General features: G+C 45.8%; 1 protein-coding gene across 1 annotated transcript; it reads left to right on the plus strand.

The window, feature by feature from the left end:
- The first annotated feature begins 13,384 nt into the window (after positions 1–13,384).
- LOC142214599 (vomeronasal type-2 receptor 26-like) lies at positions 13,385–52,521 on the plus strand. Its single transcript, XM_075283669.1, has 3 exons — positions 13,385–13,444; positions 44,453–44,576; positions 51,614–52,521. The coding sequence occupies exons 1-3, from the start codon at positions 13,385–13,387 to the stop codon at positions 52,519–52,521; spliced, it is 1,092 nt and encodes a 363-aa protein (XP_075139770.1).
- The last annotated feature ends 15,989 nt before the right edge of the window (positions 52,522–68,510 follow it).

Here is a 68,510-nt window from a genome sequence, read left to right on the forward strand (position 1 = left end):
AATGGCTTCTTTCTCATCACTCTCCCATACAGCTTCTCCTTGTGCAAAGTATTGTTGACTGATGTACAGTGACACCAACTGCAGCAAGATGATGCTGCAGCTCTTTGGAGGTGGTCTGTGGATTGTCCTTGACTGTTCTCTCCATTCTTCTTCTCTGCCTTTCTGATATTTTTCTTGGCCTGCCACTTCTGGGCTTAACAAGAACTGTCCCTGTGCTCTTCCATTTCCTTACTATGTTCCTCACACTGGAAACTGACAGGTTAAATCTCTGAGACAACTTTTTTGTCTCCTTCCCCTGAACAACTATGTTGAACAATCTTTGTTTTCAGATCATTTGAGAGTTGTTTTGAGTAGCCCATGATGCCTCTCTTCAGAGGAGATTCAAATAGTAGAACAACTTGCAATTGACCACCTTAAATACCTTTTCTCATGATTGGATACACCTGGCTATGAAGTTCAAAGCTCAGTGAGGTTACAAAACCAATGTTGTGCTTCAGTAAGTCAGTAAAAAGTAGTTAGGAATATTCAAATCAATAAAATGATAAGGGTACCAAAATTTTTGCACCGGTCAACTTTTGTTTTAATGCATATTGCACATTTTCTGTTAGTACAATAAACCTCATTTAAATCCTGAAATATTACTGTGTCCATCAGTTATTAGATAGATCAGACTGAAATGGCTGCTGCAAACACCAAAATATTTAGAACTAAAAATGATTAAGATTAATAGGGGGCACAAACTTTTTCATAGGACTGTATAAGAAGTTCTTATACTTCTACCTTCTGCTCAATCCACTCCAGGCTTTGGTTCATGAAACCACAACAAAATCTGCAACAATAAAGCTGCATTTCTGCACCGTGAGGCCTCAGCCTTACTTGTGACGCCATAAGTGGACATGTCTAACCAAGAGGAAGATTAAGCAGCTCACATCTGTATAGTTCTGATATGATAATGGATTCCAATAAATCTGTCTCCTGTATGTGTGCTTATCAGATGGAACATTAGATTGTGACCTCAGCAGTGTCAGGGGTTAATGTGAGTGATGACAGTCTTTGTACAGGGCTGTGGAATATGTCTGTGGTATATTCTGTATAACACAAGGACGGCTGGGACTGGTTATTTCTTCTACAAGTCTCTATAGTAAGGACGGTTCAGAGCACAATCCTCGGAGAGCAGATCCAGAATGATGTGCGGTGAGAGCAGAGAATGTAACATCTATCCCATCATACTGTATAAAAGGAGGGGAGATGAGAGCAGTCACCATATAGCATGTCCTGATCCTGGGGGCCGTGCTGTCTGTGTCACTGCTGGGCTCACTGCTTACATCTATGATATATTACTGAGGACTGGATATACATCATCATCTTCATATTTGTACAAGGAGATGTCCAGTTTCCTTATTATATTCGTTCTTCCATGGATTCCTATAATACAGATAGTCTGTGATCTCAAAATTAGAGAAGTTTTTAATAATGTTAAGAAAAGTTACCAGGATGGAGATCTCATCATTGGTGGACTGCTGACACTAAGTCAATATACACAAGAGGGAGAGTCAGACGGAATTGGTGCTACAATAGTGTGTGCAGAGTAAGTCCTAGTATGTATGTATTGTCTATAAGAGAAGTGATGACAAGTTTCAGGTCTGCAGACATAGTGTCACCAGTCTATCTGTACAGTACAGGCTTCTATATATGTGTCCTGTATGTATTGTCTATAAGAGAAGTGGTGAGAATAGTGTCAGGTCTGCAGACATAGTGTCACCAGTCTTTATATATAAAGTAATTTTTTATATAATATTATCAGTAATACATGATGGGATTTATGAGGTCCCGGATTACCAACTACCTTTAAATTGATGAACAATCCATAAATCTAGGGGACTTCTTTCAGTTTCACCCAAAAATATTATTGCTTTAAGACTGGACGAACATCTGAAGATTTGCTTCTTCCAATGTTCAGGCAAAGTGATCCTGCAATTCGGTTCGTTACGAAATGTTCAGATATTGTTATACTATGGGGTCTCTTTATGACGCTTGTTGTGCCCAGGTCACCACTTAGACCCAATCACAGGTCTTACAGTTGATCCTGGACACGTGATGTCACCGCATAGTGCCAGAGGCAATAAGCCTCCTACACTTTTTTCACCTCATATTCTCAGGTCTAGACATGGATCACTTCTAATAACTATAATTGTGTAGGTAGTGCAGGTATCCTGGTGGTCTGCACCACCTCTGTTCTCCTTCTCCCTGTAGTCACAGACCACTAGGTTACCTTCACCAAACACTTAGTCCTCCAGACTCTGGACTGTTCCTGACCCCTGAGCCTGTGCTTAAAGCCTTGAACCTCTGCTTGACTATTCAGTATGTACACACTCTGCCAGCCCTGACCATGCATCTGCCCTCTGACCTTGCACCTTTATTATTTTACTAGATTTCAGGAAATGAGAGGATGATTCAGAGATTTATTCTTTTGATGTTAATTGGAGTGGAGAAGGAAATATTCCGCCATGATGAGGATGGAGGGTCTTGTCTGGTGTTTGTCTTTATTTCCTTCAAAATTGTAGGAGGTATAGCAACCACCATTGTTATAATTATCCCCGTATTCCCCTCTTCTTACGTGGGAGACAAGAAGGACTGGGGTATTCTTATAGTCTAAGTGCCAGAAGTCCATTTCCTTGCAATTACAGATGTTCTCATACTCAGATTGATTTGACTCATCCTCACCACATTTGTTCACTTATGGGACAATTTCCTGTTTTCTGCAGTTTTGAGGATGGTGACAGTAGTGGGAACTGATAGGCAGTGGATACAGTAAACGTCAGGAGCAGTGGCTCACAGATGATTGGTGGGACCAGGTGGTGTTTTGCTTCTGTGCCTTGTCCTTCTGTCAGGATCTTTCTGTAATACAGATGCTTCACAAGGTTTTACTGTAATAGAGTAAAGTTTAATTCCATTTACTTCCCTCACCTTGCAAAACAACATGGTGGGAGTAAGTCATCTAACACATGTTGTATGTCATATATTGACCAAAAGCACGTAAAGCACGTTCAGAATCGGCGCGTACAAAGCAGATCCCATTCATTTCAATGGGAGCCGGCATACGAGCGCTCCCCATTGAAATGAATGGGCTGTTTTTTTCCCTATTGGTTTCAATGTGATACGCGCGTATCACATTGAAACCAATAGGGAAAAAAGCAGCCCGAGGAGTCCTGACAGTGTCATACACTATGTATTATAGATATATAGTCCGAGGAGTCCTGACAGTGTCATACACTATGTATTATAGATATATAGTCCTAGGAGCCCTGACAGTGTCATACACTATGTATTATAGATATATAGTCCTAGGAGTCCTGACAGTGTCATACACTATGTATTATAGATATATAGTCCTAGGAGCCCTGACAGTGTCATACACTATGTATTATAGATATATAGTCCTAGGAGCCCTGACAGTGTTATACACTATGTATTATAGATATATAGTCCGAGGAGCCCTGACAGTGTCATACACTATGTATTATAGATATATAGTCCTAGGAGCCCTGACAGTGTCATACACTATGTATTATAGATATATAGTCCTAGGAGTCCTGACAGTGTCATACACTATGTATTATAGATATATAGTCCGAGGAGCCCTGACAGTGTCATACACTATGTATTATAGATATATATAGTCCTAGGAGCCCTGACAGTGTCATACACTAAAATCAAATAAAACAATTCTCTTGATTTTTCGCCGTCAAAGTGATTTAGATCTTCCCGTAGCTCTCTTCGACTTTTATGTCTAAGGACTTGATATAATAATATTATCTTTTGATTGATTTTTTTAGCTTAATTTTTCACATTTTTTGCTACATTTTTGGGTCTTTGAAACAATAGTTTAGAAATAGTTTCAGCTTACGATGATTGTCCAGAACTAGAGTTTCAAAGATTATTCGCTCATCTCTATCCAGAACCAATTATTATATATTTTATTAAATGTAGATTGTGATCACAATGTATATTGTTTATTTCCTTTCAGTATGTTTTTGTAAAATGGAGTGAAATCCACGCAAACAAGGGGAGAACATACAAACTTCTTGCAGCTGTTGTTCCTGGCGGGATTCAAACCCAGGACTCCAGTGCTGCAAGGCTGCAGTGCTAACCACTGAGCCACCATGTTGCCCTGAACCAATTAATATTTAAGCTGAGGGGCTTCTGTATAAGGCGGAGCTAATAAGAAATCGTCAGAACTCTCTCTCATCCTACTGAGTCCTTGTAGTGATATATGAAGTTTATGTCTCTTGTCTTTAACTCATCTGGATATATATTTTTCTATTTACAGTGAGAATCTTCAGAAAATTATACATTCTTTGATTTTTTTCTTTGCTCTGAACAATATTAACCAAAATCCTGACATTTTACCCAATATTACACTGGGATACCATGTTCAAGACTCATGTTTAGATGAACGAGTGGCGGTACACCGTGTATTACATCTTCTATCTGGCCCGGATAAGGTGATACCCAACTACTCCGGTAGGGGGCATGGCCAGCTGGTCGGTATCATTGGAGACCACCAATCATCTACCACTATTCCAGCAGCACAAATCCTTGGACTATATGGATATCCTCAGGTACTAAATACTCCGGCATTGTCTGATATGAATAATGGGAATATATTTTGGCTATATAATGTGTGAGGGTTGTCTCCATTGTGGACCTATGTGTATATTGTACATGTATTTTATTTTATTTTTTGGGGGAGGGGGTTTTCAGTCCAAAGATTTGTTTTGAGTCACATAGTTTTGTCAGAACCAAGATCTTAATAAGGATTAAAACATTAGGGTTCCTAGGACTCGAGCTATAAACATAGTGCACAACACTGTGAGTACTGATGAGCAAATACCGTTTGATCGAGTAGGTATTCGATCGAATATTACGGTATTTGAAATACTTGTACTCAATCGAATACCATGCGGTAAACACAGTAAAACTTTGATTCCCCTCCCACCTTCCCTGGCGCTTTTTTGCACCAATAACTGTGCAGGGGAGGTGGGACAGGAAGTAGGACAACGTAGGCATCTTTGACCATCGCATTCAAAGGGTTAAAACCTCCAGGAAGTGCAGCTCCGACCGGAAGTAAGTGGAACCGGGTGAAAGCCAACTGTAAGAGCTAACACCAGGGTCAGATGCCGCCCGCCCGCGGTGTTGTGTAGTGTTACTCTATTATTAGTAAGAGAGTTTTTTTTTTTTCTTTATAAAAAGATATTAAAAAAACCATTAAACACATGCAAAACTTCTAAAAAAAATAAATCTACCCAAAAATTTAAGTATTCGCAGTGTTCTATTACAAGCCAAAATAATAGATATTGGAGAAAGAAGAAAGAATATTGGCGGCGCTCACTGATCGAAAACAGGTCCTTTTATTGGAGAACAATAGGCATAATAGATATTACATTTTGTGTGAATACATGAGAGTCTTTGATGTAATTTTTATTGTCTCTTCTGTCTTGTACAGATCAGCTATGGAGCCACTGACCCCTCATTATCTGATAGACTCCTCTATCCACATGTTTTCCGGACAGTCCAAAGTAGCCACATCCAGAATATGGTGGTCACCGAACTGTTGGTGTATTTTGGCTGGACCTGGGTTGGGATTTTAGTATCAGATGATGATGCCGGAGAGAAAGAACTGCAGATACTGAGAAAGTACCTGAGAGAGCGCGGGATCTGTGTGGCCTACACCATAAAATATACCGAGGAGAATATCATCCTTGAAGAGAAAATTTTACACAAGTTGAACAATCCCCATGTCAGGGTCATAATGATATGCGGGACCATCACTCTTGTGGGAGTTTTATTCATTGGACATTATAGTTCTGTATTTATGACCAGAACTCTCCTCCTTCCACCATCCTGGGCATCCAGTTACATCATTTTTGAACACCAGCACAATGAATATAATGGAAGTCTAGCCATTGACCTTTCATCACAACATTTTCATGGAATGGAAGATTTTGTAAAAAATTACAGGAAACTGCCCAATATATTCAATATTGAGTATTTCTGGTCACTCATAGATTCAACAGCAGGAAAAATCAGTAAAGATTTCTATTTTTCTATAATAAATTTCACTGATGGAAAATGTTATTATTACAATTTTAATACTTATACCCCAAGTCTGAGATATCTCCTCACATCGGGCGTCTCTCCAAGACTGTACGAGGCTGTAGAAGTCCTGGCAAAAGCTCTCCATGAAATGTTCTTATATATAAAAAATAAACGTCAAGACAATCAAACAACTGGACTTATACAATGTATGCAAAAGTTACAGCGCCACCTACAGATGTTGAAGAATCCACTGGATCCAATGAAACCGTTCTATTACTTTAATGACCAGAGGGAAGCCGTACATCCATATAGGATTATACAATGGATATTTCTAGATAACGTTCCTTATGACATTGAAGTAGGAAATTTTACCCCATGGGCTGTCAGTGGTCAGAAGCTTCATGTAAATACCCCGTCTATAACATGGAGATACACACAGGAGGTAAGTAGTCTTCCATTATACATGCGATTATTTAAAGCTTAATCGGGTTGTGGGGGATAATTTGAAATCCGTAAACTTATCAAAACACCCCTCTACTTTCTAAAATATCAATCAAAAATGTATAGTTACAAGAGATGAGCAAGGAGTATTTGATCGAATACCTCCCTTTGCATAGTTATTGGTGTACACAGTCGAATACCATGCGGTACCCCTTCCCTCCTTACCTGGCGCTTTTTTTTACACCAAAAACTATGCAGGGGAGGTATTTGATCGAATATACTTGCTCATCTCTAATAGTTACCCATATCGTTTGACCGCCTGTTTCCTCATTTCCGGAAATAGTTTGACACTACTACTTCGCCCCTATCCACCCCATTATACTTACCCTCAATGCTTCTTCCTGAGAGATGGCTCCTCCTTTACGGATTATGTATGTGTGTCCTCTTCTCTGCTCTGTGCACTATTACTGGTAATCCACCTCTATTGTGCAGCTTTCACGCATTCACAATAGATGTGGCTCATCGCTGCAGAGAAAAGAACAGTGCTGTCTCCATAATCAGCAAAGAAGGAGGAGACATCTTGAAAGAAGGTAAGTATATAATAGGGTATGGGGTTAGGGGTTGGGCTGAATAGATAGTGAAGAGCAGGATAGCTAGAAAGACAGGGAGAGGATATATGGGAGGGAGGGAAAGAGAGAAAGGAGGGAGAGAGGAAGGAGAAGGAGTGAGGAAGAAGGGGGAGAGTAAGGTGAGAGGGATTAAGGTGGAGGTTACATAGCAGGAAGCTGAACCATTTAAAGGGATCGTATCAGTCAAATACAATTTTTTGTAGGTACCATGTCGGAATAGCCTTAAGAAAGCTATCCCCAATGGTGCAAGAGAACTCTCTACATCGTCAACTCCTCTTCTTCAGCAGCGTTATCTTCAGCCTCTTCTTCCGGACGTGGCTTGTAACGTCTAAGGCCTCAGGCCTTGGGCAGAGCAGACTGTGCATGCCCACAGGCCACGAAAAAATGGCCACTTACAAAACTGTGCAAGCGGCCATTTTCTTGTGGCCTGTGGGCATGCGCAGTCTCCAAAATACCCCTATCTTTGACCAGATAGTCATATCAGGCCAATCATTGACCACTTTAGCACCAAATTTGCAGCATTATACATCCCCGATCAGAACATTTCTATAGATGAGTCTCTGATCAGTTCAAATGGAGGCTGAAATTCTACCAATATCTTCCTAGCAAGAGGTTACCTTACGACATTAAAATGTTTAAACCTGAGATAGCTTAGGAGACACCACGACTTTAGGGTTTATGAAGGGACACCAGAATTGCCCCGAATCCTAGGAGTTAGAATAACACCGGTGACTGAACACTCGGTGATATGAATATATATATATATGAATATATACACTCACCGGCCATTTTATTAGGTACACCTGTCCAACTGCTCGTTAACACTTAATTTCTAATCAGCCAATCACATGGCGGCAACTCAGTGCATTTAGGCATGTAGACATGGTCAAGACAATCTCCTGCAGTTCAAACCGAGCATCAGTATGGGGAAGAAAGGTGATTTGAGTGCCTTTGAACGTGGCATGGTTGTTGGTGCCAGAAGGGCTGGTCTGAGTATTTCAGAAACTGCTGATCTACTGGGATTTTCACGCACAACCATCTCTAGGGTTTACAGAGAATGGTCCGAAAAAGAAAAAACATCCAGTGAGCGGCAGTTCTGTGGGCGGAAATGCGTTGTTGATGCCAGAGGTCAGAGGAGAATGGCCAGACTGGTTCGAGCTGATAGAAAGGCAACAGTGACTCAAATAGCCACCCGTTACAACCAAGGTAGCCAGAAGAGCATCTCTGAATGCACAGTACGTCGAACTTTGAGGCAGATGGGCTACAGCAGCAGAAGACCACACCAGGTGCCACTCCTTTCAGCTAAGAACAGGAAACTGAGGCTACAATTTGCACAAGCTCATCGAAATTGGACAATTGAAGATTGGAAAAATGTTGCCTGGTCTGATGAGTCTCGATTTCTGCTGCGACATTCGGATGGTAGGGTCAGAATTTGGCGTCAACAACATGAAAGCATGGATCCATCCTGCCTTGTATCGGTAACGGTTCAGGCTGGTGGTGGTGGTGTCATGGTGTGGGGAATATTTTCTTGGCACTCTTTGGGCCCCTTGGTACCAATTGAGCATCGTTGCAACGCCAAAGCCTACCTGAGTATTGTTGCTGACCATGTCCATCCCTTTATGACCACAATGTACCCAACATCTGATGGCTACTTTCAGCAGGATAATGCAATGCCATGTCATAAAGCTGGAATCATCTCAGACTGGTTTCTTGAACATGACAATGAGTTCACTGTACTCCAATGGCCTCCACAGTCACCAGATCTCAATCCAATAGAGGAGCATCTTTGGGATGTGGTGGAACGGGAGATTCGCATCATGGATGTGCAGCCGACAAATCTGCAGCAACTGTGTGATGCCATCATGTCAATATGGACCAAAATCTCTGAGGAATGCTTCCAGCACCTTGTTGAATCTATGCCACGAAGAATTGAGGCAGTTCTGAAGGCAAAAGGGGGTCCAACCCGTTACTAGCATGGTGTACCTAATAAAGTGGCCGGTGAGTGTATATACCGGTGAGGAAAACAAGTTCAGACTACGGCTCCAGGACCCACCTATCCGTATCACTCTGACTGGACAATCGATCCAACTGGATAACCTGTCAGCCAGACAACGACACACCGACGGCCACCAGCAAATGACACATATATGAATATGCATACACTTACCGTGACTCTAGTGAGGGTGATCAGGCCTCGGGTCGGTGAGACGTCGTCCAGCGTCCAGGGTCCGGCGCGGGTCGGTCGTCCACGGTGGTCCTATGGCCGTAGTCCCTGTTCGGGCGCCACTTGTTGAGGTAATGACCTCCGCCAGAATACGGGTCACTTCCAGTGGTCAGTCACCTGCTCCAAATCAATCATGCATGTGCGCGCTGACTAAGATAAAACCCGACACAGGAGTCAGTGTTAATCCCAGTCCATGCAACAAGGCGCTGTGCCTGCTCACACAGTACTGAGGTTTATTGAGAAAGTCACAAATCTTATACAGGAATGCAAGAAAGATAAGATAACGGCAGTCTGTAGGCATATATGTCTTGTATCCGAATACACTGGCGATCAGTCATTGGCTCTTAAGTTTCAACATCTCTTAGGTTTCGATTTCCAGAGAAATGATACTGTCTTTCTTGTAAACCACATGACGATCGTGTGCGTCAGCCTCTGGGTGCGGTACTGGATACAGGCACCATCTTAATGTATATAAGGTATAATAAGCTTGCATAGAGAAAAATATAATTTCTTAAGCAGTATAAAAGATATATGAAAAATAGGAATATATGGTTTACCTTCACAGGATTTGCTAAACCCACTGCTGGATCATAGTTATCACCTCTATTTGCCTCAGTGTCACTTTAGGTGCATCAGTTCCAGAAAAACTGCATCTTGTGGGACCATGCGCAAAAATCAGAGAGTCCTCCCTAAGACACAGATTGCACAGCACCTCAGAAGGCTTAAGATTTGGGCTGTTTGCAATGAGAATATGCTGGTAGTCAAGTATAAGAACTAGATGGATGTCCTTGTACTGACCACAATTTATGGCATCAGAAGCTCCCATATCCCTCTATGTGGTACCAGAACCCTAAATCCAGACTGAACCCTGGAATATAATAGACATATGGGAGGGAATGATTTATCTACCTAGTCCCAAAGTCATATAGTGCCATGAGAAAAATAAGACTGTGATACAACAAGCTGGCCATGCACACTTATGTGTTATCACAATGTGTAGGCAGTACAATAACACTCCTTCAATCTCAGGATCAAGTTATCGTGAACCTGATATTTGGGGTTCCAGAAGGGCTGCGCCTCCGTACTTCTGTAACTCATGGTGTTGGTATTGTACCAGAACAAAACTTTCCAAGTTTTAAAGATAGGGAAGGCCCAAAAAAGGTGCAACGTCTGCTCCAAAAGCGAGATAAGGAAAGACACCATTTATCAGTGTGACACCTGCCTTGAAAAATTGAGCCAGTGTCCAAAGGATTGCTTCAGATTTTACCATAGCTCCATGGACCATTAATTTTAGAATCTATTATCTCCTCCTTTATGTTGTTGTGTTCTCTGCATAGATTTACATTTACAATTTCTGAAAATAAATTAATGTAATACCTGTGGGGTCCAAATGACCACTATATCCCTTAATACATTCCTGAGGTGTCTAGTTTACAAGATGGGCTCACATTTTGAGGGTTGAAATGGTTTTGACACCTTGCAGACTCTGCATATGGGACATTGTGTCTGAAAAATATTACAACAAAATCTGCCCTCTAAAATGTGTTCTGTCCCTCTGGGCCCATACATCAGTGTACATCCACATGTGGGGCATTTCTGGAATCAGGAAAAACTTATGAACAAATTATAAGATGCATGAAAACTATTCCAGCAAAATCTGCCCTCCTAAAGCCAACTGGCGTCCTATCTGTTCCGATTGCTGCCACGTGCCTAGCTATCAGTTTATCAGCACAGATGGGGTATTGTCGTGTTCAGGAGAAATTGTTTAAGAAAGTGTTAGGTGAAACTTCTCCTTTAAACCCTTGTAAAGAATAAAATTTGGGGCTAAAATTATATTTTATAGTAGAAAAAGTCATTTTGCATTTTCACATCTCAAAGTGCTCGCTATACCCCTTGATACATTTCTAGTTTCCACTGTTCTGTTACCTCTGGGACTCTGCAAAGGCAACATGGTAACTGAAGCAGATTCCAGAAAAATCTGCCCACCAAAATCCCAATAGCGCTCCTTCTGTTCTTTACCCCACTGTGTGCCTATACTTCATTTTACATCATTATGTTTTATTCTCCGGAGAAATTTTTTAAAAGATTGTGGGATGCACTTTCAGAACTGGTCCCTTGAAAAATGGGTTTTATAAATGTTCTTAAAAATTTGGAAAGTTACTGTTTGACTTTTTAAGCCTTGTCTGGTTAGAACCAGAAAGGGAAATTACTTATTATAAACAAATTATAAAATATACTTATTATAAATATAAATTATAAAATATACTTATTATACTTCAGCTCCCAGATTGTAATAACTAGAGGCCCTGAGGAGGTCACAAAAAATACAAAAAAAACCTCTCAGCTTATGTTACCTCTTCTGGGCCTCCTGGTGGAGTCTGGCACTCTTTGTCGTCCTCCTTGTATCAGCTGATGCTCTTCTGTGTTATGTGTCCCAGGGTCACTACTGAGACCTGTAATTGGGTCTCAGTGGTGACCTGAACACACCAATCATCATGACATTGGTCACTCACGGGGAGGCTCAGAAGAGGTAATAGACAGTTTAATTAGGCTAACACAGAGACCAAACCTGCTGGCAGCACCACAGGCTGGAACAGAGACCACTGTTCCAAGCCCTGGTGTAGAGCTGACAAAGGTTCCATACCATGAGTCTGAAAAAAATGTTGGGAAGATGATGCATCTTTAATTAGTTAATACCTTTTGATTATGCGTCCATTCATAGGGGGTTAGGTGTTGTCCATCCAGTTACTTGTTTTGAGGTCAGGATGGTCTATTTCATATTAGTGGACACTACAACTTAGTCCACCCTCCTAAGTTATTGTATTACTTTTATCATACATGAACATTCTGTGTCACTCCAGTAAAGGTTCTTGTCTTCTCCCTCAGATCCCAGTATCCCGCTGCTCAGAGCCATGTTTACCTGGAAACAGGAAGAAGACAAGAGAAACAATTCACACCTGCTGCTATGACTGCGTGCCATGTTCAGAAGGCGAAATCTCCAATATAACCGGTATATGATAGTAGGAGTAGTAGTACTTACCAGTGGTGGTGATGATTGTTGTTTGTAATTAACCCCTTAACTACCTATGACGTACTCTTACCTCATGGGCGCTAGGTACTTCGCGCACCATGACGTAATAGTACGTCATGGAGCGCTCGCCCGCTCACTAGCTGAGCGGGTGGAATTGTAAGCAGGTGAGAGCTGTGTTAGGATTGTGCAGTAACTGCGGCCATGATATGGGTGTCGCTGCCTGTTCCTCTGCACAGTCCAGGGTTGCAAGGGTTAATCTGCCTTGCAACAGCCGGGTGTGGGCAACTGTTTGATCGAAATGTGTGTCGACCAATGAACGCTCGGATTGGGCAGCTGGGCTGTTTGCTGGTGACCGCCCCTTGCCTATATAAGGGGGCTGGTCTGGATGCCCGACGCTCTAAGATCAAATCTCATACCAAATCTGATAACCTGAATTGATGTGTGTGTGTGGTGCTTGGGTTCCAGCCTGTAAAATATTTAGTGGCCCTAGTTAGAAATATCCCCTTAGTCAGCAATGCCATTTATAGTTGGGCAGCATGCTGCCTGGTGTGTGTGAGTTGTCAGTCAGTATTCACACTGACCAGTTGTTAGGCTGTAGCTGCATTGGGGGTTGGCTGGCTGGAAGCACACAGGGTTTGTTGGTCTCTGGCTAGTCCAGGAGTTCTGGCTAGCCAGTTAGTTTATTTGTGCAGCTGCTCTGACTGCACAGGGCTCTGTAGACGGTAACAGAGCACACCTGGTCCTTTTATTTAGCTGGCAGTGACAGTAACTGTTAGACAGTGTACACACCAGGTTGTTTAGCAGTCAGTAGCCCAGTGGGCTCCGTGTTTTTTTTTTTTTTTTTAATAAACCCTGCTGACCATAACAAGCTGTTACCGACAGCTCTCACCCTTTTCCATAACCTCCGGTCGGTGTTTTTACTGATCAGAAGTTTTAACCCTTTGATTGCGATGGTCAAACATGACCACCGCAAACAAAGGATTTCGCGCTTTACCCCTCTCCCCCCCGGCACCCCCCACGGTGAGATCGGGGGGTGCCGGTATGTCTACTATGAAGCCTGGGGTCTAGCTAGTGACCCCAGACTGCCCTGAGCCCCACTTACCTGGTTGATCCTGCCAGGTCTTCTGGAAGTGAGTCTGTGCCGTCTGGACATCTCACTTCCTGTTATGCCCTGTGAGATATGTGCAGCCTGTGTCTCACAGAGCATAACACAGGATTAGTGGTGAAATCATCACTGATCCAAGTGTCCCATAGGGACACATGAAAAAGTAAAAAAAAAGTGGGGCCACACGGTGGCTCAGTGGTTAGCACTGCAGCCTTGCAACGCTGGAGTCCTGGTGTTCAAATCCCACCAAGGGCAGAAAACCATCTGCAAGGAGTTTGTATGTTCTCCCCGTGTTTGCATGGATTTCCGTCCCATATTCCAAAAAAAAAAAAAGACATACTGATAGGGAAAAAAATGTACATTATGAGCTCTATGTGGTGCTCACAATCTACATTTAAAAAAAAAAAAGTGGAAAAAAATAAAAAGTGTTTAAAAACAATTAATAAAGTTATAAAGCTCCAAAAATTCATTTTTATTCAATAGAAAATGAATTATATAAAAAAAAAAAATAAAAAATAATAAAAACAACACATATTTGGTATTGCCGCATCTGTAACAATCTGTACAATAAAACGGAACCAATATTTAATGTGCACGATGAATGATGGGAAAAAAAAAAACGGAAAAAAACTAGACCAGAAGTAGTGATTTTTCGCCATCTCGCCTTACAAAATATGCTATAAAAAGTGATCAAAAAGTCATACGTACACCACAACAGTACCAATAAAAAACATAAGTTGTCCCGCAAAAGATAAGCCCCCAACCAACACTGTCAACCGAAAAATAAAAATGTTACGTCTCTCAGAAAATGGTGATGCAAAAAACATTGATTTATGTCCCCAAATGTGTTTTTGTTCTGCAGAACTAGTAACACACAAAAAAATTATATAAATGAGGTATCGCCGTAACTGTACCGACCTGCAGAATAAAGGTCACATGTTACTTATACTGTACACTGCATGCCATAACCGTACCGACCCGCAGAATAAAGATCACGTTACTTATACTGTACACTGCACGCCGTAACCGTACCGACCCGCAGAATAAAGATCACGTTACTTATACTGTACACTGCACGCCGTAACCGTACCGACCCGCAGAATAAAGGTCACATGTTACTTATACTGTACACTGCACGCCGTAACCGTACCGACCCGCAGAATAAAGGTCACATGTTACTTATACTGTACACTGCACGCCGTAACCGTACCGACCCACAGAATAAAGGTCACATGTTACTTATACTGTACACTGCACGCCGTAACCGTACCGACCCACAGAATAAAGGTCACATGTTACTTATACTGTACACTGCACGCCGTAACCGTACCGACCCGCAGAATAAATGTCACATGTTACTTATACTGTACTCTGCATGCAGGGGTGAACCTGCCCCTTTCGCCGCCCGAGGCAAACTACAGAAAGCCCCCCCCCCCCCGCCGGGGAGGGGGCGGACCGGGGGCGTGGTGAAAATAAAGGGGGCGGGGCTTGGCACCGATCGCCGGCAGAGAGCAGGCCCGGAGACTGCCTGCTGTCTGCCTGAGCGTGAGGGGAGGCTGCCGGAGCAGCGCTGCTCCAGTGGCCTCCCCAAACCACCGCTCGGTGCTAAGCCAGTCCAGGACAGCTTGTCCTGGACTGGCTTAGGTTAGCAAAAATGCCGCCCTCCCTGAGGCACTGGCATAGCGCCGCCTGAAGCGCTCGCTTCAGGTCGCCTCATGGGAGGTGCGGCGCTGTCTGCATGCTGTAACCGTACCGGCCTGCAGAATAAGGTCACATGTTACTTATACTGTACACTGCATGGCGTAACCGTACCGGCCTGCAGAATAAGGTCACATGTTACTTATACTGTACACTGCATGGCGAAAAATTTAAAATGTAAAACACAATGCCAGAATTGATTTTTTTTTAATCCAGCAAAAAAGTGTTAATAAAATGTATTCAGTAAGTTGTACGCACTCAAAAATTGTGTCATTACAAAATACATCTCATCCCACAAACCACAAGTCCTTATATGGCCACGTCACCTGAAAAATAAAGAAAATATAACATCTAGTAATGCGAGGACAAAAACCCGAAAAAAGTCGCCAAATTATTAGAACTCAACTGGCTGCGGCAGGAAGGGAATATATAAGCTGTGTGAGCAAATATCAGGGGACACCCCAGATTTACAGCTTATGAGTGAAAAGACACCGGAAGTGACCCCAAAGTGACCCCCAGAGTGACTCCCCCAATCATAGGAGCTACTGGGACATGGTAGGGAATTTAGTGTTCCCAATGTCCTCCGCACCGCTTATATATTCCCTCTTCACCATCCGCTGTGCAGTCACGTCCGGGATATTAATACTCACTACACCCCCTGAGAAATTCTTTGAGGGGTGCAGTTTTCAAAATGGGGTCACTCCTTTGGGGAATCCACTTTTCTGGTACATTACAGACTCTACAAAGATGGCATGGCGTCCAGATACCAAACATCTGACACTGTACTCCTAAAGCCGCATAGCGCTCCTTTCCTTCTGCGCCAGAACTGCAGTTTATGCCACATGTATGACACTGGTGTACCCAGGATAATGTACATAATGTCATATGTGGGTATAAACTGATATTAGGGCACAGCTGTATACAGAAGGGAAGAAGGATTATTGGGTTTTTGGAGCACAGATTTAGATGGTTTGGTTTTTGGATGCCATGACCCTTTTGTAGAGATCTTAAAATTGCCCTTACAAAATGGAGTCACTTCTTGGGGAATTCTAGTTTACTGGCACCTCCAGGGCTCTGCAATAACATGTCTCCCAGAAAGTCCCTCTAAATCTGTACCCTAAAAGCTAAAAAGTGCAGTGCTCCTTCCTTTCAGAGCCCTGCTGTGTGCCCAAGCAGCAGTTTATACCCACATAAATAATTTTTGGCCCCTCGGGATGGCCCCTTAATAGTTTTAGGAGTGCAGGTCTCTGACAACACAAAGTGGGTGCAATGTATTGGGCACCGAAATGGCAGATTTCTTTAAAAATTTAAATTTTCAATTTTTGGGAAGAATTTTTAGTCTCATAATCATAATACCCCTTGATACATTCCTTGACAGGTGTAGTTTCTAAAATGGGGTCACCTTTGAGGGGTTTCCATTGTATTGATACTTTAGGGGCTCAGCAAATGCGACATGGCACCTGAAAACTATTCCAGCAACATCTGCGCTCCAAAATCCAAATAGTGCTCTTTCCATTCTGAGCCCCACCATGTTCCCATACAGCAGATTATGGCCACATATGGGGTATTGCCGTGTTCAGGAGAAATTGTGTAACAAACTGTGGGGGGATTTTAATTATTTAACGACTTGCAAAAATTTTAAATATGGCGCTAAATGGACGATTCATTCGGAAAAAAGTAATTTTTCATTATTACGTCCCAATGTTAATAAATCTGTGAAACAGCTGTGAGGTCAAAATGCTCACTCTACCCCTAGATAAATTCTAAGAGGGGTGTAGTTTCCAAAATGGGGTAACTTTTAGGGGGTTTCCACTGTGTTGGTACTCTAGGGCCTCTGCAAATGCAACATGGCACCTGAAAAATATTCCTGCAAAATCCACTCTCCAAAAGCTAAATGGCGCTCTTCCCATTCTGAGCCCCGCCATGTTTCCATATAGCAGATTATGACCACATATGGGGTATTTTCGTGTTCAGGAGAAATTGTTTAACAAACTGTGGGGGGCTTTTTCTCCTTTAACCCCTTGTGAAAATGAAAACTTTGGGGATAAAGTGACATTTTAGTCATTTTTCATTTACACATCCCAATGTTAGCAAAATCTGTGAAACTGCTGTTGGGTCAAAATACTCACTATTAGAGATGAGCGAACAGTGTTCTATCGAACACATGTTCGATCGGATATCAGGGTGTTCGCCATGTTCGAATCGAATCGAACACCACGTGGTAAAGTGCGCCAAAATTCGATTCCCCTCCCACCTTCCCTGGCGCCTTTTTTGCACCAATAACAGCGCAGGGGAGGTGGGACAGGAACTACGACACCGGGGGCATTGAAAAAAATTGGAAAAAGTCATTGGCTGCCGAAATCAGGTGACCTCCATTTTAGACGAATAGTGGATTTCAAATCCGGGTCATATGAGAATGTGAACTTTGTGACTATGAGACAGGGATAGCTGTACAGGCAGGGATAGCTAGGGATAACCTTTATTTAGGGGGGAATGTTATTAAAAATAACTTTTTGGGGCTCTATCGGGTGTGTAATTGTGATTTTTGTGAGATAAACTTTTTCCCATAGGGATGCATTGGCCAGCGCTGATTGGCCGAATTCCGTACTCTGGCCAATCAGTGCTGGCCAATGCATTCTATTAGCTTGATGAAGCAGAGTGTGCACAAGGGTTCAAGCGCACCCTCGGCTCTGATGTAGGAGAGCCGAGGGTGTCTAAGTCTAAGATCGCTCCACACCAGTCTCCATTCAGGTCCGACCTTAGACTCCGCCTCCTCCAGCAGAGCCAGCGCTGATTGGCCGAATTCCGTACTCTGGCCAATCAGCACTGGCTAATGCATTGTATTGGCGTGATGAAGCAGTGCTGAATGTGTGTGCTTAGCACACACATTCAGCTCTACTTCATCGGGCTAATAGAATGCATTGGCCAATCAGCGCTGGCCAATGCATTCTATTAGCGTGAACTGAGTTTGCACAGGGGTTCTAGTGCACCCTCGGCTCTGCTACATCAGATTGCTACATCTGATGTAGCAGTGCCGAGTGTGCATCAGATGTGTAGTTGAGCAAAACTGACTCAGCACTGCTAAGTCTGCATTCGCATAGGAATGCATTGACCAGCCTTCGGCCAATCAGCGCTGGCTCTGCCGGAGGAGGCGGAGTCTAAGGTCGGACCTGAATGGAGACTGGTGTGGAGCGATCTTAGACTCCGCCTCCTCCAGCAGAGCCAGCGCTGATTGGCCGAATTCTGTACTCTGGTCAATCAGCACTGGCTAATGCATTGTATTGGCGTGATGAAGCAGTGCTGAATGAGTGTGCTTAGCACACACATTCAGCTCTACTTCATCGGGCTAATAGAATGCATTGGCCAATCAGCGCTGGCCAATGCATTCTATTAGCGTGAACTGAGTTTGCACAGGGGTTCTAGTGCACCCTCGGCTCTGCTACATCAGATTGCTACATCTGATGTAGTAGTGCCGAGTGTGCATCAGATGTGTAGTTGAGCAAAACTGACTCAGCACTGCTAAGTCTGCATTCGCATAGGAATGCATTGGCCAGCCTTCGGCCAATCAGCGCTGGCTCTGCCGGAGGAGGCGGAGTCTAAGGTCGGACCTGAATGGAGACTGGTGTGGAGCTATCTTAGACTCCGCCTCCTCCAGCAGAGCCAGCGCTGATTGGTCGAGTTCCGTACTCTGGCCAATCAGCACTGGCCAATGCATTTCTATGGGGAAAAGTTAGCTTGCGAAAATCGCAAACTGACAGGGATTTCCATGAAATAAAGTGACTTTTATGCCCCCAGACATGCTTCCCCTGCTGTCCCAGTGTCATTCCAGGGTGTTGGTATCATTTCCTGGGGTGTCATAGTGGACTTGGTGACCCTCCAGACACGAATTTGGGTTTCCCCCTTAACGAGTTTATGTTCCCCATAGACTATAATGGGGTTCGAAACCCATTCGAACACTCGAACAGTGAGCGGCTGTTCGAATCGAATTTCGAACCTCGAACATTTTAGTGTTCGCTCATCTCTACTCACTATCCCCCTTGATGAATTCTGTCAGGGGTGTAGTTTCTAAAATGGGGTCACTTTTGGGGGGTTTCCATAGTTTTGGTTTTCTAAGAGCTCTGCAAATGTGACATGGTGCATTAAAACTATTCCAGTAAAATCTGCTGTTCAAACACCCAGTGTCGCTGGCGTCTGCCCAAAAATCAGAAAATAAACTGCCAGACGCATTTTCTCCTTTAACCCTTTTTGAATGTGTTAATTTTAGGTCTAAATGAATGTATTAGTGAAAAAAAAGTTAAGTCTAATTTTCACCTCCATATTATTTTTATTCTTATGAAATGCTTGAAGGGTTAACAAACATTCCAAATGCTGTTTTGCATTATTTGAGGGGTGCAGTTTTGATAATGGGGTGATTTATGGGGGTTTCTGTTATATATACATTTACAATTCCTTTCAGAACTGAAGTGGTCCCTAAAAATTAGTTTGGGGAATTTTCTTGGAAATCTGGAAAATCTGGAAAATCGCTGTTAGGATGCATTCACACTACGTATACGGCAGCTTATTCTGAACGTAAAACACATTCAGAATAAGCGGCGTATAAAGCAGTTCCATTCATTTCTATGGGAGCCGGCATATGAGCGCTCCCCATAGAAATGAATGGGCTGCTTTTTTCACTACGAGCAGTCCCATTGAAGTGAATGGGAAGTGCCCGCGTATATGGCTAGCTCTGCTCATGCCGAGCCGTACACGCGGGCACTTCCCATTCACTTCAATGGGACTGCTCGTAGTGAAAAAAGCAGCCCATTCATTTCTATGGGGAGCGCTCGTATGCCGGCTCCCATAGAAATGAATGGAACTGCTTTATATGCCGCTTATTCTGAATGTGTTTTACGTTCAGAATAAGCTGTCGTATACATAGTGTGAATGCACCCTTACACTTGTAAGCCTTGTAACATCCAAAATACATGAAAAGACAATCAAAAGATGATGCCGATATAAAGCAGAGATATGGGAGATAATATTTATTCATGTATTTGGGTGGTATAACTATCTTCCTGAAAAGCAGAGAATTTCACATTTTGAAAATTGCAATTTTTTCCAAATTTCCATCAAATTTCCTATTTTTTTATAAGTAAATACAAAAATACTGATTAGTGTTTACTACTAAGGGCTCGTTGACATCTGCGTTGTGAACTCCGTTATGCAGGTTTCCGTTTCCTGCCTAAAACAGAGGCAGGAGACGGAAACCTGCAGGAGTGGTTTCAGTGGACTCCCTGCTGCTACATTTCTACCATATTCCCAAAACTCATGAAAAAATGTGAAGATTAGATCTAACGAGTCTCCCGTGGAGTCCTCCGTGGTCCCCTGGGGTCCACCTGGACCACTTTTGGAATCACTGGTTGAGATCCAAGTCAAATACAACCCTGAGACAGTGGGCATACTGCATCGGTGATATAGGCCACAAACAGAAATGGCGATATCAGGGTTAGGCTGTTTAGAAGATGAAGTTAACGCAACTTGCAAAACCCATTATTCTATTAGTCATTCTATTTTGGAATTTCAATTGTCTTATGGGGCATGTAGACTCAGAATTTGCCTCACATTTCCTCCTCCAAACCAATTTCTAATATTTACGGAAAATTATCATGTATGTAGATGTAGAATGTTTGATCCTGATTTAACAATAGTTTAATAATCTCCCAAACACAAAAGGGTGTCCTCACTAAATTTAAAACATAACTTTTAATGGGTTATACTAAAATATCGATGTCAAACTTGAAACCTAAGTGCAGAGTGGTGATGTTAAGTGACTATTCCTTTAGCACTACCAGTCGTTCATCACAGCAACACAACAGCCGGTTAGGGGAAACCCTAACATTTGACCATAATGAATGACTAGTAGTGGGAAGGAAAAGTCAATATCGAATACATCATTTATAGAATCTAGAAACTCTATATATTCTCTATATATTCTCAAATGCAGCTAACCTGATCAAATATTTTTTTGTTTTTTTAGCATATCTGACAAAGGGGCCTCCAATTCCAAAAGGGTTATGGGGACACACGTGTATTATTAGACTAATTGGCTATAAGTGGTAGCTAAAAACCTTGGAAAATGTGCAAAACAAATTGTTCTATATTTGCTGTTCTATATTTGTAGCCATGTTTTTCTAATGTGACTATTACTGACCATGGCTCCACCTATTACATTCATCTAATAAAGACAATTGTATTACTCAGCTGAAATCCTTTTTGAAATGTTGATGTGATAGATATTGTGCATGTAACATGTGTTGTGTTGTAAACTATTCCTACAGATTCCGAGAACTGCATGAAATGCCAAAGTGTTGAATGGTCTAATGAGAAGAGAGACCGATGCCTTCCCAAAGTAATGGAATTCATCTCTTACCATAATGACACCATTGCTTCTGTATCTTCCTCTGTCTCGCTCTTCGGATGTCTTGTGACCGGCTCCATATTTAGAATATTTATTTCCTACCGGGACACTCCTATTGTTAGAGCTAATAACCGGAACCTGAGTTATCTCCTCCTGGTCTCCATCATCCTCAGCTTCCTCTCTGTCTTCTTGTTTCTTGGTCGTCCCAATGATGTCACTTGTAGATTATGTGAAACCAGTTTTGGAGTCTTCTTCTCAGTCACTGTCTCTTCACTTCTGGCCAAGACTGTTATGGTCTGTGTTGCTTTTAAATCCACCAAGCCTGGAACTCCCTGGAGACAATGGCTGAGTGTGAAGCTGCCCTATACCATAGTGTTGTTGTGTTCCTCCTTCCAGGTTGTCATCTGTGTTCTGTGGTTGTCTATTTCTCCCCCATTCCAGGACCTGGACACTCAGTCTTATCCTGAGAAGATCATCATTCAGTGTAATGAGGGCTCAGATCTCTGGTTCTACTCCATGTTGGGTTATATGGGGCTCCTGGCCGCTGTCAGCTTTCTTCTGGCTTTCATGGTGAGGACATTACCGGACAGTTTTAATGAGGCCAAGTACATCACCTTCAGCATGCTGCTGTTCTGTAGTGTCTGGATGGCCATGATCCCGGCTTATCTGAGCACCAGAGGGAAATACATGGTGGCCGTGGAGATATTTGCAGTAATGGCTTCCAGTGCTGGACTTTTGGCTTGTGTGTTTTTCCCAAAATGTTTTATTATTTTATTTAGACCTGAAATGAACAGAAAAACTGATCTGCTGGGGAGAAGAAAGGAATGGCTGTAAAATATTAACCCTTAATAATGATAGTTAACCCTAAATGTTACATATACAGAATCCATATTATACTCTTATCAAACTCCCCTTATATGTTAGCTCTTACTAAATAATAAAACCTAACTTGAAATGACTGATGTTATGGAGATGTCGCTTCATTACAAAAGTATTTTACGTTGGAGTTGTAGTTTGCTCTCCCTTATATTTGTGGTGATGATTTTGCGCCATTCATTTTCTCTTTATATATGTCCAATGTCAGCTTGGTAACATGTACAGATGTGATCATTTTTAGTTTTTAATTCCATCATCTCCAGTAATGAGAACATTTATTAGAATACAATTTTGTAGCAGTAACTGCGTGATAATGCTTCCCAGGTCAAAATCCGGAACAAAAAACTATGTGTGAACTTACCCAAAGAGCTTCTGGATCCTAGAATACCCAGATCAGCTCTGCAGTTGAAGTTATGAGGCCGCATTCGGGCTAAATGTATCAGCCTCAGTTATAGGGAAAATCAGCCCAAAACAAAACCTGTTAAGATGTCCCCCAAAGGCCTATTATAACTCTATGGGGGTGGGGGAAGAGGCACAATGTAAAATAAATAAATATAGAAAAATTTAATAAAAAAAATAAAATAAAATAATTAAAACAACACCCTATAATAGTGGGAGGAAATTTTTTTAAAAACGTCTATTAGTATTATTTTATGCTATAAAAAAAACAACTGAAAAACATATACATTCACCCTCCTCTTCTGTTTCCATTGTCCGATATATAAAATAAAGAATAAATATGCAAAATAAAAATAACAAAAGAATAAAACTATGTGTTACTCAAAAAACACAACAAATATTTGAATTACCTGACAGAAAAAATATAGCCCTCAAATCCACATGCACAAAAAACATGCAAAAATGTCCGGTCCTGAGACAGGGAAATTGGCTCAGTACTGATGTGGTTAAAGAGGGGAGGAGGAATCATTAGTAAAAATGCTAACAATAAGCATGCAGGTAGCAACAGCAATACTAATTCTTCCCATATCTGCAGGATTGTTATACTTCTACAGAATGAAGACAACGTTTTTGATTACATAGCTTGCTTCTCTCAGTCACAGGAGGATATTGCATCCAAGAGTGATGTTATCTTGAGTCGGGCTTCTGTGTGTTTCCCACTCTTCCTTTAATGCAGTAACACATGATTTAGAGAAGGGTCTTTGTGGATTGACAGAAACACCGCGTGGTAAACTGACTAAAAACTTGATTCCCCTCCCACCTTCCCTGGCGCTTTATTTGCACCAATAACAGCGCAGGGAAGGTGGGACAGGAACTATGGCAACAGGGACATTGAAAAAAATTAGGAAAAACCCATTGGCTGCTGAAAACATGTGACCTCTGATTCATAAGAACAGCGCTGCCCAGCTTCGCGTCATTCTGAGCTTTCACTTGGTCACAGACGGAGGTCTCCGTCAATTTAGCTAGGGATTAGATTCTGGTAGGCACTGATAGGATAGGAGAGGAGAAGAGAACCAACAACTCTTTTAAGAGTTACATTGAAGGGAGAATCAGAAAAAGATTGTCACAGTGTCTACCCACTAACGCTAATGTGGGATTCACAGGCTGCATCAGAGCTACCCAGCTCTCCGCGGTGGGGATAATACAAAGTGGGATACACTGAAATTGTATTAATCCACGTTCTAACAGTGTACCCCCCGGGAACTAACTGGCATACACTGAAATGCTCAGCCCATATACCCTCAATCTATGTTCTAACAGTGTCCCCCCCCCCCCAGCTAACTGGTATACACTGAAATGCCCAGCCTATATACCCTCAATCTACGTTCTAACAGTGTGCCCCCCCCAGAGCTAACTGGTATACACTGAAATGCTCAGCCCATAGAATGTGGATTAAGGGTATATAGGGTATGACAGTGTGCCCCCCCCCCCCGCACCTAACTTGGTATATTCGCCTGGGTTGTCAGTGTTAATTCCCCAAATAATTTGGGGATACATACACCCTACATCTCAGGCTCTTGCCATATTCACCTGGGATACATACATGTAAAATTTCTGGGTATTGGCATATTCACCTGGGTTGTCAGTGTTAAATCCCCAAATTATTTGGGGATATATACATGTAAAATTTCTGGGTATTGGCATATTCACCTGGGTTGTCAGTGTTAAATCCCCAAATTATTTGGGGATATATACATGTAAAATTTCTGGGTATTGGCATATTCACCTGGGTTGTCAGTGTTAATTTCCCAAATTATTTGGGGATATATACATGTAAAATTTCCCACGCCAGTGTTACAGCATTTGCCGCTAGTAGCTGGGGTGGAGGTTGCAGCGTAGTAGGCTTTCAGTTAACTCTTGCCATGAATTTTGGGCTGGGAGAGGAGATAGGCCACCCCAGTTTGCACCCCGCCCAGGCTCCACTACATTCACCCTGCCTGTCATTAAAGATAAGCAGCATCCCTGACCACAGGCGCTTGTCCATGTGTCGGTGGTCAAGTGGACCTTGCAGCAAAGCGCTGAGCTCTGGGCCCGACTGATGTTATGGGACACATGCAGGTGCAAGGCAGGGACAGCACACCAAGAGAAGTAGTAACGGCTAGGCCCAGCATAGGGAGGTGCCCCAGCTGTCATCTGGTGACGGAAGGCCTGGGTATCCAGAAGCCTATACGCCAACATCTCCAGGGCCAGCAGTTTTGAGATGAGGCCGTTAAAGGCTTGGGCATGTGGGTGGCTTGTGCTGTACTTTTGCCTGCAATGAAACGCCTGGGAAATGGGGAGTGGCTGGGAAGAGGTGCATGATGGTGCAGGCCATGCTGGATGCTATGGTAGCTGCCTAGAGTAGTTTGCTCCAGGGTTCTCTTACAGCAAATTGCCAAGGGAACTCAGATGAACAGCACTGAGGCCAACTCCTCTGAGATCCCAAGGGAACTTCACAGGACATGTGTATTGCAGAATAACTTGTGAGAAAATAAGTGTAGGGCACAGAGGGATTGGAGAGGACAGAGCTGGGGTCGGCCAGGTACTCCCACAACATGCGCCTATACTTGTCCCTCCTGGTGACACTAGGCCCCTGAGTGGCGGTAATTTGGCAAGGGGGGCCATTAACATGTCCCAGACCTAGGAATAAGTCTTGCAACAGGGTAAAGTTTTGCATGCCTTTGCCTCTACTCACTGTTTTTCCTGCTTAGCTTCCCTCCACATCTACACTGCTTTCACCCCTGGACATCACCCCAGTTTGTGCCTCTGCTTCTACCCACCTTTTTTGTTGATTTAGCTTCCCTCCACATCTACACTGCTTTCGCCCCTGCCCCCTAGACATCACCCCTGTCCATGTGGGGTCGGTGGCCTCGTCGTCCACCAACTCCTCTTCCAATTGCGCACTGTCCCCTTACTGCAAAGCGCACACAACCACAGCTTGCCCTGATGAAAACTGTGTCATCATCCCCACTGAGGTCCAGAAACATCAGTGGTGGGTCCACAACCACAAAATTGGAAGGAAATGGTGGATGCTGCAGTATTTCTAACACCTGTTCCTGGTGCTCGGGCCTGGTCTGTGTTGTACCCTGCACCCTGCTTAATGCAGCTGCCATATCCGGAGTTGTGATGAGTGCATGCTAATGTTTTGTGTCCACTGCAATGGATGGGATAGGATTTCACATAAGTCTGCCACCCATGGGCACTCATGGTTGAGCAACTGAGGGAACTGACTTTGATGAACCCTAGGGTTTTGGAGTTGGAACTCCATCAAAGGTCTGTGCTGCTCACACACTCTGCTCAACAGATGATATGTTTAGTTCCAACAGTGTGGAGACGTCGCACAACAGCCGTTGTTCGGGCAGATACAGGTGTTGTAGGAGTGCATAGAGGCTAGCAGCGGCTACTATAGACTTTCAAAACTATCCGCACACTGAGTTAAAAACGTGGCCCAGGCATGGAACATGTTGCAGGCTGCCAAGCTACAGAGCCGATCCCAGGTTACGGCCATTATCACACATGACAACATGCCTGAGCCCAGGTGCAGTGGCAAAAACTACATTGCCGATTCATCGAGGATGGCATGACTCACTTTGTAGGCAGTGTGCTGTCTGGCCCCAAAGCTGATGAGCTTCTGCAGGGCCTGCTGACGTATCCCCACGCCAGTGTTGCAGCGTTTCCAGCTTATAGCTGGGGTCCACTTAAAGGCGGAGGAGGAGGGTGGTGTTTCAGCCCTCCTCCCAGGAATGTTGTGTGGGGAGACAAGTCAGTCCACCACATTTTGCAAGCCGGTCCCCTCCTCAAGTACATTCAACCACTGTGCCAAGATTGAAAGGTAGAGTCCCTGTCTGCATGCACTTGTCCATGCGTAGGTTGTCACGTGGAACTTTGTGCAAAGCACTGAACTTAGGGACCGCCTCATGTTTGGGGAAAAGTGCTGGTGTGGACGGCACAGTGAGGTGGTGCAGAAGCCAGCAGGCCCAAAAAGGGCCGAGTGTCCACAAGCCGGAACGCCAACATCTCCTGGGCCAGAAGTTTTAAGATGAGGCAGTTGAAGCCTTGGGCATGTGGGTGGGTTGCGCTGTACTTTAGCCTAGAATGAAAGGCCTGGGAGATGGGGAGTTGCTGGGAAGTGGCGCATGATGGCGCAGGCAAAAGGAGAAGTGGCAGGAAAAAGGGAGAATGAGGGTGGACTCCTCAAAGTGTCAGAGTTAGATTTGGAGGTGACCTGGATGGTGGTCTGGACTGCAGCGCCAGAACTGTCAACAGTGGGAGAGGCAGTGGCCGCAACGCCAGACGACAATTATCCTGCGCTTGCTGTCACCCACTGAGCCCAGGGCTTTCCTTCCAAATGATAGCGCACGCAAGAGTTGGTGAGGTTGCTCTCTTCAGATATCCTACTCATGTTAGAATTGCAAAGTGAGCAAACTGAACTAAATTGTAAAATGTAACTGACATGTATATGATGGGTCTATCCATTGGCTGTTCATTTTGGTGAAAGTCAGCCTGTCAGCTGACAGACAGCTGTACTTATCGGTGATGATGCCACCGGCTGCGCTGAAGATCCTTTCAGATAGCACGCTGGCAGCAGGGAAGGACCTCCAAAGCGAACAGCGCAAGTTCCAGCCACAAATCAAACTTGGAGACACAATGAGTGTAGGGCGCAGGGGGATGGAAGAGGACAGAGCTGGGGTCGGCCAGGTACTCCCGCAACATGTGCCTATACTTGTCCCTCCTGGTGACACTAGGCCCCTCAGTAGCAGTAGTTTGCCCAGGGGGTGTCATTAACGTGTCCCATACCTAGGAAAAATTCTTGAAACAGGGTAGAGTTTTGCATCTTTGCCCTTGCTGCCTCTGGACATCCCTTTGCCTGTAGCCACCGTATTTGCTGCTTAGCTTGCCTCCACATCTACACTGCTTTTGCCCCTAGACATCACCCCTATCCATGCCTCTGCCTCTAGCCATAACTCTGCCACCCATGGAAACTCATGGTGCAGAAACTGAGGGAGCTGACTTTGAGGAACCCTTGGGTTTTGTAGATGGAACTCCATCAAAGGTCTGTGCAGCTCACACACCCTGGTCAAGATATGGTATGTAGGGATTCAGCGTGTGTGGACGACAGACAACAGCCGGTTTTCGGGCAGATGTAGGCCTTGCTGGAGTGTTTTGAGGCTAGCAGCGGCTAGTGTAGACTTGGGAAAGTGGGTGGCCAAGCGTCGCACTTTCACCCTTAGCTCCGCTAATTTGGGGTATGATTTTAAAAATCGTTGCACCACTACATTGAACACGTGGGCCAGGCATGGAACGTGTTGGAGGCTGTCAAGCTCCAGAGCCCTCCAACAAGACAAAAAATCCTGGCCCCAGGGGCAGCGGGGAAAAACAAATTGCCATCTCATCCAGGATGGCATCCCTGACCTCAGAGGCAGTGTGCTGTCTGTCCCCCAAGCTGATGAGCTTCAGCACGGCCTGCTGACGTCTCCTCATGCCAGTGTTGCAGCGTTTCCAGCTCGTACCTGGGGTCCACTTAACGGCGGAGGAGGAGGGTGGTGTTTCAGCACTCCTGCCAGGAATATTGGGCGGGGAGACAAGGCAGCCCGCCATAGTTTGCGACTCGGTCCCAGCCTCAACTACATTCAGCCAGTGTGCCGTGATTGAGATGTAGCGTCCCTGGTCGCATGCACTTGTCCACGTGTCAATGGTCAAGTGGAACTTTTGTGCAAAGCGCAGAACTTAGGGCCCGCCTGATGTTACGGGACACACGCTGGTGCAAGGCTCAACTCACCCTAAGGGCCAAAAACACTGCTGGTGAACTTTGTTCAGTTCAAAAGGACTCTGTGTTTACATTTGGCTCAGTCGCAGTTCCAGAACATGCCTTTGAAGGCAAGGTTTCCTTTAGTGGCTCCATCTCAGCAGGATAATGATGGTGAAGCTTTGTTAAATCTGGTGTCGGAAGGGAAAGTGGTTTCTGATCTACATCTAAAGTACTGGAGCATGTTGTTTGGACTATTAACACCTGATCAGAACCCTGTATAGTTAATGTAGAGTCCCATATTAGAGGACCATTACCGGTAGAAGTGGTTGCAGCCAATTCTCCCCCTTTGCGGTCCTCTAAATCAAAGTTACCCCCAGGACTTGATGCCAAAATGTTATCAATTCGACAGTCAAAATGAAGGTCAATGTCTGGGTCCTCAGTCCAATCCACTGCATCAATCCAACACAATGAGAGTGATGGTTCTGGAACCACTGTTTTAGGGGCAAAGAGTTTTAAAGGGGCTAACACTCTGCTGGTGCAAGGCTTTACTCACTCCAAGGGCCAAAAACACTGCTGGTGCAAGGCTCTACTCACTCCAAGGACCAAAAGCACTGTATTTTGAAGGCTCTACTCACTCCAAGGGCCAAAAACACTGCTGGTGCAAGGCTCTACTCATGCCAAAACCCTCAATCTCTGCTAGTAGCTCAGATTAAGGTCCTGTAACTTTGTTTTGAAGGGCTCACATTAAGGGCCATAAATGGGAATTTTGGAAGGTTTTGCCACATCACACACACACACACACACACACACACACACACACACACATCGACAGTTGAGGGTGAGGACTGAAGGATTTCCCATTGCCTATTCCATCTGTGGTTGTCATGGGGAATGTGGTTTAAAGGGGTGGTTGTTAATGTTTGTTGAGCTTAAATTGGGGTTTGTGTCCATTGTGACAGGACCAGGGGCAAAGTGTTAGAAGGAATATACATTTCTCCCAGGTTCCTGTCATACACAATCTAGGTGCAGCTGAGCAAAGCAGTGCTCCTGGCTGGCTCCTGGATCTTACCAAAACCCTGGTAAAGGTCTGGCTGCTGGTCAGCCACTCCAGGTTTTGGGATATGTGGGGTTAAATCCTTGCTATCCAAAAGTGTGTGTATAAAAGGGCAGTCAACCCACAGATATAGGGCTCTCTCTACTTCTGGAAAACCTCTTGTGTGAGTAATACTGCTGTATTCTGTGTTCAGGGAGCTGTGCAGAAGGCCCAGCTCTCATAGTTAGGTAACCTGTGTTGTAGGTAGAAGCCGTACGGCTGGGATTTATTTTGTATTGCATTGCATTTTGTTCCTGCACAACTTTAAATAAAACTGGTTGCGGCCAGTGTCACCATACTTGGCTGGATTGGACTTTAATTTTGTGCCAAAAAAAGTGCTAAAGACAGCGATCCCTGAGCTAATTCCATGACACCATCCATTTGGGGAGTAAAGAAGGTTTCCAGGTATTTTCCCACTTTGATAGAGGTTTTTTTGAATGTGTAAAGTGTGTAGTTGTTAGGCTGTGATGTTGGGGTAATAGAGGGTCTTTGGTGTGTTAGATGCCCCCAGACATGCTTCCCCTGCTGTCCCAGTTGCATTCCAGAGGAGTTGGCATCATTTCCCGTGGTGTCATAGTGGACTTGGTGACCCTCCAGAGACGGATTTGGGTTTTCCCCTTAACGAGTATATGTTCCCCATAGGCTTTAATGGGGTTCGAAACCCGTTCGAACAGTGAGCGGATTTCGAACCTCGAACATTTTAGTGTTCACTTATCTCTAGTCCTGACTCGACTGACTTGTTTTAGTAGTGGTTGCGCTGAACTGCACAGGCCTCCTCTGTGTGTTACAGAGCACACCCGGCTGGTGTAGTGGGTTTGCAGTGATGCAAATTTCCAGACTTTGTTCACACCAGGGTGTTCCTGCAGATCAGAGCCCATTAGAGCTCTGCAGGGTTTTTGTTTTTTATTATTTTTTAGTAACCCTTCTGACCATAACACTCCTGTCTTTATAATTCACATAAAATGGATAGCTTAATGACCTCACACTTGTGTAAAATTCATTATAACAAACATAGGATTTTTGGATGTTGGGACTGCACATTGACTGGATCATTACTATCACCGCTGTCACATCCCTTTTCATCTGCTGTCACCTTGACACGGTTGCCAGGTTCTATTTGCCAGAGAATCATCATTGGCAATGTTATTCTTTTCTCCAAAATTTCTGACTCATTATGGCCATGGAATTCCTGCACGCCCTCATAAGTTTACAACTCCCGATTTACCCCTGGTTCCTCTTTTATAAGAACTACCAGTACTATTGCCTCTGCTAATATCATCCTCATCACCAATCCTCTTTCACCTCTGCCTCCTCTAATTGTAAATAATGCTGCTTGTTCTCATCCAACTCATCAAGAAGAGGAGGAAGACTACTCTAACTAGGAGAAATAGCTTTATCAGCAGGTGCTACATCACTACCACGATCTGTATCAGTGAAGAAGATGAAGGAGACATGGTTGATGGTCCATCTGATTGTTAAAAAAGGCTTTGTGGTAGATTACACATTGCAGCATTAGAGGACTGTTATGATAGTATCTCTGGAGAAAATATCAGAAATTACAGGAACCGGCTGACAGACAGTAGTACAATAGGATGTTTAAATATCACAGAGCACTGGGAGATAGATCTGTGGGCACCCAATTTTAAAAAATAAAATGATCCACAAACTGAAATCAAACCAGTGAACATGACACACTCACAAGGCATATCCAAATCAGAGGAATTAATCAGAAGGATGAACATGTCAAAGCCAAAAGTCAGTTTGAGTAGTATCCTTAGAGCCAAAAATCAGAAGACAAAAAAAAAAAACTGTTATGAAACAGAGATGTTATAGATTAGTGCAGGCTGCAGGACTGTTTTTTGGGTAAAAAAAAAAAAAAAAACAAGAAAAAGATTGTTGTTCAGATTAGCATGTTGTGTCACACTGTTTATAGGGTGAAAAAACAAACAAACAGTATTGCTGTAGGAGTCTGGTCACACAGCACAGATATTCTTCCTCTCTACTATTATGATTTCGAGCACTATCTGATTAAACCTTGCTTTACTTCTCCTACTCCTATGATTCTCTGCTTGTATGACAAGTTTTCTTGCAGTCAGTGCTGTGTATTGTCAAAGAAAAAGGAGTAATTGCTTTGGATTATACAGTGATGAATAACACGTCCATCCCTTACTTCCACAATCACTGAAATGCACAGTAAGTTGTCTACCGTTATGTTCCGCAGGCTAACGTAAAAGAATACTAACTAGAGATGAGCGAACACTAAAATGTTCGAGGTTCGAAATTCGATTCGAACAGCCGCTCAATGTTCGTGTGTTCGAACGGGTTTCGAACCCCATTATAGTCTATGGGGAACAGATACTCGTTAAGGGGGAAACCCAAATCCGTGTCTGGAGGGTCACCAAGTCCACTATGACACCCCAGGAAATGATGCCAACACCTCTGGAATGACACTGGGACAGCAGGGGAAGCATGTCTGGGGGCATCTAACACACCAAAGACCCTCTATTACCCCAACATCACAGCCTAACAACTACACACTTTACACACTCAATACCACCTCTCTGACAGTAGGAAAACACCTTGAAACATGTGTATTTGGCACTTGCAGTGAGGAGAGCTTGTCACCAGCAGTGAATTTGGCCCTTGTAGTAAGTTGAGGTTGGCACCAACATTTGTTTTGAAAATCAGGGTGGATTGAGCCTCTAACCAGCAGAGTTTGGGCAAATTCATGGTGGAGGGAGCCTCTAAAAACCCCAGTTTGGACCAATTCATGGTGGAGGGAGCCTCTAACCAGCCCAGTTTGGGCAAATTCATGGTGGAGGGAGCCTCTAAAAAACCCAGTTTGGACCAATTCATGGTGGAGGGAGCCTCTAACCAGCCCAGTTTGGGCAAATTCATGGTGGAGGGAGCCTCTAACCAGCCCAGTTTGGACCAATTAATGGTGGAGGGAGCCTCTAACCAGCCCAGTTTGGACCAATTAATGGTGGAGGGAGCCTCTAACCACCCCAGTTTGGACCAATTCATGGTGGAGGGAGCCTCTAAACAGCCCAGTTTGGGCAAATTCATGGTGGAGGGAGCCTCTAAAAAACCCAGTTTGGACCAATTCATGGTGGAGGGAGCCTCTAACCAGCCCAGTTTGGACCAATTAATGGTGGAGGGAGCCTCTAAACAGCCAAGTTTGGACCAATTCATGGTGGAGGGAGCCTCTAAAAACCCCAGTTTGGACCAATTCATGGTGGAGGGAGCCTCTAACCAGCCCAGTTTGGGCAAATTCATGGTGGAGGGAGCCTCTAAACAGCCCAGTTTGGGCAAATTCATGGTGGAGGGAGCCTCTAAACAGCCCAGTTTGGACCAATTAATGGTGGAGGGAGCCTCTAACCAGCCCAGTTTGGACCAATTAATGGTGGAGGGAGCCTCTAACCACCCCAGTTTGGACCAATTCATGGTGGAGGGAGCCTCTAACCAGCCCAGTTTGGACCAATTCATGGTGGAGGGAGCCTCTAAAAAACCCAGTTTGGACTAATTCATGGTGGAGGGAGCCTCTAAACAGCCCAGTTTGGGCAAATTCATGGTGGAGGGAGCCTCTAAAAACCCCAGTTTGGACCAATTCATGGTGGAGGGAGCCTCTAACCAGCCCAGTTTGGGCAAATTCATGGTGGAGGGAGCCTCTAAAAAACCCAGTTTGGACCAATTCATGGTGGAGGGAGCCTCTAACCAGCCCAGTTTGGGCAAATTCATGGTGGAGGGAGCCTCTAACCAGCCCAGTTTGGACCAATTAATGGTGGAGGGAGCCTCTAACCAGCCCAGTTTGGACCAATTAATGGTGGAGGGAGCCTCTAACCACCCCAGTTTGGACCAATTCATGGTGGAGGGAGCCTCTAAACAGCCCAGTTTGGGCAAATTCATGGTGGAGGGAGCCTCTAAAAACCCAGTTTGGACCAATTCATGGTGGAGGGAGCCTCTAACCAGCCCAGTTTGGACCAATTAATGGTGGAGGGAGCCTCTAAACAGCCAAGTTTGGACCAATTCATGGTGGAGGGAGCCTCTAAAAACCCCAGTTTGGACCAATTCATGGTGGAGGGAGCCTCTAACCAGCCCAGTTTGGGCAAATTCATGGTGGAGGGAGCCTCTAAACAGCCCAGTTTGGGCAAATTCATGGTGGAGGGAGCCTCTAACCAGCCCAGTTTGGACCAATTAATGGTGGAGGGAGCCTCTAACCAGCCCAGTTTGGACCAATTAATGGTGGAGGGAGCCTCTAACCAGCCCAGTTTGGACCAATTAATGGTGGAGGGAGCCTCTAACCACCCCAGTTTGGACCAATTCATGGTGGAGGGAGCCTCTAACCAGCCCAGTTTGGACCAATTCATGGTGGAGGGAGCCTCTAAAAAACCCAGTTTGGACCAATTCATGGTGGAGGGAGCCTCTAAACAGCCCAGTTTGGGCAAATTCATGGTGGAGGGAGCCTCTAAAAAACCCAGTTTGGACCAATTCATGGTGGAGGGAGCCTCTAACCAGCCCAGTTTGGACCAATTAATGGTGGAGGGAGCCTCTAAACAGCCAAGTTTGGACCAATTCATGGTGGAGGGAGCCTCTAAAAACCCCAGTTTGGACCAATTCATGGTGGAGGGAGCCTCTAACCAGCCCAGTTTGGACCAATTAATGGTGGAGGGAGCCTCTAACCAGCCCAGTTTGGACCAATTAATGGTGGAGGGAGCCTCTAACCACCCCAGTTTGGACCAATTCATGGTGGAGGGAGCCTCTAAACAGCCCAGTTTGGGCAAATTCATGGTGGAGGGAGCCTCTAAAAAACCCAGTTTGGACCAATTCATGGTGGAGGGAGCCTCTAACCAGCCCAGTTTGGACCAATTAATGGTGGAGGGAGCCTCTAAACAGCCAAGTTTGGACCAATTCATGGTGGAGGGAGCCTCTAAAAACCCCAGTTTGGACCAATTCATGGTGGAGGGAGCCTCTAACCAGCCCAGTTTGGACCAATTAATGGTGGAGGGAGCCTCTAACCAGCCCAGTTTGGACCAATTAATGGTGGAGGGAGCCTCTAACCACCCCAGTTTGGACCAATTCATGGTGGAGGGAGCCTCTAAACAGCCCAGTTTGGGCAAATTCATGGTGGATGGAGCCTCTAAAAAACCCAGTTTGGACCAATTCATGGTGGAGGGAGCCTCTAACCAGCCCAGTTTGGACCAATTAATGGTGGAGGGAGCCTCTAAACAGCCAAGTTTGGACCAATTCATGGTGGAGGGAGCCTCTAAAAACCCCAGTTTGGACCAATTCATGGTGGAGGGAGCCTCTAACCAGCCCAGTTTGGGCAAATTCATGGTGGAGGGAGCCTCTAAACAGCCCAGTTTGGGCAAATTCATGGTGGAGGGAGCCTCTAACCAGCCCAGTTTGGACCAATTAATGGTGGAGGGAGCCTCTAACCAGCCCAGTTTGGACCAATTCATGGTGGAGGGAGCCTCTAAAAAACCCAGTTTGGACCAATTCATGGTGGAGGGAGCCTCTAAACAGCCCAGTTTGGGCAAATTCATGGTGGAGGGAGCCTCTAAAAAACCCAGTTTGGACCAATTCATGGTGGAGGGAGCCTCTAACCAGCCCAGTTTGGACCAATTAATGGTGGAGGGAGCCTCTAACCAGCCCAGTTTGGACCAATTAATGGTGGAGGGAGCCTCTAACCACCCCAGTTTGGACCAATTCATGGTGGAGGGAGCCTCTAAACAGCCCAGTTTGGGCAAATTCATGGTGGAGGGAGCCTCTAAAAAACCCAGTTTGGACCAATTCATGGTGGAGGGAGCCTCTAACCAGCCCAGTTTGGACCAATTAATGGTGGAGGGAGCCTCTAAACAGCCAAGTTTGGACCAATTCATGGTGGAGGGAGCCTCTAAAAACCCCAGTTTGGACCAATTCATGGTGGAGGGAGCCTCTAACCAGCCCAGTTTGGACCAATTAATGGTGGAGGGAGCCTCTAACCAGCCCAGTTTGGACCAATTAATGGTGGAGGGAGCCTCTAACCACCCCAGTTTGGACCAATTCATGGTGGAGGGAGCCTCTAAACAGCCCAGTTTGGGCAAATTCATGGTGGATGGAGCCTCTAAAAAACCCAGTTTGGACCAATTCATGGTGGAGGGAGCCTCTAACCAGCCCAGTTTGGACCAATTAATGGTGGAGGGAGCCTCTAAACAGCCAAGTTTGGACCAATTCATGGTGGAGGGAGCCTCTAAAAACCCCAGTTTGGACCAATTCATGGTGGAGGGAGCCTCTAACCAGCCCAGTTTGGGCAAATTCATGGTGGAGGGAGCCTCTAAACAGCCCAGTTTGGGCAAATTCATGGTGGAGGGAGCCTCTAACCAGCCCAGTTTGGACCAATTAATGGTGGAGGGAGCCTCTAACCAGCCCAGTTTGGACCAATTCATGGTGGAGGGAGCCTCTAACCAGCCCAGTTTGGACCAATTAATGGTGGAGGGAGCCTCTAACCACCCCAGTTTGGACCAATTCATGGTGGAGGGAGCCTCTAACCAGCCCAGTTTGGACCAATTCATGGTGGAGGGAGCCTCTAAAAAACCCAGTTTGGACCAATTCATGGTGGAGGGAGCCTCTAAACAGCCCAGTTTGGGCAAATTCATGGTGGAGGGAGCTTCTAAAAAACCCAGTTTGGACCAATTCATGGTGGAGGGAGCCTCTAACCAGCCCAGTTTGGACCAATTAATGGTGGAGGGAGCCTCTAAACAGCCAAGTTTGGACCAATTCATGGTGGAGGGAGCCTCTAAAAACCCCAGTTTGGACCAATTCATGGTGGAGGGAGCCTCTAACCAGCCCAGTTTGGACCAATTAATGGTGGAGGGAGCCTCTAACCAGCCCAGTTTGGACCAATTAATGGTGGAGGGAGCCTCTAACCACCCCAGTTTGGACCAATTCATGGTGGAGGGAGCCTCTAAACAGCCAAGTTTGGACCAATTCATGGTGGAGGGAGCCTCTAACCAGCCCAGTTTGGACCAATTCATGGTGGAGGGAGCCTCTAAACAGCCCAGTTTGGGCAAATTCATGGTGGAGGGAGCCTCTAAAAAACCCAGTTTGGACCAATTCATGGTGGAGGGAGCCTCTAACCAGCCCAGTTTGGACCAATTAATGGTGGAGGGAGCCTCTAACCAGCCCAGTTTGGACCAATTAATGGTGGAGGGAGCCTCTAACCACCCCAGTTTGGACCAATTCATGGTGGAGGGAGCCTCTAAACAGCCAAGTTTGGACCAATTCATGGTGGAGGGAGCCTCTAAAAACCCCAGTTTGGACCAATTCATGGTGGAGGGAGCCTCTAACCAGCCCAGTTTGGGCAAATTCATGGTGGAGGGAGCCTCTAAACAGCCCAGTTTGGGCAAATTCATGGTGGAGGGAGCCTCTAAAAAACCCAGTTTGGACCAATTCATGGTGGAGGGAGCCTCTAAACAGCCAAGTTTGGACCAATTCATGGTGAAGGGAGCCTCTAAAAACCCGTTTGGACCAATTCATGGTGGAGGGAGCCTCTAACCAGCCCAGTTTGGGCAAATTCATGGTGGAGGGAGCCTCTAAACAGCCCAGTTTGGGCAAATTCATGGTGGAGGGAGCCTCTAACCAGCCCAGTTTGGACCAATTAATGGTGGAGGGAGCCTCTAACCAGCCCAGTTTGGACCAATTAATGGTGGAGGGAGCCTCTAACCACCCCAGTTTGGACCAATTCATGGTGGAGGGAGCCTCTAAACAGCCAAGTTTGGACCAATTCATGGTGGAGGGAGCCTCTAAAAACCCCAGTTTGGACCAATTCATGGTGGAGGGAGCCTCTAACCAGCCCAGTTTGGACCAATTAATGGTGGAGGGAGCCTCTAAACAGCCAAGTTTTGGGAAATTCATGGTGGAGGGAGCCTCTAACCAGCCCAGTTTGGACCAATTAATGGTGGAGGGAGCCTCTAAACAGCCAAGTTTGGACCAATTCATGGTGGAGGGAGCCTCTAAAAACCCCAGTTTGGACCAATTCATGGTGGAGGGAGCCTCTAACCAGCCCAGTTTGGGCAAATTCATGGTGGAGGGAGCCTCTAAACAGCCCAGTTTGGGCAAATTCATGGTGGAGGGAGCCTCTAACCAGCCCAGTTTGGACCAATTAATGGTGGAGGGAGCCTCTAACCAGCCCAGTTTGGACCAATTAATGGTGGAGGGAGCCTCTAACCAGCCCAGTTTGGACCAATTAATGGTGGAGGGAGCCTCTAACCACCCCAGTTTGGATCAATTCATGGTGGAGGGAGCCTCTAACCAGCCCAGTTTGGACCAATTCATGGTGGAGGGAGCCTCTAAAAAACACAGTTTGGACCAATTCATGGTGGAGGGAGCCTCTAAACAGCCCAGTTTGGGCAAATTCATGGTGGAGGGAGCCTCTAAACAGCCCAGTTTGGGCAAATTCATGGTGGAGGGAGCCTCTAACCAGCCCAGTTTGGACCAATTAATGGTGGAGGGAGCCTCTAACCAGCCCAGTTTGGACCAATTCATGGTGGAGGGAGCCTCTAAACAGCCCAGTTTTGGCAAATTCATGGTGGAAGGAGCCTCTAACCAGCAGAGTTGTGGGAAAGCAGGGTGGAGGGAGCCTCTAACCAGCAGAGTTGGTGGAAATCAGGGTGGAGGGAGCCTCTAACCAGCAGAGTTGGGGGAAATCATGTTGGAGGGAGCCTAGTATTAGCAGAATTGTGCAACGCTTATGGTGGATGAGTATGAGGATGCGGAGGAATTGGAGAGGTTGAGTACAGACATGGAGTTTCATGTTGGGGTGCTTTACACAGGTGGGCACAAAAATGAAGGCTCTATCCAGTGGTGGTTCATTTTTATCAAAGTGAGCCGGTCGGCACTCTCAGCTGACAGACGGGTGCGCTTGTCAGTGATGATGCCACCGGCTGCACTGAACACCCTCTCAGATAGGACGCTGGCGGCAGGACAGGACAGCACCTCCAAGGCATATAGGGCAAGTTCAAGCCACAGGTCCAACTTCGACACCCAATACGTGTAGGGCGCAGAGGGGTCGGAGAGGACAGGGCTGTGGTCGGAAAGGTATTCCCGCAACATGCGCCTATACTTCTCACGCCTGGTGACACTAGGACCCTCCGTGGCGGCACTTTGGCGAGGGGGTGCCATCAAGGTGTCCCAGACCTTAGACAGTGTGCCCCTCGTTTGTGTGGACCGGTGAGAACTTGGTTGCCTACTGGAGGAACTGCCCTCCCTGCCGCCAACGTCACATGCTGGAAACATCTCCATCATATTCTGCACCAATTGCCTGTGGCAAGCATTGATGCGATTGGCCCTCCCCTCTACCGGAATAAAAGACGAGATGTTGTTTTTATACCGGGGGTCAAGGATAGCAAAGATCCAGTACTGGTTGTCCTCCATGATTTTGACAATACGCTTGTCGGTTGTAAAGCACCCCAACATGAACTCAGCCATGTCTGCCACAGTGTTAGTTGGCATGACTCCTCTGGCCCCACCGGAAAGTTCAATCTCCATTTCCTCCTCATCCTCCATGTCTACCCATCCGCGCTGCAACAATGGGACGATTCGAAGTTGCCCGGAAGCCTCCTGTATCACCATCACATCATCGGACAACTCTTCTTCCTCCTCCTCCTCCTCCTCCTCCTCCATTAAACGCAGTGAAGCGGACAGATGTGTGGACCTACTCTCCAGCTGTGACGGATCGGATGCTATCCCTAACTCCTCTGTGTGATCTGAGTTATCCCTGATGTCAATCAGGGATTCTCTCAGAACACACAAGAGCGGGATTGTAAGGCTCACCATCGCATCCTCAGAGCTCACCCTCCTTGTGGACTCCTCAAAGACCCGTAGGATGTCACAAAGGTCTCTCATCCATGGCCACTCATGGATGTGAAACTGAGGCAGCTGACTTTGTGGCACCCTAGGGTTTTGTAGCTGGTATTCCATCAAAGGTCTCTGCTGCTCAACCACTCTATTCAACATCTGAAACGTTGAGTTCCAGCGTGTGGGGACGTCGCACAAAAGCCGGTGTTGTGGCACATGCAGGCGTTGCTGGAGAGATTTTAAGCTAGCAGCGGCTACTGTCGACTTGCGAAAGTGGGCGCACATGCGCCGCACTTTCACCAGTAGCTCTGGAACATTGGGGTAGCTCTTTAGGAAACGTTGCACCACTAGGTTGAAGACGTGGGCCAGGCATGGAACATGTTGGAGTCCGGCAAGCTCCAGAGCTGCTACCAGGTTCCGGCCGTTATCACAAACGACCATGCCTGGGCCCAGGTGCAGCGGCTCAAACCATATTGCCGTCTCATCGAGGAGGGCATCCCTCACCTCGGAGGCAGTGTGCTGTCTGTCCCCCAAGCTGATCAGCTTCAGCACAGCCTGCTGACGTCTACCAACGCCAGTGCTGCAACGTTTCCAACTCGTAGCTGGGGTCAATCTAACAGCGGAGGAGGAGGCGGTGGCGGAGGAGGAGGCGGTGGCGGAGGAGGAGGCGGTAGAGGAGGAGGAGGAGGGGGGTGTTCTTCTCGTGTCCCTGCCAGGAATGTTAGGCGGGGAGACGAGGTACACCGGGCCAGTTTGGGAAGCAGTCCCAGCCTCAACTACATTCACCCAGTGTGCCGTCAGTGAAATGTAGCGTCCCTGTCCGCATGCACTTGTCCACGCGTCGGTGGTCAAGTGGACCTTTGTGCAAAGCGCGGAACTAAGGGCCCGCCTGATGTTGAGTGACACGTGCTGGTGCAAGGCGGGGACGGCACACCGGGAGAAGTAGTGATGGCTAGGGACGGCATAGCGAGGTGCCGCAGTTGCCATCAGGTCCAGGAAGGCGGGAGTTTCAACAAGCCGGAACGCCAACATCTCCTGGGCCAGCAGTTTAGCGATGTTGGCGTTCAAGGCTTGCGCGTGTGGGTGGTTAGCAGTGTATTTCTGCCGCCGCTTCAATGTCTGAGAGATGGTGGGTTGTTGTAAAGAAACGCCTGATGGTGCCTTTGATGGTGCAGGAGAAGGAGATAAGACAGGACCAGGGGAGGATGAGGTAGAAGTCAACAAAGTGGCGGAGGCAGATGAAGTGGTGTCCTGGCTCGTCCTCTGGAGTGCATCGCCAGCACAGTCAGCAGTGGCAGTGGCAGAGGCAGAGGCAGTGGCAGAGGCAGTGGCAGTGGCGTGAACGGCAGGCGGCCTTTGTCCTGCCGTTGCTGCCTGCCACTGATTCCAGTGCTTGGATTCCAAATGACGGCGCATTGAAGTGGTGGACAGGTTGCTCTTCTCAGAGCCCCTAATCAATTTCGAGAGGCAAATTGTGCAGACAACACTATATCTGTCCTCGGCGCATTCCTTGAAAAAACTCCACACCTTCGAGAAACGTGCCCTCGAGGTGGGAGTTTTTCGGGGCTGGGTACGAACTGGAACATCTTGGGAGATTCCGGGTGTGGCCTGGCTTCGCCTAAGCTGCTGACCTCTGCCTCTGCCTCTAGCTACCCTTTTTGGTGCTGCACCTGCCTCAACATCCACACTACTTTCCCCGCTTGACATCCCCCCTGTCCAGGTCGGGTCAGTGTCCTCATCATCCACCACTTCCTCTTCCAACTCCTGTCTCATCTCCTCCTCCCGCACAATGCGCCGGTCAACTGGATGCCCTGACGGCAACTGCGTCACATCATCGTCGATGAGGGTGGGTTGCTGGTCATCCACCACCAAATCGAACGGAGATGGAGGAGACTCTAGTGTTTGAGCATCTGGACACAGATGCTCCTCTGTTAGGTTCGTGGAATCGTGACGTGGAGAGGCAGGTTGAGGGACAATGAAAGGAGCGGAGAACAGCTCTGGGGAGCAGGGACAGTTTGGGTTATTGTTCTGTAAAGCTTCGGAATTTTGGGAGGAAGGAGGACAAGACTGTTGGGTAATAGGAGGAGAGGAGGCAGAGTCTGACTGGCTGCTGGACAATGTGCTGTAAGCGTTCTCTGACAGCCATTGCAAGACCTGTTCCTGGTTCTCGGGCCTACTAAGGTTTGTACCCTGCAGTTTAGTTAATGTGGCAAGCAACCCTGGCACTGTGGAGTGGCGCAATGCTTGCTGCCCCACAGGAGTAGGCACGGGACGCCCTGTGGCTTCACTGCTACCTTGCTCCCCAGAACCATTCCCCCGACCTCGCCCACGGCCTCGTCCACGTCCCTTTCCGGGAGCCTTGCGCATTTTGAATTCCTAGTTAGAAATTGGCACTGTATACCAGTAGTAAAAATTGTGGGTGCACGTAACCCCAATATATTCTTTGAATTCCCAGTCAGACACTGGCACTATATGGCAGTAGCAAGAAATGAGGGTATTTGTATTCCCAATATACTCTTTAAATTCCCAGTCAGACAATGGCACTGTATACCAGTAGTAAAAATTGTGGGTGCACGTAACCCCAATATATTCTTTGAATTACCAGTCAGAAACTGGCACTATATGGCAGTAGCAAGAAATGAGGGTATTTATAACCCCAATATATTCTTTGAATTCCCAGTCAGACAATGGCACTGTATACCAGTAGTAAAAATTGTGGGTGCACGTAACCCCAATATATTCTTTGAATTCCCAGTCAGAAACTGGCACTATATGGCAGTAGCAAGAAATGAGGGTATTTGTATTCCCAATATACTCTTTGAATTCCCAGTCAGACAATGGCACTGTATACCAGTAGTAAAAATTGTGGGTGCACGTAACCCCAATATATTCTTTGAATTACCAGTCAGAAACTGGCACTATATGGCAGTAGCAAGAAATGAGGGTATTTATAACCCCAATATATTCTTTGAATTCCCAGTCAGACAATGGCACTGTATACCAGTAGTAAAAATTGTGGGTGCACGTAACCCCAATATATTCTTTGAATTACCAGTCAGAAACTGGCACTATATGGCAGTAGCAAGAAATGAGGGTATTTGTATTCCCAATATACTCTTTGAATTCCCAGTCAGACAATGGCACTGTATACCAGTAGTAAAAATTGTGGGTGCACGTAACCCCAATATATTCTTTGAATTACCAGTCAGAAACTGGCACTATATGGCAGTAGCAAGAAATGAGGGTATTTGTATTCCCAATATACTCTTTGAATTCCCAGTCAGACAATGGCACTGTATACCAGTAGTAAAAATTGTGGGTGCACGTAACCCCAATATATTCTTTGAATTACCAGTCAGAAACTGGCACTATATGGCAGTAGCAAGAAATGAGGGTATTTGTATTCCCAATATACTCTTTGAATTCCCAGTCAGACAATGGCACTGTATACCAGTAGTAAAAATTGTGGGTGCACGTAACCCCAATATATTCTTTGAATTCCCAGTCAGACACTGGCACTATATGGCAGTAGCAAGAAATGAGGGTATTTGTATTCCCAATATATTCTTTGAATTCCCAGTCAGACAATGGCACTGTATACCAGTAGTAAAAATAGTGGGTGTATATAGCCCCAATTCTATTGCTAGGGGACTTGCAGGGTATTTCTGGGGTGAAGGTGGGGGGGCACACCGTTGGAACGGGTATCGGGGTATATATCGGGTATACGGGAATACACTGACAGTGTATTCCATTCAGGATCCTGGGAAAGCTGGGTTGCGGCGATTGAGCCCGTCAGTGCCACGTTACACTGACAAGCTTCTCCCTGGAATTTAGCTCTTACAAGAGCTGTTGTGGTTGTCTTCTCCTTCCTATCCTAGCCTGTCCCTGCCTACCCAGAATCTAAGCCCTAGCTAGCTGGACGGAAACCTCCGTCCTCGGTGAATTGCAAGCTCAGAATGACGCGAACCTGGGCGGCGCTGTTCTTTTAAATTAGAGGTCACATGTATTCGGCAGCCAATGGGTTTTGCCTACTTTTTTCAACGTCACCGGTGTCGTAGTTCCTGTCCCACCTACCCTGCGCTGTTATTGGAGCAAAAAAGGCGCCAGGGAAGGTGGGAGGGGAATCGAGTAATGGCGCACTTTACCACGCGGTGTTCGATTCGATTCGAACATGCCGAACAGCCTAATATCCGATCGAACATGAGTTCGATAGAACACTGTTCGCTCATCTCTAATAATAGTACATGCAGGGGACACAATGGGACATCATACCGTGTGAAGTAGCCACTATGGGGGATAATACTGTGTGCAGGGGCCACTATGGGACATAATAGTGTGTGTAGGGGCCACTATGGGACATAATACTGTGTGCAGGGGCCACTATGGGGGATAATACTGTGTGCAGGGGCCACTATAGGGGATAATACTGTGTGTAGGGGCCACTATGGGGGATAATACTGTGTGCAGGGACCACTATGGGGGATAATACTGTGTGTAGGGGCCACTATGGGGGATAATACTGTGTGCAGGGGCCACTATGGGACATAATACTGTGTGCAGGGGCCACTATGGGGCATAATACTGTGTGCAGGGGCCACTATGGGACATAATACTGTGTGCAGGGGCCACTATGGGGCATAATACTGTGTGCAGGGGCCACTATGGGGGATAATACTGTGTGCAGGGGCCACTATGGGGGATAATAATGCTTGCAGGAATGTGGGGGGGGGGGGCGGAGCTCAGTCGTGGGGGAGAAAGGCCCATGTCAAATGTTTGCAATTCCTGGTTATGCCACTGCTCTAAGATTTTATGATTTTCATGATTTGTTTCTTTTATAGAAGCCGCGGTCTCGCTGTAATGATCGATGTTCTCCAGGATACAGAAAGGCTCCTAATGGAGGATATCACGTCTGCTGCTATGACTGTGTCCCGTGTTCTGAGGATGAAATGTCCAATACCACAGGTAAGAATACATTCTACTATACATACATCACCATGTACACATGAATAGAGTAGTTTTTTTGGTGCCATTTTAATTTTGTAATATTTTGTGTATATATTTTCTTGCAGAAGAATTTTTGAAAATTCCCATAATCAGGGTATCCCGAGTTTTTTTTTTTTTTTTTTTAACTACTTACTCCAAAAATACTTAAAAAATCTAATACTATACTATACTTTTCTATAGACAGTAAAGTCATAGCTAGCTCAGTGGCATAACTTGAAGCTCCAGGACAGGGTCAGACTGGGATGTCTAGGTCCCACCAGTGGAATTGTTTCTAGGGGCCCACCGCCAGGACCCTGCAGATCAGCGGTACTGAGACACGACGGCTAAAGGTAATAACATGTCAGGAGCCATGCTGCTCACACACTATACCATATGCACTACCTAAACCTACTGCTACTCCTTGTATGGCAAGTGAGCAGCATGGCTCCTAGAAATGTTATCATTACCTGTAGCTGCTCTGTCCTGCTGATCTGCAAAGGTACTGTCTGTTGTATCATCACAGATGTAATATTGATGGCCTATCCTAAGGACAGACCGTCAATATTAGAAACATGGATAAATCCTTTAAAGTGGTTGTCCAGGAATTGGAGCAACTCATGTGCAGAGCGGGAGGTGTAAAATAAAAAACAAATAAAAAAGTGCCTTCACCTGTCTCCATTGTCTGCCGGCAGTGTCCGTTCCTTGCTGGCAGTCCTGCACCTCATGTGATCGCTGAGACCAATTATGTACAGGATTTCCAAAAATGAGGTCATGAGACTGAACAGATACAGGCGGGGGACAATGGGGTGCTGGGGACAGGTCAATATACTTTTTTTTTTTACACCTCTCTGGTGGCCGCTACAGTGATAACTCCTGTTTATAGACAATCTCTTTTAAGGGGTTTTCTGAGCCAAATCTTGTATGGCCACTTCACTGCTCCCCATCATACAGTGGCCTCTTCACTGGTCCCCATCATACTGTGGCTTCTTCACTGGTCCCCATCGTAAAGTGGTCTCTTCACTGGTCGCCATCAAACAGTGGATTCTTCACTGGTCCCCATCATACAGTGTCCTCTTCACTGCTCCCCATCATACAGTGGCCTCTTCACTGGTCCCCATCATACAGTGGCCTCTTCACTGCTCCCCATCATACAGTGGCCTCTTCACTGGTCTCCATTATACGGTGGCCTCTTCACTGCTCCCCATCGTACAATGGCCTCTTCACTGGTCCACATCATACAGTGGCCTCTTCACTGCTTCCCATCATACAGTGGCCTCTTCACTGCTCCCCATCATACAGTGGCCTCTTCACTGCTCCCCATCATACAGTGGCTTCTTCACTGGTCCCCATCATATAGTGGCCTCTTCACTGGTCCCCATCATACAGTGGCCTCTTCACTGGTCCCCATCATACAGTGGCCTCTTCACTGGTCCCCATCATACAGTGGCCTCTTCACTGGTCCCCATCATACAGTGGCCTCTTCACTGGTCTTCATCATACAGTGGCCTCTTCACTGGTCTCCATCATACAGTGGCCTCTTCACTGGTCTTCATCATACAGTGGCCTCTTCACTGGTCTTCATCATACAGTGGCCTCTTCACTGCTCCCCACCATACAGTGGCCTCTTCACTGCTTCCCATCGTACAGTGGCCTCTTCACTGCTCCCCATCATACAGTGGCCTCTTCACTAGTCCCCATCATACAGTGGCCTCTTCACTGGTCCCCATCATACAGTGGCCTCTTCACTGGTCCCCATCATACAGTGGCCTCTTCACTGGTCCCCATCATACAGTGGCCTCTTCACTGGTCGCCATCAGTGGTCTCTTCACTGGTCCCCATCATACAGTGGCCTCTTCACTGGTCGCCATCAAACAGTGGTCTCTTCACTGGTCCCCATCATACAGTGGACTCTTCACTGGTCCCCTATAATGTATGGGATACAGTGATGGGGTCATTATATTGTGTGGGAGCAGTGATGGGGTAACATCCTGTGCAGAAGGGGGATGTTACACTGTGTGGGGCATATTAAAGGGGGTTGTGCAGGGTTAATCTTTTTTATGGCCTATTCTCAGGATAGGCCATAAATACCTCAAACCTCACATTGCAGAAACACAACGACTTTGGCTACTACAGAAAAAAAAATGTGTTTTACAGAATCAACAAAGTGAATGAAATTTACCTCATCCACACGTTGCAGGAAAAAATAAGATGCGGAACAGCTGCAAACTCTAAAATGCGTGCGCTTCAAAAACCATGTCCGGTTACTTTCAGCTGCACAATCGGGAGAAAGTGCGGGGAAAATGCATCAAAAGCGCAATGAAAAACACTTTGGAAAAAATACTATGAGATTTTTAGCTGAGTCTCGCTGTTGGGACTCATCCTCATCATCTCAATATACTGTGTACTAAACTGACATGGAGGAAAATGGCGCTGATTTTGTTGTGGAATTTCAGCGTTGAAAAAAAAGCCTCTTATTGATTTCAATGGGTTCCTTTTTCTGCTAGCAGTGGAAGGAGTTAATGGATCCGTGTGCTTTCCGTGTGGTGTCTGCAGAGAACATGCGGACAGAAAAGTGCTTCAAGATCTACTTTCCTGTCCGCGTGATTAGTGTGGACGTCACACAGACCCCATTATATTCTATGGGCTATCACTGCACTGTAATCCGTTCATGTGTATACAAACACACAGTACTCACACAGTATATAAGACACACACTTTAACCACTTCAGTACCGGGCCAATTTGTGCTCCAGGACCAGACACATTTTAGGTTTATTTTGTATGTGCGGTTTTGAGGGCTGTAACATTTTTCTCGTATGTCTCAGTCAACTAATTTTTGCGTCTTTTTTTCGGGGACACATAGGCCTTCATTTTTATGTTATTTTTATTTTCTAATGTGTTTTAATTTTTTTTATATCCCGGAAAATATAAACAAAATAGGACGGAAATTGTGTCTGGTTTTCAATGTATTATTATTTTTTTTATTTAATAACTCAAAGTGTCACTGAAAAACTTTATAATGTAGTTTTTCCTCTCCGTTACGGTAATTTTTATTTTGTATGGTGCCTTCGGGGGTGGGGCTATAACCTTTAATAACGGCGTTTTATTAACGTATTATTTATTTATTTATTTTTTATTATTATTTTATTTACATTTTTTTAAAACTTTTTTATTATATTTTTTTTTATATTTTTGATTGTGTCCCCATAAGGTGATAAGAGACCTTTGGGGACATCTGATCACTTATTTTTTTGTACTTGAGGCTGATTTCTTCTATAACTGGGGCTGCTACATTTAACCTCAGATACAGGAGGAATCCAGACTCCTGCACACTGTATATACAGCTTACTGAGCTGATCTGGGGTCCTGTAGGACCCAGCAGCTCTTGCATGACGCTGCTCCCGGCCGGATCACGTGTCCGCCAGGTCAGAGGGCAGCTGATTTATGGCAGGGTCCATAGCCGTGTATACAGCGTTCATTGAGCGCTGTATACACAGTGATCGAGAAGGCAGGGGAGGTAATAAATCTGCCCTGTCTTCTCTCTGGGAGCTCCGGCTGAAGTTACAGCCGACTCCTAGTGAAAGCAGCTACATGATCTCCGTGCAGCTGCTGTGTTCTGATGGACGTACAGGTACGTCCTGGCAGAACAAGGCAACCACTTCCCGGACGTATATAGTCTATGGGCGGTCCGAAAGTGGTTAAACAAATGTACACACATATATACATATTAAACATACATATTTTACCACAAGAATATACTCACTGTCTCTGTCTTCTCCACACGCTCCGATATGAGAGATGAGGCAATAGTTTATGAGGGGGAGGGGAGAAGTTCAGGCAGCACGGACAGGGAAGAAAGCAGCGATTGCTACAACAGATAAGTGAGAGGATTACAAGTGGCCATTAGCTAATGCTGAAGCTTTACCTGGTGTCTATATATATATATATATATATATATATATATATATATATATATATATATATAGTGAGGGCACCATGTACAGCTTCTGCATCAGCTAATGGGGGCACCAAGTGTTGAGGCAAATGCATTGCTCAGGATTCTGTTCAGGTCCCTGAACAATGCATCTGCAGCAGCTAAATGAGGAATTAACAGTCGGGGTCGGGGCCCACCGGGGGACCCTGCTCCACGACCACAATGCAAAATCTTTTAGGGTCCTTGTGGTAGTGGTATATTTTTTGTGGTAGATGGAACTTTGGGGCCCCCTCATGTATAGGGCCCGGTAGTGACTGCTACTGTTGCACCCCTGATATCAACGTCCCTGATCTAACTGCAGGTTTTTTGTGTGAATCAGCCTAAAACGGTTCTTATTATTTTATTTAGCTCTTAAGCTGGGTTCACACTAGCGTCGGTGTCCGACAGCTAGTGTCCGATGCTAATTAGAGATAATCGAGTAGTGTTCGATTGAGTAGGTGTTCGATCAAATACTACGGTATTCGAAATACTCGTACTCGATCGAACACTACTAGCTGTTTGAAGTTTAAGGTTCGATGCAGAACCAGTGTTGATTGGCAGAATTCTATACATGCTATACATTCTGCCAATCAACGCTGGTTCTTCTCTTACCTTTAGAACTCTTCTCCGTGCAGCGTCCCCCAGCTGGAATTCACTCTGCCTAGGCATCCGGCCTAGGCAGAGCCGACTGCGCATGCGCAGGCATGCTCTCGCATGCGCAGTCGGCTCTGCTGAAGCGTCGGGCTGGGCAGAGCCGACTGCGCATGTCCGCGCATGACCGCGCATGCACAGTCGGCTCTGCCTAGGTCCCGATGCCTAGGCAGAATGAATTCCAGCCGGAAGATGCTGCGGGGGTGCTGCGCCGGGAGAAGACTTCAAGGAGAATCCAGCCCGACCGTCACTTGTGGACTTGGTAAGTATAATTTTTTCGAATGTTGCGTACCCCTGAAACGAACATTTCCCCCATAGACTATAATGGGGTTTGAAATCCGTGCGAACAGTCGAACAGTGTGCGTCTGTTCGAATCGGATTTCAAACCTCGGACATTTTAGTGTTTGCTCATCTCTAATGCTAATGTCCGCGGAAGATTTTAACATTGGACACTAGCTGTGTCCGTTTGCAATTTGCATGATTTTAAATGGGACATCATGTAGTGTCCTTTAGTGTCCGTTTACAAAGAGGACAGCTAAATTGTACATGTAGGATCATCACGCTGCTGCTACCTGCATACTCTGCCACTGAGTCACTGTATGGCCTCCTATGTCTGCTTCTACCTCCACATTATATCACCTTGCCACACTGTGGCCTCCTTATGCTGCTGCTATGCCGCTCTTCTTATATAAACATTTACTAGAACAGATTCTTTAGACATCTATGTGGAATTAGCAGATGGAGATTTAAAAGGAGAGCAATATTTCAAGGTATAATATGATCTTGAACCTTTGTACGGTTGTTTAGACCTTGCACTAACATTGACGTGTAAGACTCATTTCACACTTGAGTTATTTGGTCAGTTTTCTTCCCATAACTGGCCAAGTAAATAAAATGTGCAGTAACTCTAAGAGTGAATCCTGCCATGTGCGTGGCATACTGACAAATTATTGTTTCACCACCACAGCAGACTCCCCGTGTTACTGCAAGGCCCAGTGTTCTACATCACTATATATACAATACTATATACACCACTATACATACAATACTATATACACCACTATATATATGATACTATATACACCACTATATATCATGGCATTGTTGATGGCCAAACTGCTCTTGGACGGTTGGGAGAAGTTGATCTTAGAGGACATTCTGGTACCATTCTTTATTCATGGCTGTGTTTTTAGGCAAGACTGTGAGAGAGCCGATTCCCTTGGCTGAGAAGCAACCCCACACATGAATGGTTTCAGGATGCTTTACAGTTGGCATGAGACAAGACTGGTGGTAGCGCTCACCTCCTCTTCTCCGAATAAGCTGTTTTCCAGATGTCGCAAACAATCGATAAGGGGATTCATCAGAGAAAATGACTTTACCCCAGTCCTCAGCAGTCCACTCCCTGTACCTTTTGCAGAATATCAGTCTGTCCCTGATGTTTTTTCTGGAGAGAAGTGACTTCTTTGCTGCCCTCCTTGAGACCAGGCCTTGCTCCAAGAGTCTCCGCCTCACAGTGCGTGCAGATGCACTCACACCTGCCTGCTGTCATTCCTGAGCAAGCTCTGCACTGCTGGTAGCCCGATCCTGCAGCTGAAACACTTTTAAGAGACGGTCCTGGTGCTTGCTGGTCTTTCTTGGGCGCCCTGGAGCCTTTTTGCCAACAATGGAACCTCTCTCCTTGAAGTTCTTGATGATGCGATAGATTGTTGACTGAGGTGCAATCTTTCTAGCTGCGATACACCTCCCTGTTAGGCCATTTTTGTGCAGTGCAATGATGACTGCACGTGTTTCTTTAGAGATAACCATGGTTAACAGAAGAGAAACAATGATGCCAAGCACCAGCCTCCTTTTAAAGTGTCCAGTGGTGTCATTCTTACTTAATCATGACAGATTGATCTCCAGCCCTGTCCTCATCAACACCCACACCTGTGTTAATGGAGCAATCACTGAAACAATGTTAGCTGGTCCTTTTAAGGCAGGGCTGCAATGATGGGGAAATGTGTTTTTGGGGATAAAGTTCATTTTCTAGGCAAATATTGACTTTGCAAGTAATTGCTGTTAAGCTGATCACTCTTTATAACATTCTGGAGTAGATGCAAATTGCCATTAGAACAACTGAAGGAATAGACTTTGTAACAATTAATATTTGTATCATTCTCAAAACTTTTGGCCATGACTGTATACTATATACACCACTATATATACTATACTGTATACACCACTATATATACTATACTATACTATACTATACACACCACTATATATACGATAGATAGATAGATAGATAGATAGATAGATAGATAGAATATTCAATATGTATAATATGTATAATATTTTAATATTATACACAGAGTTCCCATAGAAGCCACTAATATTCTTTACTGTAATTGTAGACAGTGAGACCTGCCATAAATGTCCAGAAGAAGAGTGGCCTGATGAGAAGAAAGTGACATGTATCCCCAAGACCTACGAGTTTCTCTCTTATGAGAAGGACATTTTGGTTTCAGTTTTTATGTCAATTACTTTATGTCTTAGTGTTATAACATTGTTTATATTGGGAATCTTCATCTATTACTGGGACACTCCAATTGTTAAAGCCAATAACCGGACTGTGAGCTTCATCCTCTTGGTCTCCATATTGCTCGGCTTCCTCTGTGTCTTCTTCTTCCTTGGTCGTCCAGTGGCCATAACCTGCTTACTGAGACAGACATCATTTGGGATCTTCTTTTCCATTGGTGTCTCTTCTGTTCTGGCGAAGACAGTCACAGTCTGTATTGCCTTCAAAGCCACCAAACCTGGCAGTGTCTGGGTGAAATTTGTCTCACTCAAAGTCTCTAATTCTGTGGTCTTGGTGTGTTCTTCTGTACAAGTTCTCATTTGTGTTATTTGGATGTTGGTGTCTCCTCCTTATGTAGAGTTTGACCATCAGTCTTATCCTGGGAAGATCATCATTCAGTGTAATGAGGGCTCAGATCTCTGGTTCTACTCCATGTTGGGTTATATGGGGCTCCTGGCCGCTGTCAGCTTTCTTCTGGCTTTCATGGTGAGGACATTACCGGACAGTTTTAATGAGGCCAAGTACATCACCTTCAGCATGCTGCTGTTCTGTAGTGTCTGGATGGCCATGATCCCGGCTTATCTGAGCACCAGAGGGAAATACATGGTGGCCGTGGAGATATTTGCTATCCTGACCTCATGTTCTGGCATTCTTGGTTGTACATTTTTACCTAAAGTTTATATTCTGCTTCTAAAACCAGATTTGAACTCAAGAAATGCAATAATGGAGAAAAGCAAGCTATAAATATCATAAAAGTATAAGGCTAGGTTTATATTATCACTTTTTTATCTGGGTCCAGATCACATACACTTATTAGCAAAAAGGAAACACTATTCTGACCTTGTGACTTTCAGGCTCACCATCCACTTCAGCTTTGAATGAGAGACTACCATAATTTTAAGGACTATCATCTTATTGTATACTACAAATGACAACCTGTTCAGTTCAGAGTGTTATTAGATGTATTCCAAAGCGAAAGGTCACTGGTTTAACTTGAGGTCAGTCATGAAGAAGATTTCCCGAGAATAGAGAAAAAGCATCATCCAGCTCATTGATAGCGGTCTCTCCACCAAGAAAATTGTCAAACTAAATCATGTGAGTGCCATGACAGTTGGAAGATACGAAATAAAGTCCGTCCATCCATTTCAAAGTCAAGAGATAGATATCCAGGCAAAATATTGGGGTCAACAAGTTGGCTCATCACAAGATCTATTGCTGAGTTCAGACAGAGTTTTTTGCTCTGGAATTTGAGGCCAAGGTCGTCTCAGATTCCGGACCAAAAAATTGGTCGTCTCTGCTCCGGATTAGGCCCAAATGAATAGGCTTACTTGGGAGGAAGTGTTTTCGGGCAGACGTCCGCGGCTGAACCGGCCGTTGAATCCGCCTGAAGAAAGGTCATGTCGCTTCTTTTTTCAGTCTGTTCTCACTCGCAGAAAAAAGATATGACCAGCACCTATTGATTTCAATGGGAGACGTTATTTTGATCAGGATTTTGTCGCACATTCCACGTCAAAATCTTGACCAAAAAACGCCGCCTGAACTCAGCCTATCAGCTTTGATGTGACAAACACAGCAGTGAAGGAGGCTTGTGTACTTTGTGATCGTGAGATCATAGATGTTACAGAAATCTGGAATGGTGGCCCCAAAAAGGTGAAGAAACCTTGACTTCAATATCATCATAAGGATCGAGTTTGCAAAAAAGTATGAAAAGTGAACAGTAGAAGATTGGAAATTGATTTGGAGTCAAAAGCGAGAAGAAATGGTTCTATGACAATGAAGTAGAGGTGATGGATTGGTCCCCACAGTCTCCAGATCTCAACCAAATCGAACATTTGTGGGTAGAGTTGAAGAAAAATCTGTGTTCGTACCCAAGTGGGTCAATAAGCATTCAACAATATTGGTAATGTGTAGAAGAGTCCTGGGATCAGATTTCAGGCATGTTTTGAGGCATGTTTGAATCTTATGGAGAACATGCCCAGAAGGATTCAGGCCTTGAAAGCCAAAGGTGGATTTACAAAATATTACCAAAATAATAAAAATAAAATGTTAGATTTTTAGGAGCAAAACAATAACAATGCAGTTATATGACAAGAATCTGTATAACTAATAAAGTCAAATTTATGTATGAGATAGCCAAGATGATTTATGGGAGTTTCATGTTCCAAGCTGTAGTGGGTGGTGAGATATGGATCCTGAAAGTCAAAAATTCTAAATATGTTTACCCTTTAGCTCATCAGGGTATAGAATATATATCAGCCCTCAACTCTATGCCCCCCTTAATATAAACCAGAAAACGACCAATCAATAGGCAACCCTGGCACACTGACCTGGCTAAAAAAATGGAAAAGGAACTTCTCTGGAAGATAAGCCACTCCCAAGAGGACTTCATCAGGTATAAAGAGGCAGCTTTTACATTCAAAAACACACTTCAACAAAGTCATATGTGCCCTATATCTCAATCCCAAACAGCTATTGGCCACCTTCAAGTCCGTTCTCTGTAATCCTGTGACGCCTCCGACATCACTTTTCTGAGCTGAATTTGTCTCTTACTTCAAAAGCAAAGTTTGCACCATCAGAGACACCCTACATCCCTACACGCACTCTTCCTAACTGTTCGGTGCACTTCATCTTTATCCTGTTTCTTATTCTTAATATCTAAATCCCAGCTCACCTCCTGCAGGCTTGACCCGATCCAGTTACATCTCATCCCCAACCTCACTGAAGTCTTTACTCCTACTCTAGGGTAGGTGGGTGATGGTAGGTTCCCAGGCTGTAACAGAGTCCCATGTGTCCACAGTAAAAGAGAGAAATACCAGCTTGGAGCTCTGTATCGAGGCAGCCACTCAATGCAGCACCAGGAAGTAGAATGATGCCGGAACAATCACAGGCATAGCGCGAGGAATGTGTTCAGCGGCAGCCCATCTTGACAGCTGCAGAAACGCTGGAGCAGACGGATCATCAACACCAACAACACACTCATATGATGTTCCAGTGAGGTGCTGAGATGCCAGAACAATCACAGGCACAGTGCAAGAAACAAGTTCAGCGGCAGGCCAACTTGAGAGCTGCCAAAACACAGGAGCATGCGGATCATCAATGCCAACAACACGCTCATTATATAGCATCCAAGCAAGCTGCTGGAACAATCATGGGCTCAGCCCAAGGAATGAGTTCACCAGCAGGCCAGCTTGACAGCTGTTGAAATGCCGCACCAGGCGGCTCATCAACACCAACAACATGATCATTATATGGCGTCCCAGCGAGCTGCTGAAATGCTGGAACAATCACAGGCATGGTGTGAGGAACAAGGTCAGCAGCAAGACAGCTTGTGAGCTGCCAAAATGCCGGTCAGGCAAAACATCAACGACAGCAATCTGCTGAATATAGGCAGATCATCAATGCCAAAAACCCGCTGACGAAGTCGTGGGCAGAAGCTAGTATTTCTATAAACTGTGCTCTACTTGTGGCAGAGTGTGAAGGTGACAACAGCATGAGGAAGCCATACAATGACCAAGTGGCAGAGCGTGGAGGTGGGAATAGCATGAGGAGGCCATACAGGAACCCAGTGTGGAGGTTGCAGTAGCCTTATGAGGCCATACGGTGACCCAGTGACAGAGTGGAGAGAATGCAGCATCCTTATGAGACCATACAGTAGAGATTGCAGCAGTCTTTTGAATTCATACAGTGACCCAGTAGCAGAGTATGTATATTGCAGCAGAGTGAGAAGGCCATACAGTGACCCAATTACAGAGTGACAATGTGGCAGCAACATCATTAGACCATACAGTAACGCAGTGGCAGAGTGGGAAGGTGGCAGAAGCATAAGGAGGCCATACAGTGAACCAGTGGAAGATTGTGAAGTATTCAGCAGCCTTATGAGCCCATACAGTAAACAAGTAGCAGAGTGTGGAGGTTTCAAAAGCCTAATGAGACCATACAGTGACCCAATAGCAGAGTGTGGAGGTTTCAGTAGCCTTATGAGGTCATACAGTGACCCAGTGGCAGAGTGTAGAGATTACAGAAGCCTTATGAGGCTATACATTGACCCAATGGCAGAGTGGGGAAGTGACAGTAGTGAGAGGAGGCCATAGAGTGGCCCAGTGCCAGAGTGTGGAGGTTACAGCAGCCTTATGAAGCCATACAATGACCCAGTGGAAGAGTTGGGAGAATGCAGCAGCCTTATTAGCCCACACAGTAACCCAGTGGCAGAGTGTGACATAGTGTGACAGTGTGGCAGAGTGTGACATAGTGTGACCAGTGGTAGAGTGTGGAGGTTACAGCAATCTTATGAGGCCATATAGTGACCCAATAACAGAGTGGAGAGGCTGCAGTAGTGTCAGGAGGGCCTACAGTGACCTAGTGGCAGAATGAAGAGATTGCAGCAGCCAGAAGAGGCCATTTAGTTACCTAGTAGCAGAGTTTGTATATTGCAGCAGAGTGAGGAGGCCATTCAGTGATCCAGTTGTTGAGTAACAAGGTGAAAGCAGCCTCTTTAGACTATACAGTAACCTACTGGCAGAATGGGGAGGTGACAGTAGTGTAAGGAGGCCATCCAGTGAACCAGTGGAAGATTGTGGTGTTTGCTGCAGCCTTATGAGGCCATAGAGTGACCCAGTGGCAGAATGGAGGTGACAGCAGTTTTACAAAGTCATAAAGAAACCCAATAACATAGTGTGTAGATTGCAGCAGCTTTCAGGAGGCCATACATTGACCCAGTTGCAGACTGACGATGTGGCAGCAACCTCATGGGGCTGCATAGTAACTCAATGGCAGAATGTGGAGGCCATACAGTGACCCAGTGGAAGATAGTGGAGCCTTATGAGGACATCCAGTATCCCAGTGGCAGAGTATGGAGGTTGAAGTAGCGTGAATAGTCCATACAGTGATCCAGTGGCAGAGTGTAGAGATTGCAACAGCCTTATGAGGCCATCAATTGACCAAGTGGCAAAGTGCGGTGAGGTAGCAGGTATTATTTAATCTACTGCATCGGGCATTGGTGTGTGCAAATCCTGGCTGATCCATGTCTGATTCATCTCCACAAAGGTGAGTCTCAAATTTTTGGGTGGCCAGGTGACTTCTCCCTGTGGTATCTATTGCTCCCTCTGCACTGAAGATCAGCTCTGATGTCACTACTGAAAAGACAGGACAGCTTTTCCAGAGCAAACTCAGCAAGTTTTTGCCAGAAGTCCAGTTTGGCTGCCCAGAAGTCCAACGGATCTTCCACAACGAGTGGCAGGGTGCACACTAAGTATACCACCAGCTGCTGGTTCTGCTCTGTGTCTAGATGCTGATGAGGAGCTTCTTCACTATGCAGGTGAAGAAAGTTTCTCATCAGCGACTTTAGGCTCAGGCTGCCTGATGGAGCCCATACTACTCCTTCCACCCTCACCCCCTCCCACAGCTGCCATGCCAGTGCAAGTTGAGCGCTCAGGGCTCCGGCGTCGGGACATGCGAGAGGATGGACAATGGCACAGATAGGCAGTGGCCAACTTGCTGCATCACGTATCTCCATAGTAGTTCAGTTTGTCCTCCCTCTCAGTGGGTATAAAAAAGACCCCCATTTTTCCCTGGTAGCAAGCATTTAACATTGTGGATAGCCAGTAGTCATCCCAATTGCGATCAGCTACATCATCATGCAATAAAGTCTGCAGGTCAATGATGTCCTCCTCAACAGTCTTTAAGCCAGGTGCCTGTCAGTTCGCAACACCAGCCCCATGCCACTCTCCTCATCACTACTAGCGCAGGAAGAAGCAGATGTCTTCTCCACATCTTGACTGGGCGCTAGCTAATGACTGTCCGGTAGTATCTCATCCTCATAGTACAGTGGATCTGAGCTAACAGCACAGAGTAATTTTCTAGCTGAGTTATTATGAAAGGACAGAGGCAGGTTCTGGACATGTGATGGCACAGGGCCTGCTCCAAGACCATGATAAGTAAGGATTGCGTCTGAAGAACCAACTGACTCTTGGCTGGGGGTGTCTGATGTGACATAGGATGAAGTGGATGACTTCAACCGTTCAGTGGCTGGTTAAGACATGACCGCAACTTGACACTGGGTGCTTGGGCCTTTGTAAGTGATGCCTGCTGTCACGTCCCCTTACTTTGCTGTGAACTGTGCCTGCGCCAGAAACATTTAGGCCTGCGACCATTCTCTGTGCATGGCCTGTGTCCTCTCTGTCTGAGAAATGGCCTGTAATTTTATATTGGGAACAAAATGGTGAATATGTCCCTATTTTGTTTCCTCACTGATAAGCACTATTAAAATAAGAGTGAGAATAACTGGGAACTGTAGAGATTAGTGACTTAGAATTTGTGGGAGGTTTTCACAACTGTATTGCAAAATGGCCTGTAATTGTATACCCTGCAAACAATGACAAATTTGCCCCTTATTTGTTTCCCCACAAATAAACAACTTTAAAAAGGCACGATGAGCTGAGTGCAGATATTACTGAATGATAATTCACTGCTTTTGATTGTAAAAGGCTTGTTGTGTTCCACCTTGTACACACAGGTATGAGTAATGAGCAGCAGTATAGCGGCAGGGAGTGCTGCAATGTGTATTAAGTTTTTTCTGTTAATGACGCTGTAACCACCCCAAATTCTTCTTTGATTTCCATCCTATACTTTCATTTCAGTTGCAATCTGATTTCTCTGAACTTCTATCCATTTTCTATCACTGTCCCTAGCTCCTGCTGATGTCTGTCCCTGCACTAAGAGCGATGTGAAATGACTGTGACGCTGGTTTTTATATGGCTGTGACGTCACAGGGGCGGTTAGCTGCTGATTAGCTGTATGCTTGACATTGTGGGTGTTCCTGTGTTCCCAGAGTTCCCTGTCCCTTCTCCTAATATGTGCAGAAGCCATTTTAATCAAAAATGCAATCAATACTGGGAAGTAAAAACACTTCCCCTTCCAACTCTCTCTCTATACAAGATAGGATACTTCTTTTTTATGTTGAGGAGATTCTAATTAATTTATTTATAGGTAATGTAGTAACAATTCCATTCTGTCCTACCAGCACACAGGGGCAGGAATTCCACACTATTGTGCTGCTAGTGGGATGGAAAGGAAACAGGTTATAAGGGATACAAGGAATATGTATGTGTTTAGGAGAAAGTAGGTGTCAGCGAGGGGTAGTCTCAGAATGATTTTGGATAGGATGCATGTTGTATATTTATTGATTAAGAAGAGATTTGGGGAGATAAATGCAGACATATGGTGAGGGTATAGTGGTAGCACAGTGCACGGAGTTGGTTCAAGATAATATATTTCTAGATCATGCCACAGGCAATTATCTATAGGAAGTTACCTTCCAACGGGGGGCGCTGGATCAAGTTCTCCTTCTCCACTAAGAAGGATGTATTGGCATATTCCTTTCCCACAGCTATGAGATTGTTTTATGCAATGCAGAAACAAGTCTGTGAAGTGTTAAATCCTCAGCACATTTCCTAAAGCTAAACAGTGATAATTTTACACAGAAGTCACAGGAAGATTTATTTTTTGCATTTATTTATTAATATTCTGCTTGTTGCGCAGTGTGAGAGTGTAAATCGGTCCCCGGCCCTGGATATAAGGAGCTGCAGACTGCCGGCTGAGCCTCGCCTGTGCTGAGCTGCTGCAGAGCTGGGGCTGCTGTGCTGAATGACAAGACCTTGTCTGTGTAATGAATCCATCTCCTGCTCTTACTGCCTCGTATCTGCTGATATTCTTATTACCTGTAATATCTGATACAAGGAATCATTCTCAGTGCCAGATCTCAGGACTTCAGCCCAGATATGAATATGAATATTACAAGGAAGGAGACGTCATCATAGCTGGGCTGATTTCTGCTCATATGTTCATTGGTTTAATTGATTTTTATGACATTTGGAATTATTTAGATATGAATTGTCAATAGTAAGTATATCATTCCCCATCACTGACATTACTATCTATATACTGTATACAGTGAGTATATCATTCCCCATCATTGACATTACTATCTATATACTGTATACAGTGAGTATATCATTCCCCATCACTGACATTACTATCTATATACTGTATACAGTGAGTATATCATTCCCCATCACTGACACTACTTTCTATATTCTGTACTTACATGACGGACTTTCCATTCAGTATATACCATACAATACAGAGAAGTCTGTTTTTATGATGTTATGGAAGGTAAGAGGGATTAGCTGGGGGATATCTTACAGCTCGTGTCTTATATATTGCACAGAATTTGATGTGGATTTACACCGGACTTCCTGCGGGTTTCACTCATTGCACTAAATCTTAATCCACATGGTGTTTTCCAGCCCTCGGCTCTCTCACATGTACTGACCTGAGCCTTGTCCTCCCGGCCGCTCTCTGCTCACTGCTGGCTAAAGCTCTGCACCTTGGTGCACGTAGTGTTGCTCCATCTGTATACATAGCCTGTATATAATAGCTGCTACATGGCTGTGTGCTGTATACTGTATACCTTACATCTACTATCAATGACATCCACTGCAGGTTCAGGTGTCCTGTACGACTGTACTAAGCATAGACTGTTGTTAGGATTGTGCAGTAACTGCGGCCATGATATGGGCCCCGCTGCCTGTTACTCTGCACAATCCAGGGTTGCAGGGATTAATCTGCATTGCAGCAGCCGGGCGTGGTCGACGGGGTGATCGACATAGGAGTCGACCAATAGACGCTCGGATTGGGCAGCTGGGCTATTTGCTGGTGACAGCCACTTGCCTATATTAGGGAGCTGGGCCGGACGCCCGGCACTCTATGATCGCATTCTGAAACCTGAAATGATGTGTGTGTGTGTTTGTATGGGTTCCAGCCTGTAGACATTGCCCTAGCTAGTAAATTGCCCCTGAGGTAGCAATGCCACTGTTAGTCAGGCAGCATGCTGCCTTGTATGTGCGTGGTGTAACTCAGTAGGGGCAGCTAGCATAACTTCCCAGACAGGGTGACTGGGAGTGGGCTTGGCAGTAGCTGCCTGGGTGGTTGGGTGGAACTACACACAAGGTTTACTTGGTCTCTGGCTAGTCCTGGAGTTCAGGCTAGCCAGTTTATTTGTGCGGCTGCTCTGACTGCACAGGACTCTGTGAATTGTTAACAGAGCGCACCTGGTCCTTTACTTTAGCTGCAGTGACAGGAACTGTCAGACACTGTTCACACCAGGTTTTTAGTAGACAGTAGCCCAGAGGGCTCCGCAGGGTTTTCATTTAAGTTTTTTTTTTAATAAATCCTGCTGACCATAACAGTATCATAGAGTCAGAGCCCCGCCGCAAAATGGCTTCAAAAACGCATTTAGTGAATCTTGTTGAAAGCCTGAACACCCGCCTGGGCGCAGTGGAGCAACACTCGCAGCAATCTCCACCAGCTGCCCCAATTAATTTTTCTGACCTATCTCAAGGGTTAGTTCAGGCTATGGCTCAGTTGGTTGGTAGTCTGCCGACCCCTGCAGCGTCACTGTGTCCACTCCTGCCTCCGGAGCGGTATGCGGGTGAGCCGCAGGGATGTCGGGGATTCATACACCAGTATAAAACTTACATTGAAGCTTGTCCCAGTCTCTTCCCAGATGAGAAATCTAAAGTAGCCTTTGTGGTTTCCTTGCTCACTGGGAGAGCCTTGGCCTGGGTCACCCCGTTAAAAGAACGGGATGCAGTGGACTTGGCTACACTAGCTGCGCTGTGTGAAGCACTACGCCTGGTGTGTCATGGCCTAGTGCCCCAGTCCACCTTTGCCTCGCAGCTCTTACGTTTAAAGCAAGGCCAGAGCTCAGTAGCGGACTTTGCTATCGAGTTTCGAACCTTGGCATCCAAGCTGGATTGGCCAGACAAGGTACTGGTGGCAATTTTTTGGGAAGGTTTGTGCTCAAATATTAAGGACGAACCAGCAGGCCAAAAGCCTTCTACCTCCCTCTCTGCCCTAATAAATTCAGCTACTTCTGTAGATACACAGTTGTCTGATAGGAGAGTGGAGCGGGGGCTCGAGCATAACCGCATGTCTCTGAGGGGGGTCATAAAATCTACCACTGCCTCGCCTGTTGTGGAGTCCACGGAACCTATGGACACCTCCCGTGCTTCCACTCCTGGTGGCAGCAGGAGTAGGAAAATTAAGGGGGTAATTTGTTACCGTTGCAACAGGCCAGGGCATATTGCTCCTCAATGCTCGTCCCCACTAGAAAAGAAAGCTAGCCAAGTGTCCATCGGGGGTGGGTTACTTGGTACACAAAAGTCCCATAATCGTTTCCGTTTTCCAGTAGTCTTTAAACTGGGTAAAGGTTGGGTTAATTTCAGAGCAATGATAGACTCTGGGGCCATGGGGAATTTCATCTCAGCCAAATTCGCCCAGCAAAATGGTGTTCCCATGAGAGCTCTTAAGACCCCCATTAACATTACGGTGGTAGATGGGTCTCAGATTAGGCCGCAGATCCGATTTGAGACGCCACCGTTGCTTCTGTGGAGTGGAACACTGCATACAGAGAAGCTCTCTTTTCACATCTTGGAGGGCTTAACTGATGCAGTGATGCTAGGTCTCCCATGGTTACACCGGCACTCACCAGTCACAGACTGGAGGCAAGGGGAGATTAATACGTGGAGTTCTGAGTGCAAGGGAAGGTGTTTGGAGGCTATACCACCTGCCGTCCCTCCAGTGAGGCCTTCAAAACAGGAGGGCTTAGCCCCTCAGCCTGCCGAGATCTTTGCTATAAATATTACTAAGACTCTGCCAGAGTATAGGTCTCAAAATTACTCCACTGACCTGTTGCCAATGGCAATGCCACTTCCATGCAGAAACAGGAGGCGTAAATCTGCAGGAAAGTCTCATTGTCCCCTGCCATCTGGTGCCAGCAGGGTTTACGTCCGCAAGATCCAAGTGGGAAAAAAACCAAACTGTAAACTGAGTGTAGGCACAGTATGTGGGCAGATTATAAGGACTGGACTTTCTTACTCCCCTGACTTGCCACGTCCTGTACTAAATGGCAAAGTCCCACGGCCTGTTTATTTTGCCATGAGTCAGGCCAAGGCCAGGAGCAGAGCAACAGTTGACGGAAGACATAGGTCAGGGACAGAGCTGTCCCCAAAGGATCGTGTCTGGCTCACTCCTCGCCATTCTCGTCTCCGATCCAAAGACGCATGGCGTCGTTGCGCCGTGGAGGGGGGGGGGTAGTGTTAGGATTGTGCATGATATGGGCAGCAGCAGCCGGGCGTGGTCGATGGGGTGATCAACATAAGAGATGACCAATAGACGCTCGGATTGGGCAGCTGGGCTATTTGCTGGTGACCGCCCCTTGCCTATATAAGGGGGCTGGTCTGGACGCCCGGCACTCTATGATCGCATTCTGAAACCTGAATTGATGTGTGTGTTTGTATGTGTGGGTTCCAGCCTGTAAACATTATTGGCCCTAGCTAGTAAATTTCCCCTGAGGTAGCAATGTCACTGTTAGTCAGACAGCATGCTGCCTTGTATGTGTGTGGTAGAACTCAGTAGGGTCAGCTAGCATTACTTCTCAGACAGGATGACTAGGAGTGGGCTTGGCAGTAGTTGCCTGGGTGGTTGGGTGGAACTACCACACACAGGGTTTACTTGGTCTCTGGCTAGTCCTGGAGTTCAGGCTAGCCAGTTTGTTTATTTGTGCGGCTGCTCTGACTGCACAGGCCTCTGTGAATGTTAACAGAGCACACCTGGTCCTTTACTTTAGCTGCAGTGACAGGAACTGTTAGTCTGTGTTCACACCAGGTTTTTAGCAGCCATAGCCCAGAGGGCTCCGCAGGGTTTTCATTTAAGTTTTTTTTTGTTTTTTTTTTAAATAAATCCTGCTGACCATAACAACTGTACACTACACATAATGACACCTACAAGCTACCTATTAGGCCATGGTCACACTGTCCATTGTTAGTGCAGTTTTACTAGTTTTTTTTTTTTTATTTCTGTTCAAATTCTGGAAAACAAAAGTTGCATAGGGAGCCCAGAGAGGAAAGGGAAACATGGTAGCTACAAGGCCTGCTCAGAAGAGTCCAGGGGGCCACTCTTGTAGCGGGGGCCGCTGTTACAGTATAGTAAGGGTTAGGGGGCGGCTCTTGTAGCAGGGGCTGCTGTTACAGTATAGTAAGGGTTAGGTGGCGGCTTCCTTCATGTTTTCCCTCATTTACAGTTATTATGTTAGACTTTGCTTTCAGATTTAATAAGTTTTTTTACATTGACAATTTTTCCAGTGTTCAGGTTGAAAAATACAGAAGCATCTTGTCCTTCATCTTTGCTATTGATGAGATTAATAATGATCCCGATCTCCTGCCCAATATCACCCTGGGGTATCATATAGTGGACACGTGTGGACATCCCTTAAAGGCCACTCATGCTGTCTTCAGAATCCTATCAGGAAGACACAAGATGGCTCCAAATTACTCCTGTAGGGATCACGGGGAAGTGGCTGCTTTTGCAATTGATTCTAACTATCAAATAATTGACAGTATTCTTCCACTACTCAACATGTATAAGTACACACAGGTAAGTGACACCTACCTTGTACCATATAGAACCTCCCAGCACAGATTAGACATCAGGACTTTATATTGAAGGAAGATTTTCAGGTTGAAAATGCCATGCCAAAAAAAAAAAAAAAAAAACAATAATCAGCTACATTGTTGCAAACAATAACTGTGGTGGTACAGACCCAGATAAAACATTCAAAAGTGTTTGTAAGTATTGTGAAAGAGTGAAGGGTGTGGTCTGGGAGGACAAGTATATTCCAGCCAGGCTCCTAAAGGGTGTATGGTAAAGACCCACACCAGGGAGGTCAGCTGGGTAATCAAGGCCTGATATAGTCTGTGTGTGAGGACTAGTATTGTGGCACCACACTGACAAAGCTGATCTGTACAAACAAAATCTACGGATCAGGCACTATGCCACCCGTTGTTCTTGCCAAGGTGGGAGACAGGCTTCTGTATGGACAGGGAAAAGCTTTAGTTTAGTTCTCAGCCGAGAAGGCTTTTGTTTTGGTTATTTGTACCTTTGCAAAGGCAATTAATGCACTGCAAGTGAATAAAGCCTGAACTTGTGTTCAACCCAGTGTCTGTGTCCCTGTTTCCTGTACTGCTACATACATCTGCCCGAGCGGTTCCCCACATATGGTGCTTCGGATGCAGGCATAAGTGCAGTGAGACATACACAAGCTGAAATAGAAAGCCACAGTTATGGAGGAAATTGTGAAACAGCTGATACTGGCTAATTAGCAGCAGCAAAAGATTAACAAGCTGTTGCAGCAGAGACATGCAGAGGCTACTGCAATGCAACAAGAGACTGACAGGAGGCATGCAGAGGCCTGTCAGCAGCAGCAGGAAGCTAATGCAGCGCAACAGGAGACCAACCGTCTTTTGACCAAGCAGATATCCATATTGCTGGCTGCTCAGCAAAAGGCCGACCTAGTAAAGCCAGAGCGGGATGCCAGGAAAGAGGTCCATAAAGCGTTGACCAAAATGACGTCAGAGGACGACGTAGAGGCCTATCTGACTGGGTTTGAGAGAGTGGCCATCCGTGAGAGACTTCCACCGCAGCTTTGGGCAGAGGTGTTGGATCTTTTCTTAGTTGCTCAGCCCCAGCAAGCCTATTTCGACCTGAGTGAACAGGGTGCAGGTGATTACCAGCATGTGAAGGCAGAGATCCTGGCCCGACTGACTGTGGACCAGAATGTCAGGGCTCAAAGAGTCCATGATTGTGAATACCAGGAGGCGTTACCACCAAGGTCACAAATGCACCACCTTGTACAACTTGTCCGGAAGTGGCTCAAGCCAGAGACATTGACCCCAGCGCAGACTGTGAAACGGGTTGTCGTAGACCGGTACCTGAGGTCTTTACCGGGTAAGATCCAGAGGTGGGTGGGGCATGGTGACCCAAGAAACGCCAATGCATTGGTGGGGTTGGTGGAGCGATACTGCGCTACATAGTTCCTTGGGAAGGGGCACCCACAAATCCCACAAACTTCCAAGGCCCATAGGGTCAATTTACCTCGGGCTCCCCAGGATAAGGTAGTGGCCCAGGGGAGAAGGAGTGTTATCTGCTGGGAGTGCCACGAGCCCGGCCATATTGCGGCTAATTGTCCCCGTGCCTCTGAGCCCATGGACTGCAGCCTGGGCTGGAGGGTGTCCCTCTATGCTGCCCCTGTCTACACTGCCGCCACCCCAGACATTGCTGATGAGTGCCACCTGTGCCAAGAGGCCATGGCTGGGTGTCCAGTGGTGGCACTACTGGATTCTGGCAGTCGGGTAACCCTTGTTAATGGGAACTATTTTGACCACGGGACTGTCACTGGACGCACAGTTGAGGTCCTGTGCATACATGGAGATATAAGGGACTACCCAACCATGATTATCTCCATCCAGACCCCCTGTGGAGAGAGCCGACATGAGGTAGGGGTTGTTAAGAACTTGCCCCATGACCTCATTCTGGGACAGGACTTTCCCCTATTTTGGACTGTGTGGCGGGGAGAGCAAGGGTCAGAGGATACAGCCCCAAGTATACCACAAGTGTTGTCTGGTCAGGTTCTTGAGCCTGAACCTAATGACCAGGACTCTAGGGTTCCTGCTGTAGGGGTGACCATGGTAAAAGAGGATTGTGGCTCTATGTCTCCCCTAGAGGCAGGTGATGCCGAGGAGGCTGGTACTGAACTTCAGATGTCAGATTTGAAAGTGTCTCATGATAACTTTGGTACCACAAATCACCAGGATCCCACTCTGCAAAGGGCCTGAGAAAATGTTAGTGTTATCAGTGGGGTGTCTCAGAGCCCAGGCACTGATGAGGTGTTCCCCCACATGGTTGTCAGCCAGGAGTTGTTATACTGAGTTGACAGGGTTTGAGGTGAGGCCTTAGAGCAATTACTTGTACCCCAGCCTTATCGCCGGATGGTACTGGAGTTGGCACATAAACATGGGCTAGGGGATCATTGAACATATTGCTGGTATGCAAGACAGGATAGCGGCAGTTATGCCCATAGTTAGAGAGCATCTGCAGGAGGCCCAAAAGGCTCAAAGCCGTGTTTACAATAGGTCGGCGAGGGTAAGGACCTTTAAACCTGGTGACCGAATACTTGTACTCATTCCCACAGTGGAGAGTAAGTTTCTTGCCAGAAGGCAAGGCCCCTATGAGGTAATGGAAAAGACAGGGGACGTGAACTACAAGATTCGTCAGCCAGGTAGGAGAAAACCTGAACAGGTTTATCATGATAACCTGCTAAAGGCGTGGAAAGACAGAGAGAGTCTGCTGACAGGGAACCAAGAGAGTCTGCTTACAGGGAACCAGGAGAGTCTGCTTACAGGGAACCAGGAGAGTCTGCTTACAGGGAACCAGGAGAGTCTGCTTACAGGGAACCAAGAGAGTCTGCTTACAGGGAACCAGGAGAGTCTGCTTACAGGGAACCAGGTGAGTCTGCTTACAGGGAACCAGGAGAGTCTGCTTACAGGGAACCAGGAGAGTCTGCTTACAGGAAGGTCTCCAGCTAAACTATCTCCTGTAAACCCCCCACAGGCTGTAGTTGGGATTACAGAGGTAGCAGCAGGGGTTGTAATAACAGAGACCCTCACAAAAAGCCAGCAACAAGAATGCAAAGAGTTTGCAGCTAGGAATACAGATGTGTTCTCTGAGCAACCCGGGCGTACATGCCTAATCAAATATGATATTGTTACTGAGCCCCATGTGAAAGTACGGATGAGGCCGTACCTGGTCCCCAAGGCTTGCCGACAAGTCATTTCAGGGGAGGCGCAGAAAATGTTGAAATTGAGAGTCATTTAGGAGTCCAAAAGTGAATGGGCCAGTCCCATTGTTCCAAAACCAGATGGGACATTGCGTTTCTGCAATGACTACAGGGAAACTAAATGAGGTGTCTTGTTTGACGCCTACCCCATGCCTCGGGTAGACGAACTTATTGAGAGGCTGGGAGGGGTCCGGTACTTCTCCACGCTGGATCTCACTAAGGGATATTGGCAGGTACACCTGACAGATAGCACCAAAGAAAAGACTGCCTTTATCACCCCTGAGGAGCTTTTTCACTATGTTATGTTACCGTTCGGGCTCCGTGGGCCCCCCAACTACATTCCAACAGTTAATGGACATAGTGTTGAAACCTCATAGGAAATACGCCTCAGCATATCTGGATGACATCATCATTTTCGGCAATGACTGGGAGAGTCATTTGTCCAAGGTACAAGCTGTAGTGGATTGTTTGAGAGCAGCTGGCCTGACTGCCAACCCCAAAAAGTGTGCTTTGGAGATGGAGGAGACACGCTATTTGGGATATGTGATCGGCTGTGGTATAATCAAGTCCCAGGTCAACAAGGTCAGCGCTATCCGGGAATGGCCTCGACCTCTGAGCACTAACAAGTTAGGTCATTCCTGGGCACAGTTGGGTATTACAGGTGGTTTATACCCAACTTTGCCACAGTATCTGCTCCCCTGATGGACCTTCTGAAGGGAAAAAAGTCTGTTATGGTGCAGTGGAATGACCAGGCCAAAAAGGCTTTTCAGGCGCTAAAGGTGGCCTTGTGTGGATCTCCTGTCCTCATTAAGCCCAACTTTAGGAGGGAGTTTGTGGTCCAGACGGATGCATCAGATGTAGGGCTGGGAGCTGTCCTGTCTCAGAAGGTAAATGGAGAAGAACATCCAGTCACCTACCTGAGCAGGAAACTCATGCCAGCAGAAAAGAACTACAGCATAGTGGAGAGGGAGTGTCTGGCCATAAAATGGGCATTAGAGGCCTG

Source organism: Leptodactylus fuscus, chromosome 1, assembly GCF_031893055.1.
Source record: "Leptodactylus fuscus isolate aLepFus1 chromosome 1, aLepFus1.hap2, whole genome shotgun sequence".
In the NCBI taxonomy this organism is placed as follows: Eukaryota; Metazoa; Chordata; class Amphibia; order Anura; family Leptodactylidae; genus Leptodactylus; species Leptodactylus fuscus.

Excerpts from the sequence above, each read along its gene's own strand:
- LOC142214599 (XM_075283669.1), top strand. The coding sequence starts at position 13,385 with ATGACCACCGCAAACAAAGGATTTCGCGCTTTACCCCTCTCCCCCCCG. Across the intron at positions 13,445-44,452 it reads CCCCCCCGGCACCCCCCACG|AAGCCGCGGTCTCGCTGTAA; the intron begins GTGAGATCGGGG and ends TTTCTTTTATAG. Across the intron at positions 44,577-51,613 it reads TGAAATGTCCAATACCACAG|ACAGTGAGACCTGCCATAAA; the intron begins GTAAGAATACAT and ends CTGTAATTGTAG.